Source organism: Stegostoma tigrinum, chromosome 40 (genome assembly GCF_030684315.1).
Source record: "Stegostoma tigrinum isolate sSteTig4 chromosome 40, sSteTig4.hap1, whole genome shotgun sequence".
NCBI classification, from domain to species: Eukaryota; Metazoa; Chordata; class Chondrichthyes; order Orectolobiformes; family Stegostomatidae; genus Stegostoma; species Stegostoma tigrinum.
The window spans coordinates 18,174,846-18,246,716 of record NC_081393.1 but is presented as its reverse complement, the minus strand read 5'-3'; the positions used below and the strand labels follow the sequence as shown (position 1 = coordinate 18,246,716).

At 46.7% G+C, this 71,871-nt stretch overlaps 2 protein-coding genes and 1 long non-coding RNA gene across 3 annotated transcripts in view; 1 reads left to right on the top strand and 2 right to left on the bottom strand.

The window, feature by feature from the left end:
- The window catches only part of LOC125447961 (max dimerization protein 1-like), a 48,391-nt gene extending 42,256 nt beyond the window's left edge, over positions 1-6,135 (top strand). The window contains exons 5-7 of the mRNA XM_059641108.1: positions 1,627-1,789; positions 3,728-3,873; positions 4,806-6,135. Coding sequence (XP_059497091.1) covers positions 1,627-1,789; positions 3,728-3,834 — 270 coding nt within the window. The 3' untranslated portion in view covers positions 3,835-3,873; positions 4,806-6,135. The remainder of the gene's footprint in view (positions 1-1,626; positions 1,790-3,727; positions 3,874-4,805) is intronic.
- Positions 6,136-31,289: 25,154 nt separating this feature from the next.
- Positions 31,290-44,128, bottom strand: LOC125448060 (histone H2A.V). Its single transcript, XM_048523036.2, has 5 exons — positions 43,994-44,128; positions 40,297-40,374; positions 34,460-34,573; positions 33,380-33,509; positions 31,290-31,645 (listed from the first exon to the last, which is right to left on the bottom strand). The coding sequence occupies exons 1-5, from the start codon at positions 43,994-43,996 to the stop codon at positions 31,584-31,586; spliced, it is 387 nt and encodes a 128-aa protein (XP_048378993.1). The 5' UTR covers positions 43,997-44,128; the 3' UTR covers positions 31,290-31,583.
- On the bottom strand, positions 40,383-43,973 carry LOC125448061 (uncharacterized). The gene is made up of 3 exons (XR_007246640.2): positions 43,743-43,973; positions 43,408-43,449; positions 40,383-42,168 (listed from the first exon to the last, which is right to left on the bottom strand). It is a non-coding gene; the product is annotated as an uncharacterized LOC125448061 (long non-coding RNA).
- Positions 44,129-71,871: the final 27,743 nt, after the last annotated feature.

Here is a 71,871-nt window from a genome sequence, read left to right as displayed (position 1 = left end):
AGAGAGAGAGAGGGAGGAAGGCACAGAGAGAGGGAGAGAGTCACAGAGAGAGAGAGAGAGGGAGGGGAGGCACACAGAGGGAGTGGGAGGGGAGACACAGAGAGGGAGTGGGAGGGTAGGCACAGAGAGAGGGAGTGAGAGAGGCACAGAGAGAGGGAGGGAGGGAGGCACAGAGAGGGAGGGAGCGAGGCACAGAGGGAGTGAGAGAGGCACAGAGAGAGGGAGGGAGGCACAGAGAGAGAGCGAGAGGGAGGGAGGCACAGAGAGAGGGAGAGAGAGAGAGAGGGAGGGAGGCACAGAGAGAGGGAGGGAGGGAGGCACAGTGAGAGAGAGAGAGAGAGAGAGGGAGGAAGGCACAGAGAGAGGGAGAGAGTCACAGAGAGAGAGAGAGAGAGGGAGGGGAGGCACACAGAGGGAGTGGGAGGGGAGACACAGAGAGGGAGTGGGAGGGGAGGCACAGAGAGAGGGAGTGAGCGAGGCACAGAGAGAGGGAGGGAGGGAGGCACAGAGAGGGAGGGAGCGAGGCACAGAGGGAGTGAGAGAGGCACAGACGGAGGGAGGGAGGGAGGCACAGAGAGAGGGAGGGAGGGAGGCACAGAGAGAGGGACGGGAGGCACACAGAGAGAGAGGAGGCACAGAGAGAGAGAGAGAGGAGGCACAGAGAGAGAGAGAGGAGGCACAGAGAGAGGGAGGGAGGGAGGGGAGGCACAGAGAGAGAGGGAGGGAGGGAGGCACAGAGAGAGGGAGAGGCACAGAGAGAGGGAGAGAGAGAGAGGCACAGAGAGAGGGAGAGAGAGAGGCACAGAGAGAGAGTGGGAGGGGAGGTACAGAGAGAGAGTGGAAGGCACAGCAAGAGGGTGGGGAGGGGAGGCACAGAGATGGAGGGAGGGAGGCACAGAGAGAGGGAGGGGTGGGAGGGAGGCACAGAGAGAAGGAGGGAGGGAGGCACAGAGAGCGGGAGGGAGGCACAGAGGGAGGGAGGGAGGCACAGAGAGAAGGAGGGAGGGAGGCACAGAGAGAGAAAGAGAGAGAGGGAGGGAGGCACAGATAGAGAGAGAGAGAGACGGATGCACAGAGAGAGAGAGAGAGGCACAGAGAGAGACAGAGGCTCACAGAGAGAGAGAGAGGCTCACAGAGAGAGAGAGGGAGGCACCGAGAGTGAGGGTGAGGGTCACAGAGGGGCAGAGTGCCAGAGAGAGAGACGGACAGGGAGACAGAGAGAGAGGTTTGTGGGGTGAGGAAACCCCAGTGCTTAAGGCTGTTGGGGATGGTGTTACAGGGAGAGGGGGTGGGTAGCACACACACAGAGCAGCATGGGGAAGGGAAGAGTTTGACCGATGGGATGACTGAACAGAAAGCAGTCAGTATAACTCTGTTTAGCAGAGGGTGCCGCACTCGAGAGAGTCAGTGGCTGGGAGAGGATGGCTGAATGGCCCCCTCTCTTCTTCACTCGTCAACCCCCTCCCCCTCTGGAGTGTCAGAGACTGTGGAGCTACCCCCTGTCTGAGCGACAGAGATGGAGTGGGCTGCCAGGGGGCTCCTCGTGCTCTGGTATACCCCTGGAGGGCACAGACGTGTGAGTGTGCGTGTGTTTGTGTGAGACATCTTTCAATCTCTCTCTGGCAGACCCTAGAGGAGGTGAGCAGGAGGGCCCTTCATCAAATTGACCAACTCCAGCGACAGCAGAGACACTTGAAGAGGCAGCTGGAGCTGCTGAGCAGTGTGGAGAGGGCACGGGCACACAGTACCAGCTCCACCGTCTCCTCCGAGCCCTCCGATTCCGATCAAGGTAAACACCAACCCCACCCCACCCCCCACCCCAAGCCTGGGGAACGCCTGGCTGAAGCGCTCTTCACGGGGGAGAAATCTCCGTGGGTCATTTTCCTTAATGATTACACACCTCTGGTACTTGAACCTGGGCCTCCCAGTCCACGGATGGGGACCCTACCATTGTGCTACAAGAGAGCACAAGGGATTCTCTTTGGGCAGTTATTGCAGGGATGGGGTGTGAGGGATGAGTTGCAGGAAATACAGGAAACACCCTCAAGGGCGTTCTCGACCACCGAGGGTCAGGGGAGCAATGAAAACAGAATCCCCCTCGTCCTCACATACCATCCCACCAACCTCCGGATCTGACCCCCACCACCCAAGCCATTTTTCCATCCCCACCCTTGTCTGCCTTCCGGAGAGACCACTCTCTCCGTAACTTCCTTGTTCGCTCCACAGTGCCCTCCAACCCCACCACACCCAGCACCTTCCCCTGCAACTGCAGGAAGTGCTACACTTGCCCCCACACCTCCTCCCTCACCCCTATCCCAGGCCCCAAGATGACTTTCCACATCAAACAGATGTTCACCTGCACATCTGCCAATGTGGTATACTGTATCCATTGTACCCAGTGTGGCTTCCTCTACATTGGGGAAACCAAGCGGAGGCTTGGGGACCGCTTTGCAGAACACCTCCGCTCAGTTCGCAATAAACAACTGCACCTCCCAGTCACGAACCATTTCACCTCCCCTTCCCATTCCTAAGATGACATGTCCATCCTGGGCCTCCTGCAGTGCCACAATGATGCCACCCGCAGGTTGCAGGAACAGCAACTCATATTCCGCTTGGGAACCCTGCAGCCCAATGGTATCAACATGGACTTCACCAGCTTCAAAACCTCCCCTCCCCCACCGCATCCCAAAACCAGCTTGTCCCCACCTCCCAAACGTGTCCTTCCTCCCACCTATCCCCTCCTCCCACCTCAAGCTGCACCTCCATTCCCTCCCTACTAACCTCATCCCGCCCCCTTGACCTGTCCATCCTCCCTGGACTGACATATCTGTTCCCTGCCTCCCCACCCATACTCCCCTCTACAGGCTCCATCCCCGCCTCTTTAACTTGTCTGTCTCCTCTCCACCTATCTTCTCCTCTATCTGCCTCACCCTCTCTCCCTATTTATTTCAAATGCCCCTTCCCCTCTCACATTTTTGAAGAAGGGTCTAGATCCAAAGGTCAACTTTCCTGCTCCTCTGATGCTGCTTGGCCTGCTGTGTTCATCCAGCTCCACACCTTGTTCTCTCAGATTCTCCAGCATCTTCAGTTCCTACTGTATCTGGGTACCTGAATCCAGGCTTCCCAGTCCAAGAGCTCCTTTTCTTTGCTATTTAATGTATTTTTCTAACCGACCTATTTAGAGTTGTTATCGCACACCTCTGACGCAGCTGGGACTAGATCCCAGACCTCCGCGTCCAGGGAGGAGGACGCTACCACTGTGCCAAAAGAGGGGCCCTGAATTTAACGTTTTTTTTGTTTATGTAACCTATTTTTCTAAGCAACCCGTTACAAAATGTTATTACATGCCTCCTGGGGGAAGCTGAGTCTTGAACCTGGTGCCTCCCAGTCTAGGGGCAGAGACAGTTCCGTTGTGCCACAATAGGGCCCCTCTGGGTCTGCATTTTTTTTAATTAGCCTATTTTTCTGACGAGCCTATTCAGGGATGTTCTTACACGCCTCTGCTGACGCAGTAGGAGACATCTGGAGGGGATTATTTCAAAGTAAGCGCTTAAAGATAGAGATGACGAGGGCTTTTTTAATCTCTCTCACCCGCGCGTGGAGATGTCGCGAGGCTTTGGAAACCTCTTCCTCAATGAGCTGGGAGCAGGAAAAGCCACCTGGCCTGTTGCGTTGACCCTGCCCGGGGCTTTCCGGCTGACCTTTCTCTGTGTGTGTGCTCCTGCAGAAGATGTAGACGTGGACGTAGAGAGCACGGACGTGGACTGGAGCAGCAGCGGCGGCGATGCCAACGTGAGTGACTCCGACGAACCACGCGGCCCACGCCAGCGATGATGGCTACTTCAGCATAGGCCTCCGGAGGACCAAGATGCTGTGAGCAGCCCCTGGGAGGGCGGGGAGTGTGGGGCAGCAACCCAATCCGACCCTCCGAACTCCCTCGCTGTCACTCTCTTCTCTTTCGATCGTTCGTCGCTCTCTCTTTCTCGCTGTTGCCCTCTCGATCTCTTGTCGCTCTCTCACTGTGGCTCTCTCTCTCTCTGTCTCTGTCGTGCTCTTTCTCTTCCTCTCTGTCTCTGTCGTGCTCTTTTTCTCTCTCTTGCTATCGCTCTCTCTCTCTTGCTCTCTTTTCTCGATCGCTCTCTCACTGTCGCGCTATCTCGCTGTTGCTTTCTCTCTATCTCTGTCATACTCTTTCTCTCTGTCTCTGTCGTGCTCTTTCTCTCTCTTTTTCTGTCGCTTTCTTCTCTCTCGATCGCTCGTCACTCTCTCACTTTCTATCGCTCTCCTCTCGATCTCTCGTCGCTTTCTTGCTGTCGTGCTCTCGCTCTTCCTCTCGCTGTCATTATCTTTCTCTTTCTCTCGCTGTCGCTCTCTTTACCTTGCTCTTTCCCTGTCGCTGTCTCTGTTGTGCTCTCTCTCTCTCTCTCTCGCTGTCGCCCTCTCTGCCTCTCTCGATCTCTCATCACTCTCTTGCTGTCCCTCTCTTGTTCTCGCTGTCGCCCTCTCTGTCTGTCTCAATCTCTCATCGCTCTCTCGCTGTCCCTCTCTTGCTCTCGCTGTCAATTTCTCTCTCGATTTCTCTCTTATGGTCTAATTTCTATTTTTCTTCCAACCCCAGAAGTAAAACCATTTTCCACATTTTCTTTTCCCTCTCCTCCATGTGGATTTAAAAAAACGTTTGGTGCCAAAATGCTGTTTGCGGTTTTGTTTCTCTTTCTTTGAGGTGGGGACGGTGGTGAGCTGGGGAAGAAAAAGCTGTTGTTCCTTGTTTATTTGAATTTTTATTGTCTTTTTTTTTGTTTAAGTTTGCAGAGAAGTCCCTGTGCCCTGACCACCACTCGTACGCCAAGTGAGGGGAGCAGGCCACCATCTTGGGATGAAGGCCAGGCCTCCCGTTCTGCGCTCAGCAGAAACGGGGGTGAAAGTGCGGCTCGGTGGGCCACCAGCGAACGTTGGTCCACACCGCGGACGGGAGAAACTCTTGCTGTGTACTACCTGATGCGAGGTTCTGCTCTCCGGGATCATGGAAACCGCTCTGGGGGTGGTGGGGGGGCGGAAAAAGAAAGGCAAGAAGAGAATTCGCTCGTGGCACCACCACTGAATGTGACTCACAATGCCATCTGCTAGCGGTTTGAACCCCCCCCCCCATGTTTTTTCTTCCTCCCTCCCCCCCAACTTTAAAACAAAAAGTGAGCGAGAGCGGCCGCACTTCTCTTCCCCACCGACCTCCAAAGGTGACCCTTTGTGAGGCCTACTTATTACCATCAGCCCTGGAGCATTAATAACTCACTGAAGGGCAATGCCAAGATGGCACCGCACCCCCCCAAAAAAAAAATCCTCTCCAACATATCGCTGACCATGTTTGTACACATTCCACAGCAAACCGCCCCCCTCACAATCTTGTTACATTTGTAGTCTTCATTTTTTAGACACCTCCCTGTTATAGGAGGTAGAGGAACCATACGCTGGCACAGGTACAAACTTCAAATGGGTCGCAGTTTTTTACTTTTGAAAAGAAACTGCCTGGGGGAGGTTGTGAATGTAAATCACAAAGTCGCACCAAATTTTTCTCCCTCCGTCACAAGCTGAAATGGGCCCTGTTTAGGGCTGTTAAGGCCCCAGTTTGCACAGCTGGGCCTAGCGGGCAGGCTCTGCGTGAGATCCCTCTCCCCGAAGCTGCCAGCCAGCATACCGGGTGGGGTTTTTATTTCCTTTTTTTGTTTTTGTTTTCTCTTTTCTTTGTTTTTGGTGTAATTTTCCGTTCCCTCAGCAACTGAGCCGGGCACTTTTGGAAAAGCCGCGCCATCTTCAGACCACCAATTGTCGTTCAATCCTGGCGCGTTTTGTGCCTTGTCCCTTCTGAGGATTTTCACATTGGTGGGCTTGCCAACGGAAAAGAGTGCCCAGGGCCGTTTGCCGCATTCCTTTTGTTAAAATTGTTTCGGGACGGTGCCCTGGTATCGAATCATCTGATCTACAGTTCTTCTTACCCTACCATCAGTGCCAGTGGGGCTGGCAGCGTTCCCTGTAGCTGCCCAGTGCCTGTTTGGCTGTTTAATATTAAATTTATAAGTTTTTCTGCACTTTCTCCTCTGTCGCCCAGTCCCGTGCCCCACTCGCCACTCGGGTACCTCTAGGGGCACTGGCTGCCCCCCCCCCCCCCCCCCCCCCTCCGCCCCGAGTGGTCTGAGAGAGCACCAGACCGACATGAGCAGCATCTCCTCCTACCCTATCACCTCTCTGTGAGAGAGTCTTTGGAGCCAGCTGTTTGCACACATACCCCCATATCCATCCGGGCCTGCTGTTTCTCCTCTCACCCTTTTTCCGGTCACCTCCGTGTTCCCTATCTCTTCGCCCTCTGAGCTAGAACATCGAGGAAATTGGGAATTTGTTCTCCTGGAGGGTGGGGAAGCGGGTGGCATTAAATTTTAATTGCCAGTCAAATCCTGTGCTAGAGACTGACGGAGACCCAGGCACTTTATTCTTTTTTAACGTTCTGGCTGTTATAAATACCTTCTGTCTTTTTTTTCACCCCCCTTCCACTCCGTCAGTTTCGCACAGTGGTATTAATTCCAAGGGTACTGTGCATTTGTAAGCCTGTTTGTACACACGTTGCTGTGTGTGTGTGCGTGTGCGTGTGTGTGTGCGTGTGTGCGTAATTAATGTATTGTTCGACTGTTCTATAATACTAAAAACACTTTATTTCATTATCCAACTGTCTCGTGTTGTGATGTGTGCGTACAGGGTGTGAGAGCCTGTCCCACCATTCAACAATGAGCTGATGTTTAATCTGATCTCTACATTTCTGCGTATCCTCTCCGAAAATCTTTTGTAGCCCCCCCCGCTGTGATCGAGAATCTACTAAAACCTGTCTTCAAGATATCGAGAGATTCTGATTCTTTTGGAGGCACGGAATTTCAATGACCCCAAGGTTGGTGGGACAGTAGGCAGCGAAGAAGGTTAGCTAAGATTGCAAAGAGCTCTTGATCAATAAAGTCATTGGGGCTGAGGAGTGGCAGATACAGTTTAATTTGGATAAATGTGAGGTGTTGCATTTTGATGAAACAAACCAGGGCAGGGCTTATACAATTAAACGTAGGGCCTTGGGTAGTGCTGTAGGGCAGAGGGACCTGGGGGCTCAGCTACATAATTCTCTGAAGTTGGCGTCATATGTAGACAGGGCGTTTAGCACCTTGCCTTCATCGCTCAGACCTTTGAGTAGAGGAGTTGGGGGCATCATGTTGAGGTTGTACAGGGACGTTGGTGAGGCCTCTTCTGGAGCTCTGTGTCCAGTTCTGGTCTCCCTGTTATAGGAAGGATGTTATTAAACTGGAGAGGATTCAGAAGAGATTTACCGGGATGTTGCTGGGAATGGAGGGTTTGTGTTATAGTGAGAGCTGGGACTTTTTTCACTGGAGCGTAGGAGGCTGAGAGGTGACCTTGCAAATGTTTATAAAATCATGAGGGGCGCAGATAAGTTGTCTTTCCCGTAGTGTGGAGGATTTCAAGACTAGGGGGTATACTTTTAAGGTGTGAGGAGAAAGATCATACAGACAAATAATTTTTACACAGAGAGTGGTCCGTGTGTGAGATGAGCTTCCAGACGAAGTGGTGGATGTGGGTGCAGTTACAACGTATAAAAGACTTTTGGATAAGTACATGAATAAGAAAGGTTTGGGGGGATATGGGCCAGGAGCAGGCAGGTGGGGGCTAGTTCGGTTTGAACCGAAGGGTCTGTTTCCATGCTATAACGTTCAATGATGCGTGTGAAATGAAAGCCCTGTTCTCAGGACAGGCACCCCTCATTCTCTGCAGGGGGTTTTGGGGGGGACCTCTATTGATTGAATGGGATGCATTGAATATACGTTCACCCAAGCAGCTTGGATCAGATGGGTTAGATTGGCATTAAACGGTTGCCATGAGTTGCTGAAAAGTAAAGATGTGTTTTCGTTGGACCCTTTCGCCCCCGCACTTGTCAGGAAAATGGGCACGAGAGCCCAAATCTAAGGAGCAAACCCCCATCAGAAATCAGAGCAGGAGGTGGCCATTCAGCCTTTTGACCGTGCGAAACAATCAGTGCAGATCGACACCTCCCGCAGCCCGCTCGACTCTTCTTTTCCACCAGTCCCCGACATTTCAAAGATCAAACTGCCTCCTCTTTAAACGACATCGCAATTGAGCCTCCACTAGGCCCTGGGCTAGCGAATTCCAGACTACTCTCTCGGGGGCGGGGGTGTAGAAATTCCTTCTCAGCTCCACACCGCCCCCCCCCCCCCCGCCCCCGAGTGCTCTGGTTCCCCACAGCCCAGGGATGTGCAGGTTAAGTGGGCTAGCTGTGGGAAACGCAGGGGTTACAGGGGGATGGCTGTTTGGTTTGCACTGCTGCCATGATGGGGGTGGGGGGTGCAACGAGCTAATGGAACCTGAACATTCATCCATAAATGATTTGAGGAAGATCCTAGAAATTTTGAGCTTCTGATGATGGAGAGGCGATCTCATTGGAGCCCATGAAACACTGAGAGGGAGAGGAGGTGCAGGATGTGTTTCTAACTCTCTTTCGGAAATGACATTCTGGCATAAGGAGGGAAGGGACCCAGAGTAAGGCTTCGTTTGGAAGTATGTGCGTTCTCTTCGCTATTTTGGAAGTTCCAGCAGTGTACAGCAGATGAAGGGAACACTACTCCTGCCTCTTGTTGACTCGCAGAGTCATCCAGCACAGAAACAGACCCCTTCTGGCCCAACTCATCCATGCCAACCAGGCATCGCAGTCTGACCCAGTCCCATTTGCCAACATTTAGCCCATGTCCCTTCCTCTCCATGTCCCCATCCAGATGCCTCTTAAATGTTGTCACTGTACCAGCCCCCACCACTTCCTCTGGCAGCTCATTCCGTACATGCACCACCCTCTGTGTGAAAATGTTACACTTCGTTTCCCTTGTAAATCTGTCCCGTCCCCCCTCAAACTTATGTTTTGGACTCCCCCCAACCTGAGGAAAAGACTTGACCATTCATCCTATCTGTGCCCCTCATGATTTTATAAACCTCTGATGCTCCGGGGAAAATAGCCCCAGCCTCTCCCTGTAGCTCAAACCCTCCAACATCCTTGTAAATCTTTCCTGAACCCTTTCAACTTGAACAACATCCTTCCTACAGCGGGGAGACCAGGACTGAGTGCAGTATTTCAGAAAGTGGCCCTCACCAATGCCCTGTAACAGCAGCGACTTGACCTCCCAACTCCTGTACTCAATGAAACAAGAATACTTGTTACGCCGTTCGGCTCCTCCACCTTAATCATGAGCTTTCAGTTTCTGTTCACCCTTTTATTCTGGGACCTCAAACTGGAATGTTTACAACATTTTTTGAATAGACAGCTCTGCCATTTCAGTTCACAGAGACGGGTAAAGGGCGTCAGGTTTCTCTGAAGGAGTTGCCCATTCGGACAGGGGATTTCCCCACCCCCAACCTTTTGTGACAATCATCGTTGGGCGGCACGGTGGCTCAGTGGTTGGCGCTGCTGCCTCACGGTGACGGGGTTCGATTCCACCCTCTTGTGCCTGTCAGTGTGTGGAGTTTGCACATTCTCCCCGTGTCTGCGTGGGTTCCCTCCCACAGCACCGCAGGCTGGGTGGATCGAGGGAAGGTAGGAACACGACTCTGCCAGCGGGAGTAGATTGGCAAACTCGGCCACGTTAAAACGCAGTCAGCGCGCCCATGGGCATCGTGTAAGAGTGCAGAGTCAACGCTTTCCCAGGGTCCTGCATTCCCAGTTGACCGGCAAGGCCCCATTTCCCAATTCGCCCGCCCTCCGAACGGAGCAGGTCTGGGAGGACGTGTGCCAGACTTGATGCCAGGCTGAGACCAGCGAGACAGGCTGTGAGTTAGTGCACGGGAAGGAGTCGCACGTCTGCCAACAAATCCAAGATGGGATGGGAATGGCGAGGTGGAATCGGAAGTTGGACCTGTAGCATTCCCAAATCCTGCCGCAGTGTGGGCTAGCGACAATTCCCAAAGATTGGGAGGCAAGACCTCTTCTCCTTCAGGATGGTTGTCAGGAGCTCTGTGGCTCCGGGCTCGGGTGCTGACCAGGCTGCCACACTGCCACTGGGGACTTTTCAACTTGGTGTGTTGCCAGAGTTTCAAACATTAAATAGTTTGGCTCTGCAGTTAGAAAACACTGATATCAGGACTGGCACTGTGCCAAGTTCACCGTACAGTCAAGGGTTCATGTCCCGGGAATGTAGAAAGTATGCTGCTCAAAAACTGGATCCATGAACTTCCCTGTCAACTCCTCTCTCTCTCCTTCTATCCCTTGTTCTTTCACTCACACGCTCTTCTTTCCCTCTTTCTCTCTTTCCATCTCTTCCTTTCTCACTTTCGATTTCTCTCCTTCTATCTCTCTTTATCTTTCACCACACTCATTCTTTCTCTCGCCATTTCTCCTTGTATCTTTGTCTCCCTCGTTCTATCTCAATTCTCTCTCCGTCTCTCTCTCTCTATCAGTTTCTTTCTCTCTCTTTCAGCCTCCCTCTTTGTCTATCTCTTTCTTTCAATCTCGCTCTCTCTTTCCATCTCTCCCTGTGTTTGAAAGAGAGAAAGAAAGATAGAGAGATATGGAAAGAGAGAGAAAGATGGAAAGAGACAGTCTGTCTCTCTTTCTATCTCTCTCTATATCTCTTTCCGTCTGTCTCTTGCTCTCTTCCAATGGCCCCCTCTCTTTCAATCTCTCTCTATCTCTCCATCTCTCTGTCTCTTGCTCTCTCTTTCTATCTCTGCCCTTTTTCTCTCACTTTCCATTTCCCTCTTTCTCTCTCCCTGTCCCTCTATTCTCTTAATCTCTGTCCCTCTTTTTTCTCTCTGTCTGGTTTTCTCTCGCTCCCTTTTGCACCAGCTGCTGGTTGAGGGGAGCAGCCACGTTCTGACCTGAGATTTTAGTGAGATTGGGAAGCGTGGGGTTGGGGAGGGCTCGAGTGCCAGCGAAGGCCCTTGCTGGGGGGGCACAACGAGGGGCCCATTAATGTGCCTGTTGAGAATTTCAGCAGCACCTTTGCTGCAGCACCGAACCCACCTGTGAAAGCCTCAGGCCCTGCCGCCATTGCTGACTTCAGCCAACCACCTTAACTCGGTGCCCTCTGCCCTCCCGCCGAGGAACATTTTGCGCTCCCCGCCTCCTCACCATCGGCCATGCCCAGACCACTGCTGATTTCCCGCCCCCTCCCCCCCCCAGCTCCCTCTACAATCGTGAAAAGAAATTCCCCCTCATGCCTTTTTCTAACCTCCTCTCCCCTTAGAAATGTGCCCCCTAGTCCTGAGCTCCCCCATCTAGCTCTCCCTATCTATAGCCCTCATGATTTTATAAACATTTGCAAGGTCGCCTCTCAGCCTCCTACGCTCCTGTTTAAAAAAAACATCCCGGCCTCTCCTTATAACTCAAACCCCCACCCATTCCCAGCAACATCCTGGTAAATCTCCTCTGACACTGTCCAGCTTAATATATCCTTCCTATAACAGGGAGACCAGAACTGGACACAGTGCTCCAGAAGAGGCCTCACCAACGTCCCTGTACAACCTCAACATGATGTCCCCAACTCCTCTACTCTGAGACATGAACACCTTAACCCCCCTGTCTACATGTGACGCAAACTTCAAAGAATTATGTACCTGAACCCCCCAGGTCTCTCTGCTCTACAGCACTTCCTCAATCTCCCACCATTAATTGTATAAATCCTGCCCTGGTTTGTTTCACCAAAATGCAACACCTCACATTTATCCAAATTAAACTCCATCTGCCACCCCTCAGCCTCGTTGGCCCAATGGATAGGAAGAGTTTAGGTGAGGTGACATATGTTTCTGGGTGGGCGAGTGACAGAAAGGAACAGTCAGATCCACGCCAAGCTCTCTTCACCTCTTGTGATCCACCTCGAACCGAACCCATTCCGAAATAATGGAGATTCCCAGCCGACCTTATCTCGATGAAGCTTCGCAAAGCAGGCACAGCTGATTCGGACGCTACAGCAAGGAAGGAAAAATGGTGAGAGAACGCTGGGCAGGAAGGCATTTTGGGCTCCAGATTCATTCCAGCGAAACCGGGAGGCGCCCGCGAGGTCGCGGCGTTTCGCCGAGAGGATAGGGAACACGTACAGGAGAGGGGGTGGGAAATGTGCCTCGACAATAGGGTGGAGGGCAGGAGAGAAATGGAATAGCTCAGAGGGAGCCGGGCTAAACAGAGTCACAGCAGGTAAATTAAGTGAGAGATGGGCAAGGTGTGAACCTCAATCAAGCCACGGTTTGAGCACAAAGTGTTCCGCGAGGAAGCCACAGACCAGAGAAGGAACTCCAAAAGGACGAAAACAGGGGTCAGAGGTCACACTCTCAAACTGCTGAACCCGACAGCAATAGAGCCATAGACTCATACAGCACAGAAACAGGCCCTTCGGCCCAACTCGTCCATTAATCCAGTCCCATTTGCCAGCATTTGGCCCCTATCCCTCTAAACCCTTCCTATCCATGTCCCCATCCAGATGCCTTTTAAATGCTGTCCCTGTACCAGCCCCCACCACTTCCTCTGGCAGCTCGTTCCACACACGCACCACCCTCTGTGTGAAAATGTTACCCCTCAGGTCCCTTTTCAATCTTTCCTCTCTCACCTTAAACCTATGCCCCTCTAGTTTTGAATTCTCCTACCCTGGGGAAAGAGATCTTGGCTATTCACCCTCTCCATGAGCCCCATGATTTTATAAACCTCTATAACATCATCCCCTCAGCCTCCGATGCTCCGGGGAAAACAGCCCCAGCCTCTCCCTGTAGCTCAAACCCTCCAACATCCTGTAAATCTTTTCTGAACCCTTTCACAACATCTTTCCTGTAGCAGGGAGACCAGGATTGAACGCAGTATTCCAAAAATGGCCCTAACCAATGCCCTGTAGAGCTACAACATGACCCTCCCAACTCCCTATACTCAACGCACTGACCAATAAAGGCGAGCGTACCGAACACCTTCCTCACCGGCCTGTCTACCTGCAACTCCACTTTCAGGGAGCTCTGTACCTGCCCCCCAAGGTCTCTCTGTTCAGTAACTCTCCCCAGGACCTTCCCATTAAGTGTATAAGTCCTGCCCTGATGTGCCTTTCCCAAAGCGCAGCCCCTCACATTTATCTCAATTAAACTCCATCTGCTGCCCCTCGGCCCATGGGCCTGTCTGATCGAGGTCCCACTGTACTCTGAGGTCACCTGCGCCCCTACAACCTCCAATTTTAATGTCATCTGCAAACTTACTAACTCTTGTCTATCCATCCGAACCATCGATGCATACACCAGAACGGTTGGGAGGGTTCAGTTGGAAGATCAGATGCAGCTTTTCCCAGCTGGTGTTAAACACTGCTAGCAAGTTGCAGATAGCTGCCTGTTCACAATCTCTTCGAGATGAATTCAGACACCGAGGCCAAAAGGCCCTTATTTTGATGTTGTGCTCAGGTACATTTGTCGCAATTTGAGCAACGATCATCCCCAAAAACATTCTGGCTGCATTTGCTTTTCTCAATGAAAAGCTCAGATTAACGTTGCCTCCACTGACCTCTCAGACACACACACACACACACGCTCTGTTTCTCTCACACACACACACACACACACACACACACACACAGTTTTTCTCTCTCACACACACACACGCACACACACACACGCTCTGTTTCTCACACACACACACACACACACACACACACACACGCTCTGTTTCTCTCTCACACAAACACACACACACACATACACACACCCACACACACCCAAATGAAAAGGGCCTCTGTGTATGTTTTACTTTGGATCAATATCCCTGGTTACCCGTCCCTCTACAAAGAGGAAGCATTTCTTCTTTCTCACACATCCCTCACAATTTTGGAGCCTCGGTGAGTCGCTGCAGGGCATCTTGTAGATGGTACACACTGCTGCGACTGAGCGTCGGTGGTGGGGGGGGTGCAGTGGCATGTTTGTGGATGTGGGGCCAATCGAGCGGGGGGGGGCGGTTGCTGCTCTGCCCCTGGATGGTGTCGAGCTTCTCGAGTGTTGTTGGAGCTGCCTCCTTCTGGGGAAAGTGGGAGAGTATGCCATCACCCTCCTGACTTGTGCCTTGTCGATGGTGGGACAGGCTTTGGCGGGGGGGAGTCAGGAGAGGAGTTACTCGCTGCAGGATTCCCAGCCTCTGACCCGCTCCTGTAGCCGCTGTGTTTATATGGGGCTGGTCCTGTTCAGTTTGTGGTCAGTGGTGACCCCCAGGCTGTTGATAGCAGGTGGGATTCAGTGATGGGAACACCATTGAATGTCAAGGGGGAGATGGTTAGATTCTCTCTTGTCGGAGATGGTAACCCCAGGATGTTGACAAAGGGGAATGAGAATACAGGACCTTGCTTCATCGAATATTTTGAAGGTAAGATTAGGCTTGATTCCTGATGAGCAGTGGAGAAGTATCAGTGCTGATGGAGCAGGAAGGTCATGTTGAAGCCCCATTTAGGTCAAACATGATGGTAATCAATGGCGAAGCAGCCTCCAGGGCTGAGTGGCCTGATCTCACTGTTGAGCTCACATCTGGTTGTCAAAGGTGGCCGTGATTATGGAAGGGGGACCGAGCTCCATTCAATCCCTAATTCCAGGAGGTACATTCGCTCGGATGCTTCCTAACTGCACATGTCCAGCCCAGTCTAATCGCGGTCTAGCTTGTATGTTGAGGCCAGAAGAAAGCTCATCGATTTACGCACTCACCAGTTATTTAGATGCAACACTGTTTCCTGTGAGTACCAGAGGAAATTGACAGGAAGGAATGTTTGTGGTCAATTTCACCACTTCGTCCACTGTTCAAAGTCATGCTGAGTCACAATTTGACTGTGTATAATACACTCACACACACGTACAGATACAACACACAGACACACACACACACACACACAGACACACACACACGTACAGATACACACACACACAGACACACACACACACGTACAGATACACACACACACACACACACTTTGAAAAAGGCCATTCAGCCCCAGGCTAAACCTTGTGAAATACTAACCCCGGTCAGCACCAATTGATGCAGTGATGAAAAGCTCCCTGTGGTAAACACTACCTGTCCCTTGCCTGCCCTCCCTCTCCCCAGCTCTGCTGGTCTGTTAGTTTTGATCAGTTTTGTCCTTAGCATCATGCCTTAAAGATTAGTGTCATCAGCAAAATGAGGAAATTGATGCGTATGTTCCACAATCCGAATAACGCATTGTAGGCAAAAACAGTGATCCCAGCATTGAGCTTCGGGAATACCCAGTATCTACAGCACACTGTGTATGTGTGTGTGTGTGTGTCTGTGTGCGTGTGTGTGTGTGTGTGTGCGCGTGTGTGTGTGTGTGTTTGTGTGTGTGTGCATGTGTCTGTGTGTGTGTGAGAGAGAGAGTGTGTGTGTGTGTCTGTGTGTGTGTGTCTGTGTGTGTGTGAGAGAGAGTGTGTGTGTGTGTGTGTGTGTGTGTGTGTGTGTGTGTCTGTGTCTGTGTGTGTGTGTGTGTATCTATGTCTCTCCAGAATCAAACATTTCTGGCAGATGGAAACCATTCGTGCTCCTTTCCTGCTTCTATCCCGCTGGTGCGCAATCTCCTGCTATCCCGCACCCTCCACCTGCTTCCCTGCGCACCATTCCCGTCTCAATGCCACTCTCCAATGCCTCAGTCAAACCTGCCTCCCCCAGATTTCCTGGCAGTGCATTCCACAGCCTAACCACTCTGCCGGCTGAAAAACAATTTCTCACTTAGCCTGCTACCTTCAGCGATCTGGGCACGGGTACGCCCAGCTGCGTGCCTGCCTCCTTTGGAATCAAGCCCACTATATTTACATTGCTTTTCAATACTTGTCCAATTAAAGTGTATCACTGTGACAGGTTCCTGGATCAGTGCAGGATCCGATTAAAATCCCCTTCCCTAGCCCAGAGGGGCCTGGAGACCTGAACTGTGCCCAGTTCCGATGATCAGTACCCAGGGGGTTTTCAATGCTGGGGACAGGGGTTGGGGGTCACGGGCATCTGCTGGTGATGCCCAATGAGAACGGTGAGCATTGGGCCCAGCAGAGGAATGTGCCCCATGGGTACGGTTGTGTTTGTGGAGCTGCTCGACATGATACTCGCAGTGATATCTGATTGGAGACAATTAGCCGGGAGTGGCCGACTGGGTGTAAAATACGCAGTGAGCACGCAAGGCATGTGGCAGGAATCTGTCACACATTCACAGCCTGATTATGGGACTTACTGACACACCCTCTTTCAGTCCAGCACTCTCTGTCGCTCTCAGTCACACACACACGCACACACACACACACACTCACACTCACACACACACTCACACATACACACACTCACTCACACACACACACACACACACACACACACACTCACACACACTCACACACACACACACACACACACTCAGACACGCACACACTCTCACACACACACACACATACACACACAAACACACACACACACACACTCCTTCACAGTGATTTAACAATCGAACGCATGTTGAAGTTGCCTGGTCTCCACAAAGTCTTGTTGTTGCAGGAAGGATTGTCCAAAATGGGCGGAGCAATCCGTTTGCCCTCAGATGGGAGAGTGGGAGGGTATGAAGCCAAACTGGGGTAGGTGCTACACCAATGCAGAAATGGGTGCATCGGTTTTTATTCACCCGCTCATGGGCATCACTGGCCAGGCCCGGCATTTATTGCCCCATTCCCCCTAATTGCCCCCTTGAGAAGGTGGTGGTGGAGGTGAGCCGCTGCAGTCCCATGTGCTGTAGGGACCCCCACATGGTGCCCTCAGGGAGGGAGTCCCAGGATTCTGACCCAGCGACGCTGAAGGAACGGCCGATATATTTCCCAAGTCGGGGACGGTGAGGGGCTCGGAGGGTGAGCTTGCGGGGGGAGGGGGGGGGGTGGTGTTCCCATGTACCTGCTGCCCCTTGTCCTTCTGGATGGAAGTGGGTGGTGGGTTTGGAAGGTGCTGCCTGAGGGGCCTCGGTGAGTCGCTGCAGGGCATCTTGTAGACAGTACACACTGCTGTGACTCAGCGTCAGGGTTGGGGGTGAGGGGGGAGTGGGATGTTTGTGGATGTGGGGCCAATCGAGCTGCCCCCATCCAGGGCAAGTGTGGGGGGGTGCGGTATTCCATCGCCCTCCTGACTTGTCGATGGTGGGATAGGGTTGAAGCCTGCGAAATGTGGGATTGTCCCTGCTCCAGTTCATTTCTGGCACCATTTCCTTATCCTGAGGACAGGGCCTCAAAAATAATCCTGTCTCCTCAGTAACCAGTCTCCTCCCGCTTTGGAGATTCTCACCTTCTGCTTTGTCTGTATTTCCCTATCGTGTTAAACAGAAAATGAGACTAGGCCCCATGTTTATTTAGCGAGAGAGGTAATGCAGGAACTGCCTTACTATGGTGCAATGCTATGTCGCATCATGAGCTGCCTGGAGCTGTTTGCCCATGGTAATGGGTATCATTCCCGAGTCGGGAATCGGTTTTGCTTCCCCCAGATCCCGGGAAAGCTCCACTGCCTCCTGGGATAGCCTCCCGTCCTCTAACCTTTGACCCTTTCCCAGGCCCAGCCCTGCTTTGGCCTGTCTCTCTCCCCCACCAGAAACTTGCTGCTATCTTGCTGATTTCTGTCTTTGCTGGGCAGGAGACTGAGTGTGGGTCTTATGGAAAGATAGAAAACCATTAGAGGCAGGGATGGGTGAATGCACTCAGTGTTCTTCCCAGGGTTGGGGAATCCAAGACTAGAGGGCATCAGTTTCAGGGGAAAGAATATATGGGAACCTGAGGGGCAACTTGCTTTATGCAGGGTGTGGTACCCGTGTGGAGTGATCTTGCCGGTGAGAGTGTTTGAGGTGAGTACGTTAACAACATTTAAAAGAATACATGGATAGAGAAGGTTCAGAAGGATATGGGCCAAGTGCAGAGAAGTGGGGTTGGCATAGATAGACATTTTGGCTGGCACGATAACTGTTTGGGACAAAGGGCCTGCCTCCACGCTGTAGGGCTCGATGACCAGGTAAGGACGGCAGTCTGCTTCCCATTAGCAAAACCAGATGGGTTTTTCCCCAACATGGTCATCATTAGACTCTTAATTCCAGATTTGTTTTTAACCGGATTCAAATTCCACCATCTCCCAGGGCGGGATTCGAGTCTGGGTTCCCCAGAACATTCCCCAGGTTTCCTTGATTAATGGATAATACCCCCTCCCATCGCCTCATCCACTTGCTTTCCCCTGCTCCCCCTCCTTCTCCTCACTCATTTTTCTCCCCCCTTAGACGTTCCTGACCATCTTCCAATCTCCCAACATCCAAGGTCTGGGTATCCTCGAATGTATTTATTCTTTCGGTTTCCGTTGTGCAGGGAAGTCCCACTGAGGGTTCCGACTTGATGAAATGGCCAAGATCCCCCTGATAAAAATCAGTTGGAAAGTAAAAGCCGGGACTGCAGACGAGAGTTTCACTTCAACACTGAAAAATCGCTCCTCAAAGTTCCCCAGCCCAGGGTCTAAATTTAGACGATACGTTCCCAGTCTGCCTTCGTCTCTGTGTCGGCCACGTTCCCATCAACCAATCTCCCACAAACAATTGTCCTATGTACTGATGTCCTTTTTAGTATCTGGCATACTGCATGCAGAGAAATAGAAATCCTGCCTGCATTTCTCTGAAAGCTATGGAGCATAGCTGCCTCTTAATGTGTCAAGATAGAGTGAGAAGTGTTGTTGTGTGTGCTATCCAGACAAACCATCCCTGACATAAGCACATCAGGGTGATAGAAGAGCATGCAGGATATAGTGTCACAGCTACAGAGAAGGTGCAGAGAAAGATATGCTCGAATATATGAGGGGTCCATTCATAAATGTGATAACAGCGGGGAAGAAGCTGTTCTTGAATCTGACGGTGCGTATTTTCAAACTTTTGTATCTCTGACAGAAGAGGGTGTAACCGGGGTGTTGGCTGCCCTCCTGAAGCAGCGGATGGATTGTCTGAGGGACTGGGCTGCGTTCGCGACTCTCTGTAATTTCTCGCGGTGTTGAGCAGAGCAGGAGCCATACCTTGCTGCGATGCTTCAGCACAGGATGCTTTCTACGGTGCATCGCTAAAAACTGGGAGGAGTCATTGAGGACATGCTGAATTTCTTTAGCCTCCTGAGGGAGTAGAGGCTTCTATGTGCTTTCTTGACCCCAGAGTTGACGTGGATGACGTGTGTTGGTGATATTTACTCCCAGGAACTGGAAGCACTGGGCCACCTCTACCTCAGCACCATCGAGACAGACGGGGGCATGTCCTCCACCCCGCTTCCTACAGTCCAGCTCCTTCTTTTTCCTGAAACTGGGGAGAAATTGTTGTGTTTACACCATGTCGCTAAGCACTCCATCTCTTTCCTGGGTCATCGTGGTTTGAGATCTGACCCACCTCATCGGCAAACTCGAATTCTCCTCAGTTCCAAAGAATGACAAACAATCGCGTTGACATTCATGAAAGGCGCAACTAAGATGCCCCCCAACTCTATTTGGGGTAACAGTAGAATTGAGAGACCCTGTTTGAAAAGAAGCAGTTGGGTCTGAGATTGGTTCGGCTTACTCAGAGGCCAGAGAATCCTTGGAAATCTTGACCCCAGAGGGTCGCGGAAGCTCAATTTCAAAGAACATTATTGATTGATGGGTTTCTGATTACCAGAGGCATACAGAGATGAGCTAAGCTAAAGGCATCAACCAGGTACTAGCTATCGAGATGGTGAGGGCCTTAGGGAGAGAGACAGAGAGAGAGGGAGGGGAGTCCTTGCTTACAAATCCATTCTCCTTCATTTTGCTTTCGCTGTTTAAACACAACGGTGGGTGAAAAAGAATTCATTTGTGGATTCCCGAGTCTGGCCCCAGTTGCCAGTCCGAGCCGCAGGCAGGTTTTCCCACCCCGAGGTGTGAAACTGTCGTTCGAGCATGTCTTAGAAGAGGAGCTGCAAATCTCTTGGTGTTGACTCCATTTTAATGACTCATTTAAATTTAGATCTTAGCTTACACTTTTCTGTTTGTCCCACGTGTCTGTCCAAGGTGTGCCTTAATCTGGGACCAGGAGGTCATGGCTGCCATCTTAGCTGTTCTTTAAAACAGAAGAGATTTGTCCTCGAAAGGCGTAAGTAAGAAACATTGGGTCTGGTATCCCTTGACATGGAGGCAGTGCCAACAAGAAGGAAGCCAAGACAGAATCAATGTGGCCAAATTTTCTCTCGTTCGTCCCCTCCCAGTGACTATACTTGTTTGTCTTCTGCTAAAAAGATGGGACTAAATTATTGTATCTTTCCCATTTCAACGCTGAGCTCTGATTTCCTCTTCTGGAGAAGAAGATCAGTGTGTCATTCAACCAGGGAAAGCATCGCAGCAGACTCTTACTGTGTCATCCTGGGCTTAAGACCTGAAGGAATAGGGGCAGAAGTAGCCCATTCAGCCCATCAAACCTGCTCCACCATTCAATGGTTGATCTGATCATCCTCATCTTCCACTTTCTTGGCTCTTCCCCATAAATGTCGATTCCCCCTTCCTGATTAAAATCGCTGAATGGACTTCATGACCCAGCCGTTAGAGTCCCTCCGCGCCAAGGATCAGCTGAGGGAACCTTCTCACGGCTGCCGCTGATGGCCAGCTTATCTCTGCTTGGATACGGGGCCCCAAAACCGTTTAAGGCATTTCCAGGTGTGGTCGTCCTAGTGCCTTGTACAGTTTTGGTGAACCCTCCCTACTCTGTCCCCTTCAAAATAAGGGCCAATGTTCCTTTGGCCTTCCCTGGTGCTCAGCTCAATGTGAATTGATGAGCTGTGCCAACACTGCCCACTGGAGGGTAGCTGAGAGCAAGTGTCCTTTGGGCATCGGAAGGCCAGGTGCCATTGGAAACTGAGCGCCGTGGCTTTTGGAAGCTACACAAATGCAGTATAGAGCTGCCCACTTCTTTACCTGTTAGAAATCTTTGTAAAATGGGGCATGCCGCATTCAGGCCGTCTCAGTGAAAGGCTCATATCGCAGCCACCCCACGCAGAACGCAGCTTTCTCGTTTCGAATTCCCACCAGCACTGAGGTCTCCTTCAGTGGCGAAGGTATTTCTGTCCGGCTACATTTCTGCTTCCATTGCCACCCTTCCTCTGCTCGACTTGTGGCTCACATTCGAGACAGTGTGGAGCTGTCAGGAGCAGGTCAGGCAGCATCAGGGGAGCAGGAAAATCGACGTTTCGGGTTTAAACCTGCTTTTCCTGCTCCTCCGATGCTGCCTGGCCCCTGCTGCGTCCCTCCAGCTCCACACTGTGAAGGGTGTCTGACTCCTCCAGCATCTGTAGTTCTTGCAGTCTCCTCGGCTCAGACCTGGGCTTGCTTCAGAATGGTAAAGTCTGCCACCCAGTGGTGGCATCCAGAACTTCCCTGAAGGGGTTAAAGCTGTCCGGAATGTTGAGTGGATAGGGATTTTATTAGCCAGGGGATCTCCAGCTTTTATTCCACAGCTTAGTTAGTCCCGGCAGTTACACGGAGCGATCCAGAAACATGCATGCTCCACGACTTCATTCTGTGGAGGTGATTTATTGTCAAAGGGTCAGAAAGTGATTTATAAACAACAAGTTTAAACATCATCTTCAAGAAAGAATGCAACTCAAATGCGATCTACCGAGGGATTAATTGACGGAGGGCTGGCAAATGCTGAGAGGTCAGGTGCAGGCTTGGTTCAGAGAGAGCAATTTTTTTAACAGCAGGAAGGCAGCTTTCAGTTTGTATAATGCTCAAAGCTGTGAGAGTCCGTTACAGAGATAGTAGCAAATGCTGGAGAATCGGAGCTAACAAGGTGTGGAGCTGGATGAACACAGCAGGCCAAGCAGCATCAGAGGAGCAGGGAGGCTGACGTTTCAGGCCTGGACCCTTCATCAGAAAAACCCTTCATTTCTGAAGAAGGGTCTAGGCCCGAAACGTCATCCTTCCTGCTCCTCTGATGCTGCTTGGCCTGTTGTGTTCATCCAGATCTACACCGTGTTATCTCAGGGTCCATTACAGATATTTTAAGGGCCACAGTATTTTACCTTCGCGGGTTGTTGATCGAATTGCAAATCTGAGAGCTGCTGAAATTATTGCTGCACTTCGAAAAACAAGTTATTAGCCTGCTTTTCTTCTCTCTATTCATTAATGGGATGAGGGCCTGCCTTAGGGTTCGGGTTAGTGCCAGCCAAGGCAGCATTTATTGCCCATCCCTAATTGCCCAGAGGGCAGTAAAGAGTCAACCACATCGCTGTGGGCCTGGAGTCACATGTAGGCTCAGGTCAGGTAAGGATGGCAGTTTCCTTCCCTAAAGGACATGAGTGAACCAATTACAAAGTAGTATGTGGTTGGCAACAGTTTACCGATTGGATTGAGCTGTCGCTGTGGCTGTCTGCGCGATGACAAGTCTCTGATTGGCTGCTGAGTAGCCAAACAGCTTGTGGGTGTGAACGACACTGGAAGAAGCCTTTGGACTGCTGGAAGGGGGATTGGCATGATCTCTCCAGTTAAGTAACTAACATCTGAAGGAAGTCAGTTTTATTTTCTCCAGTGGGGTGCTTGTAAGTGGTGGATTTGACCAGTAAGTAAGGGGTTTGCAGATTTCATACCCAGTCACCCTGTACCTCATACAAAGAGATGAATAGAGTCTGGAGGAGGGGCATTGAATAACAACAAAACTTGACAAGTAGAAACATCATCTCAACAAGCCCTGTGGGCAGGGGCTACTGAATTGTTTTGTCAATAATTTTCCCCTCCATCTGTAACATGTCATGTGTTTCTCTGCATGTGTGTGTGTGTGTGTCCCCAGAGCTGTGTACGACACTCCAACTGAGTTCCACACAGTGCTTTGCAAAGATTCACCAACTCCAATATTCCCAGCTGGAAGTTTGGGCAGTGGATCCCATAAGACCATAAGACATAAGAGTGGAAGTAAGGCCATTTGGCCCATCAAGTCCACTCTGCCATTTAAATCATGGCTGATGGGCATTTCAACATCACTTTCCTGCACTCTCCCCGTCGCCCTTGATTCCTTTTGAGATCAAGAATTTATCGATCTCTGCGTTGAAGGCATCCAATGTCCCGGCCTCCACTGCACTCCGTGACAATGAATTCCACAAGCCCACCGCTCTCTGGCTGAAGAAATGTCGTCTCATTTCAGTTTTAAATTTACCCCCTCTAATTCTAAGGCTGTGCCCATGGCTCCTAGTCTCCCTGCCTGACGGAAACAACTTCCTAGCGACCACCCCTTCTAAACCATACCAGTTTAGATGGTGCAAATATCAGCTAGTGCATTAGCCTGCTTCGGATTGTTCTAACTCACCGGAAAGCCCATTCTCCAATATTTCTGATCTGCCCAGGTATACCTTCCCAAATTCTTTCTGTCTGTCTTTATCTTCCTCTCAGATGCTCCAAGGCTAGCGTTCAATCACCTCCCTAAATGTCTCGCCATGTAGCTCAGACTCAAATCTTGCTCGATCGCACAAAAAGAAGCGTGGGATTTGGTACGGGGCTGAATTTGGGCCATACTCCTGGTCCATTAATTTCCTGCTTCTTTTATATCCTATATACGCCTTAGCTCTGTACTACTGTTGAGACAAAGCCAAGAACAAAATTAGCACTGTGGTGTCTAAAAATGGAAACGTTTCAGCGAGCGTGGGAAGAAATATAGTTTGAAGTCAAGTGTGTGGGCAGTAGATGTGTCAATGAATGAGTTGGAATATTACACATCTTCCGTCTGCGTGAGCTTCTTACTGTTTTGCCCGTTTATGTTCCCATGTTCCTCTTTCTAAGTGTCAAGGTGACCAGATATGTGGAATTGCAGACTGTCACGTTCACAAAGGTAGCTTTCACCATTGATTTTAGACACTAATGCACCACAGAAATCTAATCTGTACAGGGCGAGGCATTTCGGATCAATGTGGGTTCCAAATTCCATTACAGCCTGAGCTAAATTAGATTAGATCTTATCATGTGCCCTGCATAATATCACCAACTCAATAATAATGCAACCCTCATCTTTATGCAGGAATCTGCCCTTTGACACAATAGTTTCAGCTCTAATTTGGAGATGAATTTACGGCACTAACATTAATCATATATTGTGAACTTTCTAAATATAGCCCACATGTTAACCAGTCAAAATCACACTTACAATCCCTCTGTCAAGTCTGTTATGAGTCTGTGTGATGCAAGGTGTGATTTTCTATGTTATGATGATCTATTTTCGACTTAGGATCTTGAACTAGTGGCATGTGGGCTTTGGACTGTGTACAATAAAAGGGCTTTATGATTGACTTGTCAGTTTTGTTTTCTGGAGCCAAGGTTCTTTTTTTATTAGATCAGTGTGAGGAAAGTGATAATAGGAATTTGTATTGAGAGGAATTTATCATCAGGGAAGGTGAACACTGAAAATTATTAGCATGCCTTTGGTTTAGAAGAGTCAGGACATTTTTCTTGCTTAGGCAACAAACCGATAGATTGAATAGTTATTTTACAGCCCACCGAAACTCAGTTACATGGCTGATTGTGGAAAGGATCATCATGTTGTCAAGACTAGGACCTGAAAGAACGTTCGATTAAACTGTTACGTAGATGACTCTGTTTATCGATGCGGTCTGTCCTGCTGTGATCGCCAGTATTGGTTGTTTTCAGTACACATCACAACATCTGCAAGAATTTGCTCCTAATAGAGAAGGGAATGCTGTAGAGCCGTCATTGAAATTATGGTGTTGAATGCATTTTACCTTTTACACGGTTATATGCAAATATTATGGGTTTTTTTTCTGTTTTATCTTCATCTCTTTTGCGTAATAAATCTGCCTTTTATTATTTAAAGCTTTTGTGTGGAGGTGCCAGTGTTGGATTGGGGTGGGCGAGGGCAGAATTCACATGGCACCAGGTCCAACAATTTTATTTGTAATCACAAGCTTTCGGAGCCTCCCTCCTCATCCAAAGAAGGACTGAGGCTCTGAAAACTTGTTTTCAAAGAAACCTGTTGGACTATAACCTAGAGCCCCTATTTGAAGCTTTGCATGTTTATGTTAATAAAAAAAATTCCGCAAAACCCGTCTTCGTCTGGGATCTGACTCGTCCAGAAAAAACATCAGCTGGATCGTAACACCTCGAGTGATGTAGCTTATGAGTGCAACTTTGCAGCAGTGTTTTCTTTTCTCCAGTTTTGAGCCACTTTGGTCGAAAAGATTTATCTGCAGCATGAGCGTTACTGCGAAACATGCTGTGCTGTCAGCTCAGAAATATTTGGAGACTGTGTACATTTGCTTTCAACTTTTCACCCGCCAACTTTACTCAACTCCACAGCTTCGCGAAACTTGAAATCTCTCACCTAGTGAAAATTTCAACCAGATGAAGGGAGAGACCAGTGATGTGGCCCATTTAAGATTCCACAAGAAATTAGGAAATGTAAGTGGAGCAGCACGAGAAATGAGATGGAAACATGCCAGGAGGAATAAATGGGTGCTTTTCGGGTTGGCTAGCTCTTACTAAAGAGCTATTGATCGTGGAATCAACTTTAGCGATTCACAATCTATATCAATGATTGGATGTAGGGATTAAATACAATATTCATGCTTGCGGATAACATATGATGAAATGGTTGTGGATGGGGCACAAAAATTCTTTGATGAGGTTTTGAGATGCCTATTGAGTCAATTGTCCTTTTGTATGCATAACTGAAAATTAACATGCAGATATAGCAAGTGGTTGAGGATGAAAGCACTTTGGCTTAAATTCTAACAAAGATGTCTTACTGCAATTCTAGAGCTTCAGTCAAACAATACTTTTGAGCATGGCATGCAGTTTAATAGTCACACAGTACACTCCCAACCAGTCCACACCAAACATAATCCCAAACTAAACTAGTCCCGCTGCCTGCTTCTGGCCCTAATCCCTCCAAACATTTCCTATTCACGTATCTATCCAAATGTCTTTTAAATTAGAACAGAGAACAATACAGCGCAGAACAGGCCCTTCGGTCCTCGATGTTGCGCCAACCTGTGAACTAATCTAAGCCCCTTCCCCCTACACTATCCCATCATCATCCATTGTGCCCACATGCGCCACTTCCTGAGCAATTTCCTTGCCCTCACGAGCCTTGCTCCGTGTAAAAACAAAAGCCTCTTCATATCTTTTTTAAAACTGTCTCCTGTCGCCTTAAAAACGTGGCCTCTAGTCTTGAAATCTCCCATCCCAGAGAAAAGGACAACTACCATTAACTCTATCTATTCTGTGCATTATTTTATCAACATCTTTCAGGTCATCTCTCAACTTCCTATGCTCAGTGAGAAAAGGTGTCAGCTTAGCCAGCCTTTTTTGTTATAGCTCAACCCTTCTACAACTGGCAACATCCTGGTAGATCCCATCCAAACCTTCTCTAGCTAGATAATATCCTTCCTACAACTGAGCGACCAGAACTGGGCACAGTGCTCCAGAAGAAGCCTCACCAATGTCCTGTACAACCTCAACATTACTGCCCAACTCCTCTACTCAAAACGACTGAGAAATGAAGACAAGCGTATCAAATACCTCTTTAACGACTCTGTCTATTGGAATTCATTGCCACGGAGTGCAGTGGAGGCCGGGACGTTGGATGCCTTCAAGGCAGAGATCGACAAGTTCTTGATCTCAGAAGGAGTCAAGGGCTATGGGGAGAGTGCAGGGAAATGGAGTTGAAATGCCCATTGGCCATGATTCAAATGGCGGAGTGGACTCGATGGGCCGAATGGCCTTACTTCCACTCCTATGTCTTATGGCCTATACGCGACGCAAACTTCAAAGAATTATGTTCTTGCACCTCCAGGTCCTACAACACTACCCAAGGCCCTACCATAAATTGTATAAGCCCTACCCTTTCCTGTTGTACCAAAATTCAATGCTTCGCATTTAACCAGATTGAACTTCATCTGCCATTTTTCAGCACATTGCTCGAGATGTGTAATCTTAGAAAACCTTTGTCTCTGTGCACTACACCACCAATTTTGATATCGTCCAACCAGGCCTTTTATATTCTTGTTCTGGTCTCCGTAACCAATGAAAGATGTACATGACATAGTTCAGAGAAGCTTTGTAACAAGTTTAATTCCTGAGGTGGAGGCTTTCCTTATGAAAACAAGAATAAATCAGCTGGTCTACATTCTATGAGAGGATGAGATTACCTTGTTCAAATAAGGGGCTCCCTGATTTACAAATGTATGACTTGAAAAGGTTAGTGGTCTCAATTGGACACAATACTCCTAACCAAAGCTTCACAAAGGTTCAGCGTAAATTCTCAGCATTTGCACTCAATACAAAGTCTTGAGACACAGCATCTGCCAGACAGCCTGTGCTGTGTTGCGGTCATTTAGTGTCATCCTGTTTGCTACTCCAAATTTGGTGTCAGCAAATTTTGAAAATGTCATAAATCCCAGATATCTAAGTTCACAACCTCTAGTCGCTACAGGCTGCCAAGATTGAACTGAATTTCAAAGTTCAGCTGCAAATTGCACATCTGTCGTGATTGAGGCTGAATTCACAGCATTGGGCAAAGCCAGAATAATTTCTGAATTGCCACAGATGGGCGCTTCCCAAACCTTCTCCCATACTCACACCGCGTGAGGCTTGACATGTTGTCACAACCCCTCAGTGAGAACACACAAGTGCTTGAATGGGAGCACGTCTGATGTAGATCAACCACTATTGCTTTGGATCTCACAGCTCGAACATTAGCCCGTGACTCCCACTCGGGGCATGAAGTAAATGCAGCATTACTGGAGGCAAAGACAAATTGAGCATCACAAGCAAAACTGCAGAACCAAAAGATTTAACTTCACCTTTTAGGCCAGATTTTAAGATCAGGAGAAATTTTTTAAAAACCCTGCTTTGGGGACAAAGTGCAAATGAAACAATTTGCCCTTCTACCTTGCGTAGACCTGACAAAACTACTTAAAAGTTTCTGCCTCAAGTGGCACACACCCATCCATTTTCAGTTTTAAGTCACCATTTCCAAAATTGAGTTATTTTCAGTGGCTACAGGTTATATCACGCAGCACCAGAGGAAACTGTTCCCATAAACAACTTTCACATACTATACTGGTGTTTCCTACATGCACTCAATTCCATTAAGAAAGAAATGCCTCTCCTTACACACGTTATAGTTCTAATTGTCTTTAAAACTGGATAAACGTGGCAAATGGGTATAATTGAGCATAAATGAGCTATTTCCCGCACTGGCCTAATGCAATTGCACCAGAGTGAACCCACGAACAGAATAAGCTGAGATAACATGGTGTGAAGCTGGATGAACACAGCAGGCCAAGCTGCATCAGAAGAGCAGGCAAGCTGACGTTTCAGCCCTAGACCCTTCTTTGGAAATGAGGGAGGAGAAGTGAGCTCTGAAATAAATAGGGATGGGGGAAGGCCGATCAAAGATGGATAGAGGAGACAGGGTTGAGAGGAGACACAGAGGTCAAAGAGGCGGGGTTAGAACCAGTGAAGGTGAATGTAGGTGGGGAGTTAGGGAGGGGATAGGTCAGCCCAGGGAGGACAGACAGGTCAAGGAGGCAGGATGAGATTAGTGGGTAGGAAGTGGGGGTGGGACTTGAGGTGGGAGGAATGGTTAGGAAGGTGGGGACTAGCTGGGCTGCTTTTGCGATGTGTTTGGGGGAGGGGAGAGTTTGAAGCTTGTGAGGTCCACATTGATACCATTGGACTGCAGGGTTCCCAGGCGGAATATGAGATGCTGTTCCTGCATTTTTCGGGTGGCGTCATTGTGGCACTGCTGGAGGCCCAGGATGGACATGTTGCCTGAGGAGTTGGGGGTAAGGTTGTTGAAATGGGTCACGACTGGGAGGTGTAGTTATTTGTTGCGAACTGAGTGTAGGTCTTCCACAAAGCGGTCCCCAAGCCTCTGCTTGGTTTCCCTGATGTAGAGAAGGCCACAACAGGAACAGCGGATACAGTATACCACATTAACAGATGTGCAGGTGAACATCTGTTTAATGCGGAAGATCTTCTTAGGGCCTGGGATGGGCGTGCAGGGAATGAGGAGGTGTAGCACTTGCTTCAGTTGCAGGGAAAAGTGCCAGGTGTGGTGGGGCTGGAGGGGAGTGTGGAGCGGACAAGGGAGTCACAAAGAGAGTGGTCCCTCAGGAAAGCAGATAAGGGTGGGGGAGGGAAAAATGTCTTTGGCAGTGGGGTTGGATTGCAGATGGTGGCAACGCCAGAGGCTGATGCAGCGGTATGTAAGGACGAGAGAGATTCTGTTTTACTTATTATTGCGGGTAGGGGGTGTGAGCGATGAGTTGCGGGAAACACGGTTGAGGGCATTTTTGATCACTGCAGAAGGGAAGTTGCAGTCCTTGAAAAAATAAGACATCTGGAATGTTCAGGAATGGAATGCTTCATCTCGGGAGCAGATGCGGTAGAGGCAAAGGAATTGGGAATAGGGGATGGCCTTTGTACAGGAAGGTGGGTGAGAGGTGTATTCTAGGTAGTTGTGGGAGTTGGTAGGCTTAAAATGGACATCGGTTTCCAGGTGGATGCCAGAGATGGAGACAGAGAGGTCCAGGAACGAGAGACAGGTCTCAGAGATGGTCCAGGTAAACTTAAGGTTGGGTTGGAAGGTGTTAGTGAAGTGGATGAACTGTTCAAGTTCTTCATGCAAAAATAAGCAGAACAGAATTCCCCCTAGTCCTCACATACCACCCCACCAGCCTCCAAATCCAACACATCATCCTCCAACACTTCTGCCATCTGCAATCTGACCCCACTATCAAAGACGTTTCTCCCCTTATGTGCTTTCCAGAGGGACCACTCTCTCTGTGACTCCCTTGCCGCTCCACACTCCCCACCAGTCCCAATACTTTTCCCTGCAACCGAAACAAGTGCTACACCTGAATCCTACACCTCCCTCCTCACCCCCATCCCAGGCCCCAAGAAGACTTTTCACATCAAACAGATGTTCACCTGCACATCTGCTAATGTGGTATACTGTGTCCGCTGTTCCCGTTGTGGCCTCCTCAACATCTGGGAAATGTGGTATACTGTATCCACTGTTCCCGTCGTGGCCTCAACATCTGGGAAACCAAGCGGAAGCTTGGGGACTGCTTTGTGGAACACTTCCGCTCAGCTCACAAAAAAACTAAACCTCCTAGTCATGAACCGTTTCAACAGCCACCCCCCCCCCTTGGACGACATGCCCATCCTGGGCCTCCAGCAGTGCCACAATGATGCCACCCAAAAGATGCAGCAACAGCATCTCATATTCTGCTTGGGAACTCTGCAGCCCAATGGTATCAATGTGGACTTCACAAGCTTCAAACTCTCCCCTCCCCCATACACATCCCAAAAGCAGCCCAGATAGTCCCCACCTCACCAAACCATTCCTCCCACACCCACCTAGCCACTAACCTCATCCCACCTCCTTGACCTGTCCATCCTCCCTAAACCAACCGATCCCCTCCCTACCTACATTCACCTTCACTGGCTCTAACCCCGCCTCTTTGGCCAGTCTGTGTCCTCTCTACCCTATCTTCTCCTTTATCCATCTTCTATCCACCTCCCCCCTCTCTCCCTATTTATTTCAGAATCCCCTTCTCCATTTCTGAAGGGTCTCGACCCGAAACAACAACTTTCCTGCTCCTCTGATGCTGCTTGGCCTGCTGTGTTCATCCAGCTTCACACCATGTTGTCTTAGATTCTCCAGCATCGGCAGTTGCTACTATCTCTATAACAAAATAAGCTGGACTCCCATTGTTTGGAACTGCACATATTGTAGTTGATACAGATGTGGCTCAATGGAAGAAAAATATGAAGATGCTGCATCAGAATAATCAAATGCAAGTTTTGAGACAACAAAGGATGGCTCGCAGCAGTCAGGTACGGCACTGGATAAACATAGGAGAGTAGAGCTCATTCAACAGAAAAGGGTAGCTGCACATGCTATCAAAATTCTCAAAGGAACAAAAAGGCATCAGGAATGATTAGATAGTGACATATCTGGAGATGAAAAAGCTCGACTTTACAGGGTTGAACCAACTTGAATTCCTGATAAAGTATGGCCTTCATTTCAGTCACCTCAAGTTCAGGCAACCACTTGTTACTAGAACAGATTAGCACACTAACCATTATTGATGAGTTAATTACTTAGCAGGAAAACACTACTTCACTGCTTCTAAACATCCCCCCCAAAAAAAATCACTGCAAACTTTTGAAAGGACACACTGTGAAGACATGATTTTTAAAAAATGGTTTTATGAATTGTTTTATTGTATAAAACACACTTGCGTAATCTAATTGTTGACAAACTGCTGTATTTTCTAGTTATATTTTCATACAGCTTTATATCTAAACCATAGGACATACAAACAGGTCTTTCAGATTATATTGAACACTAAAGTCATCTCCTAAAACTCTTCCCATTTTATTTTAACTACTCTTTTAAAAAAAATATGCCAAGTATCCCCAGGTTTCTCCTGTCCAAATTACAGTACGACAGTAGGGAGGAAGAGGGTAGATTCAAAACTGGACTTTATGCCGTTTTTTGTTGTCCCTTCTTCCCAATCAGAGACTTGTGGATGTGAGGAATCACACCTGTAAGAGAAAACAAAACAAACAAGGTATAAATTCACAGGTCAGAATAGCCACATTGTCTCAGGCAAGGTGTTATTCCTTTCCTGCTTGATAATTCTGGGAGTTGGAACAGTTCCCAACATGTGGAAAAGACCAACATGCAGCACTTAAAATTGAACATTATTTTTCAATCAATCAGTTACACACTAAAATAACAGATAACCGTGGTCTAATTGCTCCCAATATTCTATAGTTATTTTGGCAAGTTAAATCAAATATTTCCCAATTATTTAAAACTGTTACATTGTGACCACTGATGATTGTTTAAACATGATTTATCAAGTAGCTCGGAATAATTTCTTTATTTCTACTAGTACCACCAGTAACACTCAAAAGGGGAAGATAGTTCAAGTTATTCAAGTGAAGGCATTTGTCAGAACTTCCAATTTAAAAAGCTGAAATATCTCAGCAGAAAATAATAAATTCCATTACTTTGGTCACTACTGCCTATGTTTAAACATACTGCCTCTTAAACTACTCCATGATATCTTAAGACCTTCTTGAATATCAGAAAAACAGCACTGCAGATTGGCGTTGCCAAGAATTGAGGAACTGATTCTATTATGAGCAATGCATGGCTGATACTGGGTGGGAGACAGAGACAAAGAACAACATCTCTGTGCAACTATAAAAAGTTAACATCTTAGATTATTAGCCACAGCCTGCACTACAGCAAGGAGGTTAGACAATATCATTAACAGGCTGTTCAGTTAGAATGGGCATTAAAGGAGAGCTTACTTTATCCTCACCAGAGTTCATAAGGGATAGCAATCTGAAATAGGGGCTCATGATTTTCCACAAAGTAAATCTAACTAGTAGAAACCAGTGCAAAGTAAAACCCAGCAAATGACAGAGCTGCCTGGTCCTGACAACACAGAGCTTTGTAATGTGCAGGCATTCACCAGCTAAGCTCGAACAAAGACGCTCTCCGTTTTCCTTCTTTAAATCAATTTGAGACCTTTTGATGTTGTGCTGAATATGCATCACTAAATTACATCTTGACACCAAATGGAAGATTGCCGGGGCAGCGGGTTCAAAGTCCCATTCTGAGAGCAGCCAGCCATTCATTTAAATTAACAGCCTGAGGAGAGATACACAGGCATCTGGATCAAGTTGAACTGGAATGCTCTCCTTGTCATCTGCAGCACTCACTGACATTCATAGAGTACAAATCCCCAGTTTGGTACCAGGGCTCATTGAAATCATAGGCTAGTCAACTCAGAAGGGAAAAAAAAGGACTCAGGAATAAATATCATTGCATGACGTTGCACCTTAACAGCTAAAGCACATGCTTGTAATGCCTAAAATGCGAGCACTGTTCAAGGAAAATATAATAAATAATATTCAGGAAATCCATTTTTACTAAAAACTACACAACCCTGGGCTATATTGAAACCATTCACAACTTAACCATCAGCACAATTAACATTCAATGCCGACAGCAGACTGGAGATTAAGCACTGGCAACACAAATTTGGTAAAGTTGGTGGATTCCAAAGTTCCAGCATCATCTTAAAAGTCATTCCCATTTCAGGAAGTTTTCAAATCAAATCTATTGGGCCACTATGAGTAGGAATTCAGGAAAAGTCAACCAATCCCCAGGAACTATTTTGGACTGTGCAATTCATCTCAGGTCTATCCAGGCATATCAGGAATTACCTGAAAAACTGCTACTAGTACAAAGTTAACACATACCACCACCAGCAATCGTTGCCTTGATCAGTGAATCCAGCTCCTCATCACCTCGAATGGCCAACTGCAAGTGACGTGGCGTGATACGTTTTACTTTCAGGTCCTTTGATGCATTTCCTGCCAACTCCAACACCTGCAGAGTACCAAGTTAGCACAGCATTTCGTAAGGATTACAGCTTCTTAAAAAAAGCCATAAGCTTCCATGTGTCAAAATAGGAATTTCAACAGTAGATGGTGTTTCTTGTTTTGCAACTCTGGTTATGTTGCAAACATTAAGACCAATGTGCACTCTAGGTTTCAGGAAGATTTTAAAGAACAAAAACAGGACAAAGGAACTAGGTTCAACACTTGGCACCCAACATCTTCAATCCACACATCCTTAAATTTTCTACCTTGTTCTAAATCAAATTTAGAAACATCTGCCTTTCTACTAGCTTGTTAATTCTTGTCCTCTGAAATATCCCGCTCAGCTTCATGCACACAGTCAACTCCGTCCACGGTTTCAGCAACTCGCCTTTTGACCAATCCTTTAGTTCGCTGCCCTAACTTTGCCATCTGCATCTAATTATCTCAATATCAGTGGAAGGCAGATGTAATCCTGTGCACAGCTGCAGTGGACAGGGCTCATATTCAAAACGCTTCAAGAAGCTGATAACTTCAGTGATGGTCTCTTAGTACATTTCAATCCATGCCTTATACTTCACCTCACTGGCGGTGACCAAGCTCCTGCCTTCGAGCATTTCTTACCACAGTATTTCTGTTTTGTGCTACACAGTGCTCGAAACCATTCAGGTCCTTTGATGCGCTAATCCCAATCAATTCCAATTATCCCTGCCCCTTAGAATAAGCTATTTGCTGCTTTTGCCGCAAATCCTTCAAGTTTCCTCGTTTACAAAGATTGCCAGATATGTTAAGTGTGGAAAAAAGATCATGGTAATTTATGTTAAAGCACTTGGGGCGTTACTAACAACTGAAATATGGGTAGTTACTTTGTAACCTTGTTTTCACTGACACACACTTCTCATCCTAACCAAAGGAAAAGGGCCTGGTTTTTGAAATAGGAAAGACTTCACCATTACTTACCTCAGCAGTGAGATACTCAAGAATAGCTGCACTGTATACTGCAGCTGTAGCACCCACCCGTCCATGGCTAGTGGTACGAGTCTTCAAATGCCTATGAATACGACCTACAGGAAACTAGAAGAAAGGATACAAAGTGAAAAGCCCACCATAGTCAAAGGGCATACATTAATATACAAGAAGCATTTCCACTGGTGATTTTTACTATGACCTGTATCTTCCAGTTCAAATGAAATATATTAGACCCAGAGTTAAAATGCAGGCCAAGAGATTTGATTGAAATAAAACAGGAAATTTTTTTTCCTCACTCATCCCAACTACTTTGTCTTCAAACACCTTGTTCCCTACACATTTCTCCTGTCAATTATAACTGCCCTGAGGAACAGACCCACAGGCGGCGATACTGTACCCTATCCAATTTGGACGGCTGACAGAACTCAAGTTACTTGTTCTCCTATCCCTCATCAAAAGATGGGTTCCTCTCGAGTCCAACTCAAGAATACATTTCTGCAGATTGTGTAGAAAGAAAGTTAAAATCTCTTGACAGAGGCAAGGCTGCAACAGACACAGTAGGCAAGAATCAAGGAACAAGGGACCAGTTATGAAAAAAGACAAAAAGATGCTAGTGTTGTTCTCTTCAAGTCCAAAACGAAGGGAATTTGACACAGTCCAGAGGAAGAAGGGTCTCTGTTGGCAAAAGGTTACGCAAACAGAGGCCACAAAGGTGGTGACACTGACTTATGAAGCAAGTTGCTACGATCTGGAATGCACCATCCAAAGAGATGGTGAAAGGAGTTTTAACAGTAACTTCCAGCAAGGCTGTGTCTGAAGGGCAGGGAAGTGGAATTGCTCCAATAGCTCTTGTCAAAGATGTAACATGGTAGTGTGGGTTGAGTGGGCTTCTTCCATTCTATACCTTTCAATTCTTCTATATTTATTATTCCCTCTCCAAAAGGTTGTGGATGAGGCATCCACTAAAATTTAGGAGAATGATAATGGTCAAGTCAGACTTTGTCAGGGAACAGCAGCTGGAGATGCTGGGATTTAAAGCGATTCAAGAAAAGCTGCAAGGGTGGTCAAGGCAGAAACCTCAACACTTAAAAGTGTACCAAACTGCTGTAATCTAAAAGACTACGGTTTAAGTGTTGGCAAGTTAGATTATGCTGGATGGTTGGCATGGACATGATGGGAATGTCCTCCTACACTGACAGGCAAATCAGTGAGAACGACAGTGTAGGTCAGCCACAACTGAATCAAATGGTGAACACACTCTCTGGAATGAATGGCCAGGTTAATCACCTTCTTACACAAACTCTTACATATATCCAGCTTCACAAGACACATTAAAAATTAGCAATGAAAGACAAATTTAATCATTTAAAGAGCAGCAGGCAACTCATACCTACAGAAGCAAATCAAAAAGGGCCTTATAACGAACACTGTATGACAACATGTTAGATGCTGTGCTGAATATTCCAAATTTAAACCTAAATGAAAGAGATTAAAACGCAACATGGAGAGTACACCTCTTAATAAACTTTGCATCACTTCACTGAACTATCAGAAATTAAATCTGAAAATATGGCAGCTCCATTACTACCCACAGGATAAAGATTATCACTTTTCACAGTAAAAACAAATCCACAAGGTTAAAATATGACGCCCTGAACAGGAGAGATCCATGTTTTGCCAAGGGGCCAGCAGACCAACTATAATACTTGTGACGTCATCTTTAGTGATAGCCGATTCAGCCTTGGAAACTTTCCCATACAGTTTGGTGTCATTTTGAGAAGGCTCGTGTGACGATGCATAGTAGAACCTTTGATTGTGTTAAAGGCAAGAGAGGAAGGTAATTTGTTACGGACCCAAATAGTTCAACTCCTGACTGAGCAGATCAGTGCCAGGCAAACTATCCAAGTTCCAAACAGGATGAACACTGCATCTTTACAAGTAGTCAACACTGCTGTTTTGACAAGGCACTAGATTGTCCTAAACGTCAACACTAGTTTAGGAAACTCATTCCAATAGCAACAACGACTTACTTGATTATTTTTGCTTTTTCCAAGATCTCCAACACATACCATTCAGTACTGAATTGGTAAAAACAACTTGGGGCAACACCAAATTTCCAAATCAACTGATAACTTGTGCAATCCTTAAACTCCAGGTAAAATTAGGTGGAAAGATAACCCACAACCCAGATTAAGAATCATGCTTCTCATTTCCAGTCTGAGTCAAAGGAGTAGAATAAGAGTGTATGTAGCAAAGGACCAAATGGCAGCAAAAAACCTGTGCACATGGTACTGCTGACATCACGCAGCTGCGGTAAAACCTTTATCGTCACATGCATATTACCAATTATTAGCTGTGGAGGAGTACCATGTCCAAGCACAGTAAGGCTGAACTCACCTGGATTGGATGGATATGAAACTGGAGAGAAAAGCACAGATTTCAGCACATGCCTCCTCCTCTTCCTCCACCCAAGTTCAGTGTACTGCTCAGACTGGCAAAAGGTTGAAGGTACAACGCTGGGACCACCGTCATTCACCATTTACATCCACATATTTGTTTCTGGCAGCTGTCAATCTCACTTTAAAGAAGCATTGCGCAACAAGCTTGTATTTCTGCATGTATGCAATTGCAGCACCATCTAGTGATGGTATTGACAATAAACAGCATTCAAGAGTTTTGCAGCCATTAATACACTACAGTCTATCTCCTCTTCACATAACTTCACAAACTTCATTAAAATATTAAAGACTTCAGGGCCAAAGGGCCAACCTTGCTTCTATTTTCTAGATTTCTAAACAGACTTGAGCAAATTAGGAATTTGACTGAAAATCAATATAAAAGAAATCGCTACCATATTTCCATGTCAACTTCCATTTACAAAGCATTTGACCGTTATTGCACAGGAGAATCCTCTTCTCTTCACTCTCAACAAACAGTAGAGTTATTGAGTAAGAAGCTGAGATTTAGATTTTATGATTTTATGCAAGTAAGCCAGCCGATCTCAGCCCAGACACTTAGCTGTTCTACAAACCCAACCACAGAACAGGGAATCTAGCAGCTTCTGCAGTCACCATACATTGTTGCCAGGAAAACAGTGACAGATGGGCAAAGAGTTACTAATATTGAGATGCAGAGACCAAAGCAGAGAACGTGACAAACTCAGAAAGTCCTTTGTTCCCCTTACTCAAGTTTGAATAGTTGGCACCTTTCAGGAACTTGCCAGGGATAATCAAACAATTTAAGATAATTATCATAAAGCACAACATTATCCAGGCTTAGGAATCAGCACATTGCAGTGTGGGTAAGGCTGCATTTATCATTCTCTTCCAGCTATTGTAGAATGTGGAGAATGGTAAAGCTCTCTCAGACTGCAGAAAGTTATGGCATCTGTTCAAATAAAGGAAGTCAATTATCATGTGGGCTGTTGCTTTCTCTCCATGGTGGATATTACTTCCAGAAATCAAAAGCATGGCATACCTTTAAATGGCCTCACTATCCTGCTGACTGTGTCAGTTTAAGCCTGAAGGGCAAAGCTGTCATATCAGGAATTTTAGCTGATCTGGGCATCAGAACACATTGCACAGGTGATCTTGTCCCCAAGGAAAGTAACATTAATCATAATGCACAGCTCCATGTCTGTGCTGCGCTCGGTGGAACAGAAGGCTAACAAAATGGTCCATGCCTGGATAACCATCTGGGACAACGGTCCAGCAGAACTGTAAGGTCCAGTATACTGTCCAGGAGCATAATGTGACACTAAAACCAAAATCAAAGGACTACATGCTGAGGATATACTAAAGCTTGAGGTAACTGCCGCTTCGGTGCAGTGGGGAAAGACCATCACTTAACGTCTTTCTGCCAAAGTACAATAAGGGTTCATTTAGTTACCAGACCCTCCTGGTGCCTCAACTGTATGTTAATAGTAAATAAAAACTGTGGATGCTGTAAATCAGAGAGAAAACTCAGGGTCTCTGTAGAAGTATACTACTACACAGAACTGAACCGCTTTTGTGACCACAGATGTGCATATATTTTTTTTAAATGAACAAAGCATATGTTTGAAATAAAAAGAAATGACCCAGCAGAACCATATCATAGCCTTCGCTCAATAGGGAAAATGTGTGAGGTGTGATGAAAGCAATGCCAGTCATACCTCGGAAATACTCAGAAAAGGGATATCACAAGACTACCTGCACATAAGACAACAACAGCCACAGACAACGGATAGTGTGAAGCTCAAACATTTGCGAGTATTTTAGCCAGAAGTGAATGGGCAAGTGCAGTCAATTTTTCTTCTCCCTTAAACCTACACCACACAGCGCAGAACAGGCCCTTCAGCTCTTGATCTTACGCCAACCTGTGAAGCCGATCTGAAGCCTATCTAACCTACATTATTACATTATCTTCCATATGTTTATCCAATGACCATTTAAATGCCCTTAAACATAGCGAGCCTACTACTGTTGCAGGCAGGGCATTTTATGCCCTTACTACACTGAGTAAAGAACCTACCTCCGACATCTGTCCTATATCTATCACCGCTCAATTTAAAGCTATGTTCCCTCATGTTAGCCATCACAATCTGAGGAAAAAGGTTCTTACTGTCCACCCTATCTAATCCCCTGATCATCTTGTATGTCTCTATTAAGTCTCTCTATTAAGTCACCTCCTAACCTTCTTCTCTCTAACAAAAACAGCCTCAAGTCCCTCAGCCATTCCTCACAAAACCTTCTCTCCATACCAGGCAACATCCTTGTAAATCTCCCCTGCATCCCTGCCAATGCTTCCACATCCTTCCTATAATGCGGCGACCAGAACCGTACGCAATACTCCAAGTGCGGCCGGACCAGAGTTTTGTACAGCTGTAACATGACCTCATGGCTCCGAAACTCAATCCCTCTATCAATAAAACCTAACACACCATACACCTTCCTAACAACCCTATCAACCTGGGTGGCAACTTGCAGGGAACTATGCACGTGGACACCAACATCTCTCTGCTCATTCACACCACCAAGAATCTTACCATTAGCCCATCACTCTGTATTCCTGTTACTCCTTCTAAAGTGAATCACCTTGCATTTTTCTGTCTTAAACCCCATTTGCCACCTCTCAGCCCAGCTTATCTATGTCCCTCTGTATCATCGCATACTAGCAACTCCAACCAACTCAGTTGACTAATATTAATCAGCAAATTCCAGACGGCACAAGATGCAATGAAGGTCTTGACAACGGCAGTAAAAATACCGGATATCTGTCCAAAGAGAAAAACTAGCTCCCAAAACAGGATGGACTTAGCCTGACCAGTTGCTGTGCTGTCAGCCATATTCAGTCACAAGTGGGAGCTACCAAAAACACCATGAAGCAACAGCTAATTGCCAATAACCTCGGGTGTTCTGTTCAGTTTCTTCTAGAAAGATTGCTCCAAGATTCAAATGCAGTCATGATGTAAATCTTTTATTATGAGTGGAAAGAAGAAACTTCATCTTTCACGTGCAATATCTTATGGCACCATGAGCCCCTAGTAAAACAAGACTCTACCTGAAAACTATCAAACAGTTGGAGTCATAAATTAAGAACATTATTCTTTAAATTACTGCCACCATAACAGTTTCTTTAGGGATATTATCCTCAGCTGTCCCATCATAAAGGTCTGAATCAAGTTGTTCGTTAAGAATACCATTTATGTTAAATACACAATAGAAATTCATGTTGTTATCTAATAACTTTCTTTTGCTAGCATTGTCTACATTAGTTGGAGTCTTGGCCCCACTTTTGAAAACACATCTTTTACTCCCTTGTTAAACTATCATGAAGACAAAACCTACCTGTAATCCTGCTCGCTGAGAACGGGAAACTGCTTTAGCCTTGGCCTTTCCCGAGTCCTTCCCAGCTTTCCCGCCAGCCTGCACGAGAGAGAGAAAGAGGGGGAGAGGGGAAGCAATACAGTTAAAATGTTTTCACATTGAAATAACTAATGGCAAAGCTGTGCTTCTACAAGTTTATAGGATACAACTGGGTTGTTCAAAAAATAAACTATAATTTAAACTTCCAACAGAAATGACTGCAGTTGGTCATCACAAAGCAATGCTAATACGTTCTAGCACGATATTGGACCATCTTCTAGATGTCTGATGACTGTTAATTTATATTTCATATTGAAACTTTTTTTTTGAGAACTAGATGTTTGTGTTTCAACAAAAAAGACAAATACACTTTAATTCTCACTAGAGATCACACAAGACAGAGTCAACATCTTTAGCTGAGACAGCAGCCAGGATTTCAAAATTAAGCTGAAAAGGTAATTTTATAAACAGCTGCATTTTTATTCGTACCAGGCAAGTTTTTAACAAATTACAAAAAAAAACCTCAACTCCCAATCAAGGTATACTGGAACACCTTTTAAGTATGCAACTGCAGGCACTTCACAATTGGAGATACTGGTCCACTCTTCCAAATATAGTAAAGTATTCAAGAAATTCAGGAAAAAAAATGTATCAGCAAAGAACTTTTAAGACAATGAGCCTACTTGCTGGAATTTGTGACTTCTAACCCTATTTAGCATTGTTTTGGTCATGATGCACATCTCTCAAGATTAACTAAAACATCTGGGTTTGTACATCTGCCTCAAAACACAGCAATGTGAGCACCTTAGCTGCAAATTTAAGTTTGGTTTGGCTTAGCATAATCAAAACCTGAAATTGGATACGTAAATATGCCAACAACTTAAAACACAGCACATTTCTGTTGCATCTACTGTTAACTGTCGAAATAAAGCACTTGGTGTTTTCTGGACAAGAATATATTGACAACTAAGGACAGATAGTTCAGTGACAGAATTACCTAGCCTAAGTACCACAATAAAATCTTAACTTTGATTTGCTGCTACACCTGAGACAACAGATACGACTGAAATATCACCAACAAAATCAATGTGATTCAGCCCAAAACCAGACAACTACACCCTTCACCCAGGCAATGTTAACCCTTTCTCAAGACAGTGATTCCCAAATGTCTTACCCCACCATAATCAACCTTCAAGGCCTGCAGTTGTTGCATGCTCTGGGGTGAGGGGATTACTTCAGGACCCCAGCTCACATCCAAGACTTTGGGAATCTCTGCCCTCAGTCACAACTGCAAGTAAAACTTATCCATGGTTTATACTATAAAACTGCAAACTGGACAGTGCTTATGGCCAGGAATTAAATTTACCTGCTCAGATACATAAACATACAAAGACAATAAATGCAATTTCTCATGAATTCAGAAAGTGAAGGTACTTTGACAAAATTCAAATTACTTGGTTACATTCTGTCACAGTACAGAATTTAAGTATTGAATATGAGGTCAATCTCATCTAGAAATACAGTGCTCTTGAAACTTAATTCAAACAAAATAAATTCCTATTTCATGATATTGCTTGGTTTAGCTGTCTGTGCACTTCAAATGCTAAAGCACGTTAAACAGTTCAAGTTGGTCATACATCATAAAAGCCTTTATATAACTCTCTATACCACAGATCTCAAACTAGGCTGGAGCAAATAAAATTTCCAATCAATCTTTGCAAAGGAGAAATTAAAATTAGGTTCAATTTTCCCTAAAGGAGAGTTTGCCAGTGATTAAGCAAAACATGACAAGGCAATTTTGTAACTAAACTAACCTGGGTGGCTTCCACAGTTTGATTTATTTTAAAAGTTGCACTGATGTTCAAAGGAAAAAAAAACACAAAGTTTAAAATTGTTTAAATTATAAAATCAAAACTGCTGGACAACATTCAATCTCAAAGCTCCAAGATAGTTTTCTTGTATTTAGTCCTGATGAGTACAAGACAATAATCTTCGACTTAAGCAATGTTTAAGTTCTGTACTATCAATTGCTTATATACAACAATGCAAATGAAAAAGGACAACCCAACTGATAAACTGCAAACTTAAATCAACTGCCATGAAATTCTGGGACAAATATATTGTAAACAGGGTAGTATCATTACTATGGAAGAAGTGGATTAAATAGATGAAAAACATGCTTTTTTAGTGGAGGGGAGAAGAGTGGGGGAGCTAAATGAGCAAGAAGGGGTAAAACCGAGGTGGGGGGGAAGGTAGGTCAGAGACGGGGAGACATCAGAGGCAGAGAAACATTGCAGGGCCATGGAGATGCAAAAAAAGGAGGGAAAAAAAAAAAGAGCAGAAAGAAAAATCACACTACCATAAACGCAAATAGATAACGAGGGGGTGGTAGAGAGGAATAAAAGACAACCAATAAGAGGAAAACTTCAGAATAGAAAGAGAAATAATAGAAAATAAAATCAAAATCAACCCCAAAATTAAACAAATATGTGGGGGATTAAGGGTGAAAAGAAGAGGGACTGGTGAAAGTAACAAATAATGATGGTTCAGGGATGACATAACTCGGCATACACACAAGATATATAAACATATCGCTTATAATACATCACAAACACAAGGAATCTAACTGATAGTTGACAGTTATCATGACAGTTATGATCAGAGACGTGGGTGCGGGAGGAGGGGGTAGCAGGGGAGATTTTTTACACACACCTCATACAAACTATCACATCCAAACATCAAACCTAACTGATAGATTATGATAGTTATGATCACAAAGAGAGGGAGTTTGAAGATTTTCCACATATACAGAAACATACCTAAAGACCATTACATAGACACACACACCAATATAAAATCTGAATGGATATTTTTAATGATTGTTATGATCAGAGATGGGTGTGGGGGGGTTCCTACACACCAACATATTAACCATCACATACTCTCTCACATTCACATATAATAATTGATAAATAACGTTCGTTGTGATCAGGAAAAGGAAACACGATTGAAGATTTCACACAGATCGCTCATAAACCATCGGAAAAACACACACAAATATACGTCGAACCTAACTGATATTTCTTGACATACCTATAATAATTTACGTAATAAAATGCCTCAACTCGAAGACAGCTAGGACGAAAGGGAGATATACTTATTTACTAAATGCATCAAATCTGAATGATAGTCATATCAAGGGAAGAGATTTATACAGATGCATCAAAACTGAAAGACAGTGATAGCTATGATCTGGGGTGGGGTGGGGTGGGGGGCAAGAAGTTGAAGATTTTCCACAGACACACAGAGACAGAGACAAACATAAACACGTCTCATACACAGCATCACAAACACACATCCATAACACGTCTACAAACGCATCAAAGCACATTCGAATCTGAACGGCGGGTGACAATGATGATAGTTACGATGAGGGAGGTCGAAGATTTTCCACACACGGCGCCTGTCAAAAAGGCGCCATCCGCCGAGGTTTGTTTTTTTTTTGGGGGGGGGCGTAAGTGAGAGAGGGAGGAAAATGCCCGCCCGCGGTGGGGGTGGGAAGGGCCGGATAATGGCGGCGGGCGAGATACACGGAGCAGGAGCCTTGTTTTTCCCGTTATCAGAGACCGTGTGGGAGGGGGTGGTGGAATAGTGCCCGGTTCAGGATGGAGTCACTCACCATGTTCCGCTGTTTTCTCTCTCTCTCTCTGACTGACTGCCCTCTCCCTCTCACTCAAACAATAACCGACACCCGCGCGCGCGCGGCGGCCCCCGCCGACATCCGGGCAACCCCGCCGCTCACCGGCCAATCGCCGCCCCCCTCACTCATTCAAACCCGGGTCGCCCTCCAATCGCGGTCCGCCTTCTTCCCACGTCCGCTTCTCGCCTCCGTCCGTCAACGGCTGTTTTTTTCGGCCCCCGCCCCTCAACCATTTTTCGACGCCACTATCTCCCGCCTTTTACGTTTGAGAGGGAGATTCCTTCCCCCTCCGCCCTTCCAATAACCTGTCTTTCGGCGGTTTATATATATATATATTTTTTTAACAAATTTTGGGCTGCCGAGGGAGGAGATGAAAATTGTTTGTACGCCTTAAAAGAAGACGGCCAATCGCCGGCGGTGCGTCCCAGGCTCGTCCCGCCCCTCGGTATTTTTCCGCGTTGTTTGTTTTATATTCACTTCCCCCGTCGATTTGCCCGTCAGTCAATCGATGCGTAATTGTTTGCCCGGTCTCTCACGAAGCTGTCGACAGCAAAGTTTCATTATACAATCCATAGTTGTCGGGGGACGATGGAGGAAGGAGGCGTGCACGTGATGGACAGCCAGGGTAGCCAATAGGGGCTTCGTGCTCTTTGATGGACGGTCGTACTGCCCACTGGAAACGAGGGGCGGTGCGATTGATGTTATAGCCCGCTACGCAGGTCTGAGGGGTGGTATGATTGAAGCCTGGGTTGTCCATTTGGCTGAGGGGCGGTATGATTGATGTGTGTGGTGTCCATACGAGAGAGAGGGGGGCGGGATGATTGCTTTGCTTTGGCATCAAGTCAGATGAATAGTTAATATCAGAGATAGTAGGAATTGCAGTTGCTGGAGAATCTGAGCTAACAAGGTGTAGCGCTGGATGAACACAGCAGGCCAAGCAATATCTTTAGGTGCACAAAAGCCTGACGTTTCGGGCCTAGATCCTTCTTCAGAAATGGTCCGAACCGCCTCTCGTTCAGGAGGTCCATCAATCATATCGCACCAAGTGTTGATTGGCGAGATAAGCCATTTTCTGAAGAAGGGTCTAGGCCCGAAACACCAGCCTGCCTGCTGTGTTCATCCAGCTCTGCACTTAGTTATCCCTGAACAGTTAATGTGATTGACGGCTGCTTTTCCAATCAGAACCATGGACGTAATGATTGATGGTAGTCCCTCCCAATCAGAGCGAGAGGCGGCGTAATAACACCCGCCTAATCCAATCAATGGCTGCAATCGGTAATAGCTTATCTTGCCAATCAATACTTGGCGCGATATGATTGACGGACCTTCCGAACGAGAGGCGGTTCGTACTATGGCCTGTCTGCTCGTTGAGTGGTCGCTGTCTTCCCTGATTGACAGCGGCCTTTCCCCTGGAAGCAACCCCTAGATTCCGCCTGCAGTTAACAACAGCGACCACGGGGAGACCGACAGCAGTATCCACCAATCCGAAAAGGGAAAGCAATATTCAGGCACAGTTTGAATCTGAATTTGAAAAACAACAACATATGTTTCCTAACAATTACTTGTGCTGTGTTGTGCAGTGCTTTGCATCCTTATCAAATATGCTGTAGTTAACTCTGGAGGATGACACCCAACTCCCTCCCATATACAAATTCACAAATTGCACCCTACTGAAGTATTAAATGGATGCCAAGCAATGAATTATGCTGTCGGTATTTAGTAACCTCATGGTCACAGAGTAAACAGGTGGCCCCCTCCACAAGTGGCCTCTGAGACAGGTTGCACCATATGCCTTCCCCAGTTGGGGAGCTCCTCGTTAAGATTAAGTTGCAGTGGGATTTTTGTTTTTGAGTTTTTTTTCAAAATGACGCTGCAACCATCTCCATTTGTGAAGGGCTGGGCTTGATTTGAAGAACGTTACCGTGTTTCCATTTTTCATCCTTCGCGTTTTATAATACCTTTGTGTACATATTGACCTTTTGCAGAACTGGCTGCGGTCACAGTTTTGAAAGTGTCAAAAAGAATAAGTATGGGGGGTGGGTTTCGCCTGCTAACATCTTGATGTTGGGGGCACAGTGGTGGCAGAGGAGGTGAGGAAAGGAAGCCAAACTTGCAGTTTGGAATTTAGTACCATGTGCCCTCAGATCTGTAGGTTGAGAATCAGCCTGTCTCGTTGCATGGAAATGAGCAACAGAAACCTGCAGCTCTGAGTAGGTGTCATCCTCGAACTGAGGAACAGGCCATTGGCCTCCTACTGAGATTTTATGACTACCAAAAAGCTTCCTGACCCAGAGGTAACAAGGTGTAGAGAGTTGGTGAACACAATAGGCCAAGCAGTAGAAGGAGCATAAAGGCTGACGTTTTGGGCCTAGACCCTTTCAGCCCCTGAATTGCCTGAATTTATTTCCAGACATTTTTCCTTCTGTTGCATTGTGGAATTCTTTCTTTGCACTTTTCCTCGTGACCCCCCCTTTTAACACTTTAAACATTGTTAGCCTTGCTTCAAACTCCCATTCTCTATGCTGTCTCATTGGCTTGCCCCTGGCATGATGTGAATTCAGTAATCAGAGATAAACGCCCAGTGTTGAATTCCCTGGAACTTTCTAGACTAGGTCACAAAGTCATAGAGTCAGAGAGATGTACAGCACAGAAACAGACCCTTCGGTCCAACTCATCCATGCTGACCAGATATCCTAAAATAATCTAGTCCTGTTTGCCAACATTTGGCCCGTATGCCTCTGAATCCTTCATATTCATTTACCCATGCAGATATCTTTTAAATGTTGTCATTGTACCAGCCTACATTGCTTCCTCTGGCAGCTCGTTCCATACATCCACCACCCTCTGTGTGAAAAAGTTTCCCAGTAAATCTTTTAAATCTTTCCCTTCTCACTTTAAATCTATGCCCTCTAGTTTTGGACTCCCACACCCTCCAGAAAAGACTTGTTTATTTACCCTATTGATGCCCCTCATGATTTTATAAACATCTATAAGGTCACCCCTCAGCCTCCAACACTCCAGGGAACATAGTCCCAGTCTATTCAGCCTCTCCCAATAGCTCAAACCTGCCAACCCTCGCAGCATCCTTGTAAACTTTTACTGAAACCTTCCCAGTTTCACAACATCTTTCCGATATGAGGGAGACCAGAATTGCAAGCAGTATTTAAATAGAGCCAACCGATGTCCTGTACAGCCGCAACATGACCTCCCAACTCCTATACTCAACGCACTGACCGATAAAGTCAAGCATAGCAAACACCTTCTACACCGCCCTGTCTACCTGCAACTCCACTTTCAAGGAGCTATGAACCTGCATCCAAGGTCTCTTTGTTCAGCAACACTCCCCAGGGTCTTAACTATTAAGTTTATAAGTCCTCCCCTGATGTGCCTTCCAAAATGCAGCCCCTCACAATTATCTAAATTAAAATCCATCTGCTACTCCTCAGCCCATTGGCCCACCTGATCAAGATCCCACAGTACTCTGACGTAACCTCCTTTGCTGTCCATTATACCTCCAATTTTGGCATCATTTGCAAACTTACTAACCATACCTCCTATATTCACATCCAAATCATTTGTATGAATGACAAAAAGCAGTGGACCGAGCACCGATCCTTGTGGCGCACCACTGGTCACAGGCCCACAGTCTGATAAGCATTCCTCCAGCATTACCCTCTGTCTTCTAACTTCAAGCCAGTTCTGTACCCAAATTGCTAGTTCTCCCTCTATTCTTTGTGTTTAACCTTGCTTACTGGTCTACCATGAGGTCTTAATCCATAACCTTACAAAAACACAAAAGTTCCTTGAAGGTTAACAGTCATAGAAATCTACAGCATAGAAAAACTCCCTTTGGCGGGTCACATCTATTCTTGTCAAAAACAGCCACCTAACTATTCTAATTCCATTTTCCAGATCTTGGCCAACATCTGCCATGTTATCACATCTGAATACTTCTTCAATATAAAGAGGTTTTCTGCCTCAATCACCCTTACAGGGAGTGAGTTCCTGATTCCCATCACCCACTGGGTTATAAAGATTTTCCTCGCATTCCTCTAAACTTTCTTGTCCTTTCCTTAAAAGCTATGCCCCCTGGTTATTGAACCCTCCATCACGTTTCGTCCGGTCTACCCTATATGTGTCGTTGTAATTTTATACAACTTAATCTTGTCTCCCCCAAATCTCCTCTGCCCCAGTCTGTCCAATTTCTGTCATAACTGAAAGTCTCCAGCCCCAGTCAACATCAATCCAGTGCTATCACATCCCTCCTGTAATGTAGATTCCAGAATAGCAGGCAATAGTCTCGCTGTGTGGCCTAGAACACAAAACATAGAAAAGCACAGCACAGTACAGGCCCTTTGACCCACAATGTTGTGCCGTGGAATAATCCTAATCCAAAAATAAAATAAACTAACCTACATTCCCCTCAATTCACTGCTGCATGTGCATGTCCAGCAGTCGCTTAAATGTCACTAATGACTCTGCTTCCACGACTATCACTGGTAAACTATTCCATGTGCTCACAACTCTTGGGTAAAGAACCTCCCCTGACATCTCCTTTATACCTTCCTCCTAACACATTAAAACTATGACCCCTCGTGGCAGCCAATCCTGACCTGGGGAAAAGTCTGGCTATCGACTCTATCCATGCCTCTCATTACCTTGTACACCTCGATCAGGTCACCTCTCTTCCTCCTTCTCTCCAGAGAGAAAAGTCCAAGCTCAGTCAACCTCTCCTCGTAAGACAAGCCCTCCAGTCCAGGCAGCATCCTGGTAAACCTCCTTTGCACCCTCTCCAAAGCCTCCACATCTTTCCTATAATAGGGCGACCAGAACTGGACACAATATTCCAAATGTGGTCTCACCAGGGTTTTGCCGAGCTGCAGCATAACCTCGCAGCTCTTAAACTCGATCCCCCTGTTAATGAGAGCCAAAACACCATATGCTTTCTTGACAACCTTACCCACCTGGGTGGCAACTTTGAGGGAGCTATGCACTTGAACATCAAGATCCCGCTGTTCCTCCACACTGCCGAGAATCCTGCCTTTAATCCTATAATCAGCATTTAAGTTCGACCTTCCAAAATGCATCACTTCGCATTTATCCAGGTTGAACTCCATCTGCCATTTCTCAGCCCAGCTCTACATTCTGTCAATGTCTCGCTGAAGCCTGCAATAGCCCTCGATACTATCAACGGCACCTCCAACCTTTGTGTCATCAGCAAACATACTAACTCACCCCTCAACCTCCTCATCCAAGTCATTTATAAAAACTACAAAGAGCAGAGGCCCAGAACAGAGCCCTGCGGGACACCACTCAGCACTGACCTCCAGGCAGAATATTTATATCTACAACCACGCTCTGCCTCCTGTCAGCCAACCAATTCTGAATCCAGACAGCCAAATCACCCTGTATCCCATACCTCCTGACTTTATGAATGAGCCTGCCATGGGGAAGCTTATCAAATGCCTTGCTGAAGTCCATGTACACCATGTCCACTGCTCGACCCTCATCAACCTGTCTCGTGACTTCCTTAAAGAACTCAATAAGATTTGTAAGGCATGACCTGCCCCTCACAAAGCCATGCTGACTCCCCTTAATCAGGCTATGCTTTTCCAAATAGTCATAAATCCTATCCGTCAGAATTCTTTCCAAAACCTTGCTGACCACAGACGTAAGACTGACTGGTCTGTAATTTCCAGGGATTTCCCTATTCCCTTTCTTGAAAAGAGGAACAACATTTGCCTCCCTCCAATGTTCCGGTACGACTCCCGTAGAGAGTGAGAAAGCAAAGATCTTCGCCAGCGGCTTAGCAATCTCCTTTCTCGCTTCCCGGAGCAACTTAGGATAAATCTAGTCTGGCCCTGGAGACTTATCAATCTTAATTGATATGGACTTCAGCAAGGCATTTGATAAGGTTCCCCATAGTAGGCTCATTCAGAAGGTCAGGAGGAATGGGATACAGGGGAACTTAGCTGTCTGGATACAGAATTGGCTGGCCAACAGAAGACAGCGAGTGGTAGTAGAAGGAAAATATTCTGCCTGGAAGTCAGTGGTGAGTGGTGTTCCACAGGGCTCTGTCCTTGGGCCTCTACTGTTTGTAATTTTTATTAATGACTTGAATGAGGGGATTGAAGGATGGGTCAGCAAGTTTGCAGATGACACGAAGGTTGGAGGTGTCGTTGACAGTATAGAGGGCTGTTGTAGGCTGCAGCGGGACATTGACAGGATGCAGAGATGGGCTGAGAGGTGGCAGATGGAGTTCAACCTGGATAAATGCGAGGTGATGCATTTTGGAAGGTCGAATTTGAAAGCTGAGTACAGGATTAAGGATAGGATTCTTGGCAGTGTGGAGGAACAAAGGGATCTTGGTGTGCAGATACATAGATCCCTTAAAATGGCCACCCAAGTGGACAGGGTTGTTAAGAAAGCTTATGGTTCTGGATGTGAGTTTGCTCGCTGAGCTGGAAGGGTAGTTTTCAGACATTTCGTCACCATTCTAGGTAACATCATCAGTGAGCCTCCGACGAAGCGCTGGTGTTATGTCCGGCTTTCTATTTATCTGATTAGGTTTCCTTGGGTTGGTGATGTCATTTCCTGTTCTTTTTCTCAGGGGATGGTAGATTGGCTCCAAGTCAATGTGTTTGACATTGACTTGGAGCCAATCTACCATCCCCTGAGAAAAAGAACAGGAAATGACATCACCAACCCAAGGAAACCTAACCAGATAAATAGAAAGCGGGACATAACACCAGCGCTTCGTCGGAGGCTCACTGATGATGTTACCTAGAATGGTGACGAAACGTCTGAAAAACTAACCTTCCAGCTCAGCGAGCAAACTCACATCCAGAACCTCAACCTGAGCCACAAATCTTCTCAAAACTCGCTAAAGCTTATGGTGTTTTGGCTTTCCTTAGCAGGGGGTTGAGTTTAAGAGTCGTGAGATCTTGTTGCAGCTGTATAAAATTTTGGTTAGACCGCACTTGGAATACTGCGTCCAGTTCTGGTTGCTCTATTATAGGAAAGATGTGGATGCTTTGGAGAGGGTTCAGAGGAGGTATACCAGGATGCTGCCTGGACTGGAGGGCTTATCTTATGAAGAGAGGTTGACGGAGCTCGGACTTTTTTCATTGGAGAAAAGGAGGAGGAGAGGGGACCTAACTGAAGTATACAAGATAATGAGAGGCATAGATAGAGTTGATAGCCAGAGACTATTTCCCAGGGCAGAAATGGCTAACACGTGGGGTCATAATTTTAAGCGGGTTGGAGGAAAGTATAGAGGGGATGTCAGAGGCGGGTTCTTTACACAGAGAGTTGTGAGAGCATGGAATGCGTTGCCAGCAGCAGTTGTGGAAGCAAGGTCATTGGGGACATTTAAGAGACTGCTGAAGGGCCTGTTCTGTGCTGTACTGCTCTATGTTCCATGTTCTGTGTTTACTGTTTGCCAAAATTTCCAGCACATCAACTTCCTCAATCTTGATCCGTTCAAGCCTGTTTTCCTGCTCCTCAAAGTTCTCATTCACAACAAAGTCCTTTTACTTAGTGAAAACCGAAGCAAAAAACTCATTTAGGGCTTCCCCTATCTGCTCAGACTCCATGCACAAGTTCCCTACACTATCCCTGATTGGCCCTACCTTCTCCCTGATCATTCTCTTATTCCTCACGTATGAGTAAAATGCCTTCGGGTTCTTCCTAATCCTTCCTGCCAAGCCTTTTTCGTGCCCCTTCCTGGCCCCCCTCAGTCCACTTTTGAGCTCCTTCCGAGCAAGCCTGTAATCCTCTAAAGCTGTGCTAGACCCTTGCTTCCTCCACCTTACGTACGCTTTTTCTTTTTGACAAGAAGCACCTCTGTACCCATCATCCAAGGCTCCTTAATCTTATCCCTTCTTACCTCTACCTGCCTAACCAATGTTTTATCCAGTTCCAGCTTCATCTAGAAACCATATAGTGTGGAAGCAGGCTATTCGGCCCATTGAGTCCACACCAACCCTCCGAAGAGGGTATAACCCAGATCCATCCCAACCCAATGACCCTGCATTTCCCATTTCTAACCCACCTAGCCTGCATGTCCCCGGTCACTATGAGACAACTTAGCACGGCCAACACACCTACCTTGCACATCTTTGGCCTGTAGGAAGAAATTGGAGCACCCGGATGAAACCGATGAGGACGCTGGGGAGAGCATGCAAACTCTACACGGACAGTCACCTGAGGCTGGAATCAAACCCAGGTCCCTGGCACTGTGAGGCAGTAGTGCTAACCACTGAGCCATCTGGCTGCCCTGCTCGTAAACTCTTCTGACTCAACCAACAAATGCAAGAATCTCATGAACCATCTTAACCATTTTATCCGCCTGTCCCGTTACTTGAAGGGACTGGCTGACAGGCACACCAAGCTCTGTTTGAACTTCAGTGCTTCCCAGGATCTTACCATTCATCATGTATTCCCTGGCCTTGTTTATCCTGCCCCAGTGCATCCCCTTGTGTTTATCCAGATTAAATTCCACGTGCCACTAATCACAACATCTGGATCATCTTGTAAACTAAAGACATCCTCCTCACAATTTTTCATCCTCCACCAAATTTCTGTATGCCTGCAAACTTACTGATTAGCGTCATACTCAATAACACTGAGGCAAAAATACCTTCCCAAATTGGAGTGATCTAATCTAAACCAGTGCAAGTAATGAAGTCACAAGAAATGTTGCTGGCACCAAGAAAAGCCAGCTAGAGTGTTGGCCTCCTGATCGCAATCATTACATCCCAGCATAAATATGATTGTGGCAATTATGTTACATGAAGTGGACTTTATGTGTCTGTGCTCTGGCACAATATTGAGACTGCCCTTGAACCGAGCCTAAAAGTCTCACGTTAAAAACCGGCGCGAGATAGCGTTTTGGTCACATTTTGAATGTGGTGTAACTCTGTGGAAAGCAGCTGGACAAGGGAGGTCTGGGTCACTCAGATAAAGAGGCAGCTCAGAGATAGTATTGGAACACAGTGGCCTTGTTGACCTGGTCTGCTGCCATCCCTCCCGCCTGGCTCCAGACAGCAGTGTCAGTGCTGCCAAAAAAGTCATGCTTCGTGGGACACTGTTAGGAAAGAAAATGGTAGCAGAGACAGTGTGGTGGTGACCTAGCCCCTGGCACCTGAACAACTGCAGTCTTAGCTTCGAATCAAATTAACTCCCTCTGGAAGCATTCCTCCATTGCATGGTCATATGTCCTTTCCAAATTCTCCTCTTCTGCAAAGCTGCAGGTTCTGACTCAGTACAGCTCAACAGATTCCGGTCGTGGCTGAAATTCTGGTGCGGATGTGAAGTCTGGCTTGGTTATAGGTGCATGGCATATGAATCAGATTGATGCTTGAGATCATCAAGTTAGCAAATTGGAAGCTTGTTGACCAAACCACCAGCTCAAACCAAAAAAAGAATTAGTCAGAAGCATACTGGAGCCATGCTGTCCTCTTGACAAGTGACTTCCCTGTCAGAGATAACAAAGTGTGGGGCTGGATGAACACAGCAGGCCAAGCAGCATCTTAGGAGCACAAAAGCTGATGTTTTGGGCCAAGACCCTTCATCACAATGAGGGAGGGGGAGAGGGTTCTGAAATAAGTAGGGAGAGACAAGAAGGCGGATCGAAGGTGGATAGAGGACAAGACAGGTAGAGAGGAGAGAGACAAGTTAAAGAGGCGGGGATGGAGCCAGTAGAGGTGAGTGTAGGTGGGGAGTTAGGAGGGGCTTGGTCAGTCCGGGGAGGATGGACAGGTCAAGTGGGCGGGATGAGGTTAGTAGGTAGGAAATGGAGGTGTGGCTTGACATGGGAGGAGGGGATAGGTGAGAGGAAGAACAGGTTAGGGAGGCAGGGATGGGCTGGGCTGGTTTTGGGAGGCAGTGGGGAGAGGGGGAGATTTTGAAGCTTGTGAAATCCACATTGATACCATTAGGCTGCAGGGTTCCCAAGCGGAATATGAGTTGCTGTTCCTGCAACCTAGGGGTGGCATCATTATGGCATTGCAGGAGGCTCAGGATGGACATGTCGTCTAAGGAATGGGAGAGGGAGTTGAAATGGTTTGCAACTGGGAGGTGCAGTTGCTTGCTGCGGACCGAGCGTAGCTGTTCTGCAAAGTGGTCCCCAAGCCTCCGTTTGGTTTCTCCAATGTAGAGGAAGCCACACTGGGTACAGCGGATGCAGTATACCAAATTGGCGGATGTGCAGGTGAACATCTGCTTGATGTGGAAAGTCATCTTGGGGCCTGGGCTGGGGGTGAGGGAGGAGGTGTGGGGGCCAGTGTAGCACTTCCTGCAGTTGTAGGGAAAAGTGCCGGGTGTGGTGAAGTTGGAGGGGAGTGTGGAGTGGACAAGCAGACAGCGGACATCTGCCTCATCCTCGGAGCAGATGCGGCGGAGGCAAAGGAATTGGGAATAGGGATTGGAATTTTTGCAGGAAGTTGGGTGGGAAGAGGTGTATTCCAGTTAATTGTGGGAGTCGGTGGGCTTGAAATGGACATCTGTTTGTAGGTGGTTGCCTGAGATGGAGACAGAAAGGTCCAGGAAGGTGAGCAATGTGTTGGAGATGGTCCAGGTGAACTGAAGGTTGGGTTGGAAGGTGTTGGTGAAATGGACAAACTGTTCGAGCTCCTCTTGGGAGCATGAGACGGTGCCGATACAGTCATCAATGTAACGGAGGAAGAGGTGGGGTATAGGGCCAGTGCAGGTGCAAAAAAGGGACTGTTCCACATAACCTACAAAGAGGCAGGCATAGCTTGGGCCCATGCGGGTACCCATGGCCACCCCCTTTGTCTGTAGGAAGTGGGAGGAAGGGTGAGGCATTCCACTCCCGCACATAGCAGATGTCCTAATTCGTCAAGGACCACAACTTCCCCGCCGCAGTGGTTGAGAACGCCATCAACCTTGTCTCCCGTATTTCCCGCACCTCATCCCTCACATCCCGCCCCCGCAATAACGGACAAAAGAGAATCCCCCTAGTCCTCACATACCACCCCACCAACCTCCGGATACAACGCATCATCCTCCGATACTTCCGCCATCTACAATCCGACCCCACCACCAAAGACATTTTTTCAACCCCACCCTTGTCTGCCTTCCGGAGAGACCACTCTCTCCGTGACTCCCTTGTCCACTCCACACTTCCGTCCAACCCCACTACACCCGGCACTTTCCCCTGCAACTGCAGGAAGTGCTACACCTGCCCCCACACCTCCTCCCTCACCCCCAGCCCAGGCCCCAAGACGACTTTCGACATCAAGCAGATGTTCACCTGCACATCTGCCAATTTGGTATACTGCATCCGCTGTACCCGGTGTGGCTACCTCTACATGGGGGAAACCAAGTGGAGGCTTGGGGACCGCTTTGCAGAACACCTACGCTCGGTCCGCAGTAAGCAACTGCACCTCCCAGTTGCGAACCATTCCAACTCCCCTTCCCATTCCTTAGATGACACGTCCATCATGGGCCTCCTGCAGTGCCATAATGACGCCACCCGTAGGTTGCAGGAACAGCAACTCATACTCTGCTTGGGAACCCTGCAGCCCAATGGTATCAATGTGGATTTCACCAGCTTCAAAATCTTCCCTTCCCCGCCACTGCATCCCAAAACCAGCCCAGCTCGTCCCCGTCTCCCTAACCTGTTCTTCCTCTCATGTATCCCCTCCTCCCACCTCAAGCCGCACCTCCATTTCCTACCTATCCGCCCTCATCCCACCCTCTTGACCTGTCCGTCCTCCCCAGACTGACCTATCTCCTCCCTGCCTCCCAACCCATTCTCTCCTCTCCACCTATCTTCTCCTCTATCCATCTTCAGTCCACCTCCCCCTCTCTCCCTATTTATTTCAGAATCCTCTCGCTATCCCCTTTTTCTGATGAAGGGTCTAGGCCTGAAATGTCAGCTTTTGTGCTCCTACGATGCTGCTTGGCCTGCTGTGTTCATCCAGCCCCACACTTTGTTATCTCGGATTCTCCAAGATCTGGAGTTCCCTCTGATCACAACTTCCCTGTCAATCCTGGTTAAATGCTAGCAGCTTGCCAGTTTTGCTGTATTAAAGGTAGTGGTTTGGGTTTCACACTGGATTTGTCAAGTCGCACCGTAACAGGCATAAATTGATCTCTGCTCTAATCAAAGATTGTCCCCAGACTACCCCACTTGATGGCTCTGCTGGTCATACCTCTGTCATAGCTTATCAGGGCTTTCGCACGCAAACCAATTCTTGAGAAATCAATTGCATTAAGCAGAGGAGTTGGGAGGTCAGGTCGCAGCTGTACAGGACATTAATTCGGCCACTTTTGGAATATTGCATACATTTCTGGTCTCCCTGCTGTAGGAAGGATGTTGTGAAACTTGAAAGGGTTCAGAAAAGATGTTCAAGGATGTTGCCAGGGTGGGTGGGTTTGAGCTACAGGGAGAGGCTGAATAGGCTGGGGCTATTTTCCCTGGAGGGTCAGGGGCTGAGGCGTGACCTTATAGAGGTTTGTAAAATCATGAGGGGCATAAATAAGGTGAATACCCAAGGTCTTTTCCCCAGCGTAGAGGAATCCAAAACTAGAGGGGCATAGGTTTAAGGTGAGAGGGGAAAGATTTAAAAGGGACCTGAGGGGTAACCTTTTCACGCAGAGGGTGGTGTGTGTAGGGAACGAGCTGCCAGAGGAAGTGGTGGAGGCTGGTACATTTACAACATTTAAAAAGCATCTGGATAGGTATATGAATAGGAAGGGTTTAGAGGGATATGGGCTAAATGCTGGCAAGTGGGAGTAGATCAGCTTAGGATATCTGGGTGGCACATCGTTGGTTGGAAAGGGTCTGTTTCGGTGCTGTACATTTCTATGACTCTATAGATGCAGGACTGGTGAATCTCTTGAGAGCAGTGTGAGGGATGACTTGCGCAATTATACTGTTTAGGCCAGATAGCCATGTACTGGTGGCTGTGATGCAGAGAAACGACAAAAGGACAAGTGTGTGACCTCGATGGCTCCTGTCAGATTATTCAATGTTTTCTGTGCTTGTATGCAGTTCCAGGAGAGTGAGAACTGTCGCTCACATGGTATGCGAGGCCTACATGGCCCCTTTGGTGCTCCCAAATGTACCTTACAGCAGGACTGTCTGAAGTTTGGACTCATTAACATTTGTTGTCTCTCGTGGGCTCTATATCTTGTAGGAAGTTCGCTACTTAACCAGTGCTCTCCAGACCTGCCACTGAATCTATAACCCATGAGTGATGATACAAAACATAGAGGGGGACAGCATGGACGCTGACAAGTTGGCGAGTGGGCAAGAGATGGCAGATGAGGTTCAACGCAGCAAAGTGGGAGGAGATACACTTTGGTCAGAAGAACATTGAAAGACAATACTAAATAGGGGGGACAATTCAAAAAGTGAGCTGAGGGACCAGAGTGTATTTGTGCACGGATCATTGAAGGTAGCAGGACAAGTGGACAGAGCAGTTAATAAAACATGTAGTGTCCTCGGTTTTAGTAATAGGGGCATGAAGTACTAGGGAATTGTTTTGAACTTATACAAGTCACTTGCTAGACCTCAGCTGGAATATTGTGTACAGTTGTGGGCACCACATTTCACATCAGTTTTTACTGTAGAGAAAGAAATGGAAGCAAGAAAATTCATAAATATTGATGTCTTGAAAACTGTTCATATTACAGAAGACACAAGTGCTGGAGGTCTTAGAAAATATAAAGATGGAATAATCTCTGGGACCTGATCTGGTGTATCCCAGGACTTTGTGGGAAGTTAGCAAGAAATTGCACAATCCCTGGCAGAAATATTTGTATCATCTATAAGTACAGGTGAGGTGCCAAATGATTGGAGAGTGTCTAATGTTGTCTGTTTGTTTATGAAGGGATGTAAGGAGAAGCTTGGGAATGACAGACCTGTGAGTCTGGCTTCAGTGGTGGGTAAATTGTTGGAAGTGATTCTGAAAGATAGGATTTATATGCATTTGGAGAGGCAAGGTCTGATCAGGGATGGTCACCTTGGCTTTGTGGATGGGAAATCATGTCTCACAAATTTGATTGAGTTTTTTGAGGAAGTAACCAAGAAGATTGACAAGGGCAGAGGTGTAGACATTGTTTACTTGAACTTAGTAAAGCCTTGACAAGGTTTGGTATGGTAGACCAATTGGTAAAGTTAGATCACATGGGATTCAAGGTAAGCTTGAAAATTGGATACAAAATTGACTTAATGGCAGGAGACAGAGAGTGGTGGTAAAGGATTGTTTTTCAGACTGGAAGCATGTGATCAGTGGCGTTCTACAGGGTCCATTTTTGTTTGTCATTTACATAAATAATTTAGATGAGTATGCAGAAAGCATGGTTAGTAAGTTTGCAGGTGAAACCAAGATTGGTGGTGTTATTGGTAGTGAAGAAGGTTATCTGAGATTACGAAGAGATCTTGATCAATTGGGTCAATGGGCTGAGGGGTGGCAGATAAGAGTTTAATGTGGATAAATGCGAGGTATTACGTTTTGGTAAAACAAACAAAGACAAGCCTTATGCAATTGAAAGTAGAGCCTTGAGCAATGTTGTAGAACAGAGAGACCTAGGTGTTCAGGTACATGATTCTTTGAAGTTTGCATCGCATGTAGACAGGGGGGTTAAGAAGGCGTTTAGCATGCTTGCCTTCATCGCTCAGACCTTTGAGTAGAGGAGTTGGGGACGTCATGTTGAGGTTGTACAGGACGTTGGTGAGGCCTCTCCTGGAGCACTGGGTACAGTTCTGGTCACCCTGTTAGAGGAAGGATGTTATTAAATTGGAGAGGTCTCAGAGGAGATTTAACAGCATGTTGCCAGGAATGAAGGGTTTGAGTTGTAAGGAGAGGCTGCATAGGCTGACATTTTCCTCACTGGAACATAGGAGGTTGAGGGGGTGACTTTCTAGAGGTTTATAAAATCATGAGGGGTATAGATAAGGTGAACGTCAGGTGTCCCTTCCCTACGGTGGGGGAATTGCAAGACAAGGGGGTATATTTTTTAAGGTGAGAGGAAAAAGATAGAAAAAAGACATGAGGGACAATTTTTTACACAGAGATTGGTTCATGTGGAATGAGCCTCCAGAGCAAGTGGTAGATGTGGTACAGTTACAATGTTTAAAAGATATTTAGATATGCACCTGAATAAGAAATGTTTGGAGGGATATGTGCCAAGTGCAGACAGCTGGGACTAGTTCAGTTTGGGATTATGGTCAGCATGGACTGGTTAGACCGAAGGGTTTCCATGCTGTACGACTCTATTACATGAAAGATATGAATGCATTGGAGAGAGTGCAGAAGCGATTTACCAGGATGGGTCCATGAATGAGAGACTTTAATTCTGACAATAGATTAAAGAAGCTGATTTGAGAAAAAGCATTTTCTTCACCGTGTTGTCAGGACCTGGAAAGCACTGCCTGCAAAAGTGGTGAAGCAAGTTCAACTGAAACATCCAAGTGAGTACTAGATAATTACTTGAACCGAAAGTGTGCAAGGGAATGAGAATGCAGTAGGAGATTGGCACTGGGTAATGGTGCTCGTTTGAAGAGCTAGTGCAAACATGATAGGCCAAATAGCCTCCTTCTGCACTGTAACAATTTTGTAAAGCCTCCAGTTTCTATTTGCGAGTCCCTTTCTCCAGCTGAGTACTCAGAGTCTTACAAAGGTGTTGTATACAGTCTGAGGATGCGAGTAAGCTTAAGATTTATGTTAAGGGTCTGCACTTGGGTGGGGATGTTACAAGCAGAACCCTGGCTTAGCAACAAGTGACCATTGGGAGGATCTGGTCCAGCGTATCAAGAAATGAAACAGAACTGAAATGTGTTCGAATTCAATCAATGTACTTCCATATGACCTTCACTGTACTAGAAACACACATAATAGTTAGCTAGTGGCATTCCCTGGCCTGATTTCAGTGGGAACTGCAGGAACTCTTGAGTACCTGTCGATGTTACACTGCACGAACTGTTTCAGGCAGATTGATGGTGACCCTGTTAAATACTCCTGATCCTCAGAGTGATAGGTTAGATTTAAACTAAGCACTCTTGCTCCACACAGTGTGACTTACACACAACCAGGAGATTGAGAGAGGCCATGTAGACTATAATGTGATCTGGCACGACAGAGACTGTTCATTGCTCACTGATACTGAAAGCATTAATGCAAAGAACTGTTTGTTGAATCCCTTCGGGCATGTTTTAACTGATGAAAATGGACTGGAACAGTCACAAACAATTCAATATCTTCAACTGACACAGTGACAAAAACTAAATTACACGTCTAATCCCGTATCTGCTTTTTCATTTAATATGACCTTATTCTGTCAAAAACAGTGTTTCCTTTCCCTGTCCCCCCCCATCCAAAACACTCCTTGCTGACTTACCTTGGAACTTGGCCCAGTATCGCATCAAATTTAAAATTTTCATCTTCATTTTCAGTTTGTGTTTTTATCTGCACTTGGTATGTCAGCATCACATGAAACCAGTATTTATTGCCCATCCTTGATTGCCCTTGAATTGCATTTTGGAATCACTGCAATGTGTGAGGTGTTGGCACCTCAAATCGAACAGAGAGACCTTTGGGGCGGGGGGGGGGCGCAGGTACAGAGATCCCTGAAAGTGGAGTTGCAGGTAGACAGGGCGGTGAAGTTGCACTTGCCTTTATTGGTCAATGCATTGAGTGTAGGAGTTGGGAAGGGCATATTGCAGCTGTGCAGGACATTGGTTAGGGCCATTTTTGGAATACTGCGTTCAATTCTGGTCTCCCTGCTATAGGAAGGATGTTGTGAGACTTGAAAGAGTTTGGAAAAGATTCACAAGGAGCTTGTAGGGTTTGAGCTACAGGGAGAGGCTGGATAGACTGGGGCTATTTTCCCTGGAGCGTCAGAGGCTGAGGGGGTGACCTTATAGAGGTTTATAAAATCATGAGGGGCATGGACAGGGTGAATAGCCAAGGTCTTTTCCCCAGGGTAGGGGAGCCCAAAACTAGAGGGGTATAGGTTTAGAGTGAGAGGGGAAAGATTTAAAAGGGACCTGAGGGGTAACTTTTTTATGTGGTGCATGTATAGAATGAGCTGCCAGAGGAAGTGTTGGAGGCTGGTACTGCAGGAACTCTGAGTATCTGTCTTTCAACATTTAAAAGGCATCTAGAACTTTTATGAATAGGAAGGGTTTTAAAAAGATATGGGCCAAATCGGAACAGATTAATTTAAGATAACTGGTCAACGTGGATGAGTCGGACTGACGGTTCTGTTTCTGTGCTGTACATTCCTCTATGACTTTCTGGCTTTGACCCAGCAACAGTGAAGGAATGGCAATACATTTCCAAGTCAGGATGGTGTGTGGGTTGGAGGGAAACTTGGAAGGGCATGGTGTTCCCATGTATCTGTTGCTCCTTGTCCTTCAAGGTGGTCGTTTTCATGATTTTCAAGCTGTTGGAGAAGTCTTGGTAAGTTGCTGCAGTGCATCTTGTAGGTGATACTCACTGCTGCTACCATGTGCGGGTGGAGGGAAGGAACATCAGGAAAAAGTACAAGAGTTAGCCATTAGATCACTCTAGCTTGCTCTGTGATCCAATAAGATCACAGTTGATCTGATTGTGAGTTTAACTCCACTTTTCTGCCTGGCCCATCATAATTTATGGATTCACTTATGGAAGAGAGATCTGTTTTAACTAGTCTTTAATACATACTGCGACTCACCATCCATGGCACTTTGAGGTAGCAAATTCCAGAGATTATTAAGAGTTAAATAAGTGAATGTTGAAGCTGGTGGTTAGGGGTGTCAATCCAGCAAGCTGCTTGCCCTGGATGGTGTCGAACTTCTCGAGTGTTGTTAGAGCTACCCCCACCCAGGGCAAGTGGGGCATATTCCATCATACTCCTGATTTCTGCCTTGTCGATGGCGGGACAGGATTTGGGGAGTCAGAAGGGGAGTGACTTGCTGCAGGCTTCCCAATCTGTGACCTGCTCTTGTAGCCAAGACTGGCCCAGTTCAGTTTCTCGTCAAAGTGGATTCAGAGGTGATAATGCTGTCAACATCAAGAGGCAAATGATTAGATTCTCACCATTCGGCCTGTTGAGCCCGTTCCACCATTGAAACAGTCCACAGTTCATACTCTACCTCCATTCCAATTTTCCCCAATATCCCTCCATGTCGTTTGTATCCTAAAATGGATCAAATTCTGTCTTGAACATGTTCTTGTTAGAGATGGACATTGACTGCACTTCTGTGGCGACACTGTTACCTGGCACTGAGCAGTCCATGCCTGAATGTTGTCAGCTCTTGTTGCATGCATGAGTTGCAAATGGTACAGAATACTGTGCCATTGTCACACATCCCCATTTTTGATCTTTTGGTGGAGGGAAGGTCACTGAAGATGTTTGCATCAAGGGTTCTGTCCACAGGAATCCTGCAGTGACGTCCTGGGACTGAGATGTTTGGCTCTAATTGTCATATCTATCATTCCCTCCTTGTGCTACATGTCACTCCAACCAGTAAAACACTTTCCCCTGCTTCATGTGACCTTTTTTTTTCTAAAGTTCCTTAATACGACATTTAACCAGTTCCTGCTACAATGATAAGGACAGTCCCATGCACTGCAGTTTTGGATTTCAGCTCAGCCGAGCTCATCCTCACTTTAAACAATTAACTCCTGTGTCTCTCTTCAGGTCAAATGTGTGGCCGTGGCTACCTGCTGGTTACGCCTGTCTCTTTGTGGGGTATGTGGAACATTCCTTGTTCCAGCTCTACTCTGGCCCTCACCCACAGCTCTTTCTCTGGTCTAACACTGACATCATTGGTGGTGCTTCCCTCTCTCATCTGAATTGGAAAAGTTGATCTATTTTGCTTTGAGTTTCCACCCCGCTCTCACCTTCACCTAGTCCATCTCTGACTCCTCCCATCCCTTCCTCGATAGCTCAGTTTCCATTTCTGGGGATAGGCTGGCCACCAATATCCACTGTAAACCCACCGAATCCCACAATTACCTTGACTATATATCCTCACAACTAGCTTCCTGAAAAGACTCTATTGCCATTCCTCAGTTTCTCCATCTTCGTAGCATCAGTCCTGATGCTAGCTTCTATAAGGGGACCTATGAAATGTCCACCTTCTTCCTCACCCAAAGATTCCCCGCTGCCATAGTTGACAGGGCCCTCAGCCAAATCCAACCCATCTCTCTTGCCCCTTCTCTTCCCTCCCACAGCAGTGATAGATTCCCCATGTCCTCACCTACCATCCCGCCAGTATCCACATCCAAAGGATCATTAGCCGCTATTTCCACCACCTCCAGTGGGATGCCGCCACCAGACTTATCTACCCCTTCCACAGACCCCTTGTCAGCCTTTTGCAAGAACCATTCCATCCGGAACACCCTGGTGCACTCCTCCACCACTCGCAACAGCATCCCACACAAATCTAATCTGCTGTTTTTGCTGTTCAGAATGCTGTCGCCTCCATATTGAGAAAATGAAGTGCAGACTGGGCATCCACTTTGCAGAACACCTACGTTCTGTCTGCAAAAATGATCCTGAGCTTTCAGTTACCTGTCATTTCAACCATGCTCCCGGCCAACATCTCTGTCTTGGGCTGTTATTCTCTCTCTCTGTCTGCCTCTGGACTTAATCTCCAACTATTGTTTATACTACCCCCCACCTGCACCTTCAGCATATATACCAACCTTTTCCTAGTTCCCATCGGTTCTGAAGAAGGGTCACTGGATTGGAAACATTAATTCTGCTCTCTCTCCACAGATGCTGTCAGTTCTCCCAGCAATTTCTGTTTTTGTTTGGATTTCAGCACTTTGATCTGAAATTGGGCCAAGACTAGAATAAGGTCTGGAGTTAGGTGGCCCTGGCAGAACCCAAACTAAGTGTCAGTGAGCGAGTTATGGCTCAGTGCATGCTGTCTGGTATCATTGTTCATGAGGGCTTCTTCCAGTGTTAATGACAGAGTATTTGGCCAGCACAGATCTGACCTGCTTTCAATGGATAGGACACATTTCATAAATGTTCCACTTTGCAGTAGTTGCAGATGTACTGATACAGTTTGCCTCAGGGCTTTGCTGTTCTGGAAAATGTGCCTCCTGACCTATCAATATCTCTGATATCTCCTCCAGCCCCAGCGTGCTTTGAGAATCTGCTTCCCCCTAATTCTGGCCTCTCATGTATTCTGATTGTCATCAATTTACTGTTGGTGGCAAAAACCTTTCGCTGCTCAGAATTCTGTCTCCAAATTTCTACACCTCTTTCTCCCACAGCTTAAAACCCATGGTACATCTTTGACCAGCTTATAGTCACTCTCGCTAGCATCTCCTTTAGCAGCGTGGCATCAATTTGCATCTGATAACTTTCAGTGAAACACATTCAGAAGATTGACAATGTTAATGGAGATGTATAAATGCAAGCTAATGTGATTTCTGACCCCTTCTGTCCTGGATGTGGTGATTCCTCTGTGTATTAGTTCCACAACCACCTTCCATTTGATGCCTTGCCACTCCTTAGGTACAATTTTCGACGTGATGTGTCAGAAGATTGTTGTAATAGAGCCAACCAGAAACAATATGGCCACGGGTAATGATCAGAGTTGAATAAATTTGCCTCTCTTCAATTGAAGCCAAATTCTGAATCTCAGCTGATAGCTCAGACCGGCCTCTCCTACCGACTATATAAAACACAGGCATTAAGAGCTGCTATGACAATGCTTCCCAAACATTTTCCAACTCAGACACCATTTTAAGGCTGGCACATTGTGCAAGCTCAGAACTATGGGAGGAAGGGTTTATTAGGGAAAGAGTTCTAGCCTGGTCAGAGCTCCTCAGTACCCATCACTTCTTAAGTGCAGATTGTTGCCACTTTGGAGGTTCCCAAAGCTAAAGTAAACATTTCTCCTTTGGAGGATGAAGCTGGGGAACTAATCATGGGAAACAAGACGGTGGCAAGGAATTGAGAAGATATTTTTAAACGGCTACATTCCTGCTGACGAACTAGGGAGCTCAAGCTGAGACACGTTTATACTCGGTAGCTGTGAGTCCACAAAACATGACCCTCCATGCACTCTCTTCTCTTCAGGGTGGCTGGGTTAATTTAGGATATCTGAGTGGCATGGAGGAGTAGACCGAAGGGTCTGTGTCCGTGCTGTACATCTCCCATGACTGTAGGATACAAAAGGCTAATGGGCAGGTACAGCAGGTAATAAAGAACAAAGAAAATTACAGCACAGGAACAGGCCCTTTGGCCCTCCAAGCCTGTGCCGATCCAGATCCTCTACCTAAACCTTTCGCCTAATTTCCAAGTATCTCTATCCCTCTGCTCCCTGCCCATTCATGTATCTATCTAGATACATCTTAAATGACGCTATCGTGCCTGCCTCTAACACCTCCGCTGTTCCAGGTACCCACCACCCTCTGCGTAAAGAACTTTCCACGCATATCTCCCTTAAACCTTTCCCCTCTCACCTTGAAATCATGACCCCTAGTAATTGAGGCCCCCACTCTGGGGGAAAAAGCTTCTTGCTATCCACCCTGTCTATACCTCTCATGATTTTGTAGATCTCAATCAGGCCCTCCCCCTCAATCTCCATCTCGCTAATGTAAATAATCCTAACCTACTCAATCTCTCTTCATAGCCAGAACCCTCTATACCAGGCAACATCCTGGTGAACCTCCTCTGCACCCTCTCCAAGGCATCCACATCCTTTTGGTAATGTGGCGACCAGAACTGTACGCAGTACTCCAAATATGGTCAAACCAAAGTCCTATGCAACTGTAATCAGAGATAATGTGAACTGCAGATGCTGGAGAATCCAAGATAACAAAGTGTGAAGCTGGATGAACACAGCAGGCCAAGCAGCATCTCAGGAGCACAAAAGCTGACGTTTTGGGCCTAGACACTTCATCAGCCCAAAACGTCAGCTTATGTGTTCTTGAGATGCTGCTTGGCTTGCTGTGTTCATCCAGCTTCACACTTTGTTATCCTATACAACTGTAACATGGCGTGCCAACTCTTGAACTCAATACCCCCTCCGATGAAGGAAAGCATGCAGTGTGCCTTCTCGACCACCCTATTGACCTGCGTTGCCACCTTCAGGGTACAATGGACACGAACACCCAGATCTCTCTGTGCATCAATTTTCCCCAAGACTTTTCCATTTACCGTATAGTTTGCTCTTGAATTGGATCTTCCAAAATGCATCACCTCACATTTGCCTGGATTGAACTCCATCTGCCATTTCTCCACACAATTCTCCTATCTATCTATATTCTGCTGCATTCCCCGACAGTCTTCTTCACAATCTGCTACTCCACCAATCTTAGTGTCATCTGTAAACTTGCTAATTAGACCATCTATACCTTCCTTTATTTACACCACAAACAACAGTGGTCCCAACACGATCCCTGTGGAACACCACTGGTCACAGTTCTCCATTTTGAGAAACTCCCTTCCAGTACAACTCTCTGTCTCCTGTTTCCCAGCCAGTTCTCTATCCATCTAGCTAGTCCACCCTGGACCCCATGCCACTTCACCTTCTCCATCAGCCTACCGTGGAGAGCCTTATCAAACGCCTTACTGAAGTCCATGTATATGACATCTACAGTCCTTCCCATATCTATTAACTTTGTCACTTCCTCAAAGAATTCAATCAAGTTGGTAAGACATAACCTTCCCTGCACAATACCACACTGCCCATCACTAATCAGTCCATTTTCTTCCAACTGTAAATAGATCCTATCCCTCAGTATCTTCTCCAGCAGCTTCCCCACAACTGACATGAGGCTCACCGGCCCATAATTACCTGGATTATCCTTGCTACCTGAGAAACGCTGAAGGAATATTGGCCTGTATTGCAAGGTGGATTGAATATAGAGATAGGGAAATCATCGTGCAACTGTACAGAGTGTTGGTGAGACTGTACCTCAGGTACTATTTACAACTTTGGTCTCCTTAATAGTAGAGGGACAAACTTGCATTTGAAGCAGTTCAGAGGGGTTCCCGAGATTGACTCTTAGACTGAAGAGGTTTGTATTAAAAGGAATGTTTGAGCAGGATGGCTCTTTATCCATTGGAGTTTAAAAGAATAGTCATAAGGCACGGAAACAGACCGTTCAGTCCAACTTGTGCATGCTGACCATAATCCCAAGCTAAACTCGTCCCACCTGCCTGCTGTTGGCCCATATCCCTCCAAACCTTTCCTATTCATGTACCTTTCCAAATGTCTTTTAGAAATTATAACTGTACCTGCATCAACAACTTTCTCTGGAACTTCATTCCACATACAAAACAGTCTCTATGTAAAAAAAAATTCCCTCACAGTTTTTAAATGTTTCTCCTCTCACCTTAAAAATAGGTACCCTAGTGTTGAATTCCCCCACGCTAGGGAAAAGATTTTGGTTATTCAACTTATCTATATCCCTCATGATGTTACAAACCTCCATAAGGTCACCCCTCAACCTATGTTTGAAATGTAAGATTCTGAGGGGGCTCGATCAAGTAGATGGTGAGAGGACGTTTCCCCTCAAGAGGGAAATCTCGAACTGGGGAGAATAATTTCAGATGAAGCGGCTCCTCTTTTAAGATGAAGACAGGGAGAATTTCTTCTCTCTGAGGGTTGTGAATCTTTGCCATTGTCTGGCCCAGAAGCGGTAGTGTCTGAATAGATTCAAGGTAGAGTTGGACAGTTTTTATACTGTGGTAGAGTCGATGATCACGGGGAAAGCACTGAGACCAGGATTAGACCAACCACGATCGTATTGAATGGCTGAGCATTCTTGATGGGCCAAATGGCTCTCACTTCTTATTTTCTGATGTGATCAAAACGAAACAGGAGCCTCAAGATTTCACAAGCAGTTATAGAGTCATACAGCACAGAAGCAGACCCTTCAGCCCAACCAGTCCATGCCATCCATAATCCGAAACTAAACTAGAACCCACCTGCCTGGACTTGGCCCATATCCCTCCAAATCTTTTTAATTCATGTACTGACCTACCTAAATGTCTTTTAAATGTTATAACTGTACCCACATCCTCCACTCCTCAGCAAGTTGATTCCACACACGAAACATTGTCTGCATAAAGAAAATTGTCCCTCATATCTTTTTTAAATCTTTCCTCCCCTCCCCTTAAAAGTATGACCCTCTGGTCTTGAAATCCCCCACCCAGGGAAAAGACTCCTGCCCCATTCACCTTATCTATGTCCCTCATGATTTTATAAACCTCTAAGGTCAAGTCTCAACCTCCTGCGCTCCAGTGAAGCAAGTTCTAGCCTATCCAGCTTCTCCTTATACCTCAAACCTTCCAGACCCAGCAACATCCTGGTAAATCTCTTCTGAACCCTCTCCAGCTTAACAATATCCTTCCTATAACAGAGTGACCAGAACTGGGCACAATTATACCACAACGGGTGTATTGGCCAAGCCCATTAAGATTTTAGCCCAAAATAATAAGACAAACACCTCAAGATAAATTGAAGCAGAGGAGGAGGCATGAAGTAAAATTCGCTTTTGGCGTTTGGGGCTTTGTTGTTAGTAATTGTTGGGAATCCTCTAGATTTAACATTAATCCTTCTGGTGCAACGATATATCAATGTATTTTTCACTGAAGGGGTTAATCTGCCATCAGTCAACAGATCTGCGTTAGTCCATAAAAGGAAATGTTTTGGGAAGCCTCACAGAACAGGTGCCTGGGAGAAGCGGTTCAAATGGGGTCTTGCTGCTGGCTCACATAGGTGGCTGTGACATCTGCCTGAAAATGTAGAACTCCCAAACCTTGCAGCAGGGTTTACACCCAAGCTGAACGCTGTGAACAGCCGAGCCACGTTACAACGATAAGCTTCCAAAAACCTTATTAGGGCAACAACCACAGAGGCTGATATGCCAACTTCAAGAACTGGGCCATGCTAGTTTGTCTGAACTCAGGCAATGAAGGATTTGGGGGGCGCGGGGGAGATGTTTGCAGACTCCCTGGGTTAGGGAATGGGTAAGATCACTCGCAGATTGTCACCACTGATTGTCATCTTTTAACTCCTTTAGTGGCTGGGGTTGTGTAGCAAGTAGTCTATCGCTTGTCTGCCCAAGGCCTGTCCACCATCGTCAAATCAGGAGTGTGATGGAATACTCCCCATTTGTTCTGCATAAGTGCAGCCCCAGCAACACTCATTACCCTGGTTAAAAAGAAGCAGCCTGCCTGATTGGCACCACATCCATTGTTTTCAACGTCCACTTCCTTCACTGCCAACATAACGTGTGTACCGTCTACAAGATGCACTGCAGCAACTCACCAAGGCGCCTCAGACAGCACCTTCCAAACCCGCGACCCACTTCCATCCAGAAAGACAAGGGGCAGCAGGTACATGGGAACACCCCCCCGCAAGCTCACCCTCCGAGCCCCTCACCGTCCCGACTTGGAAATGTATCGGCTGTTCCTTCAATGACGCTGGGCCAGAATCCTGGATTCCCTTCGCAACAGCACTCTGGGTGTCCTTAGCCCATATAGACTGTAACAGTTAAAGACTGCTCATCACTCTTTCTCAAAAGTAATTTGGTCTGGGCAATAATTCCTGACCTACTTAAAGAAAAACTTCAAATGTCGATGTTTCAGCCCAACAACCCTGTAAAATCTCTGTGTTTGTCCAATTCTGACCCCAATTTCCTTTGTCCTGACACTTGTGGCTATACCTTAAATCATTTAGGCCCTACACTGAGGAGTTCCCTCCCTAAATATGTACATCTCTTTCCCTCTCTCCCTCTCTTTCCCCTGAAGACACTACCTGGAGACAAGTATCAAAATTTAGGTTGCCTGTCCTTCTTTGGCTCTGATCCATTTAGCTTTCAGCGAATTTCACGAGAGAGGGTGCAAGAGAGATTCGCAAGGATGGAGCCTGGACTAGTTTTAGGAAGGCTACAGTGGCCAGATGCCAAGGAGGCTGAGATGAGATTTAGTTGCGGTGGAACAGAATCATCAAGGCAGCCTAGATAGAGTGGATTATTCCCTTTGATCCATAACCAGGATTTAGGATAAGAGGGGAGAGATTCAGAGAGAATTTGAGGCAGATTGCTTTTCATTTTGAAGTGCAGGCACAGAGGGGGAGCTCTGGAACTCACTGCCTAAAAATAGTGGTTCAAGAAGTCAGCTCAACCGCACCTTCTCAAGGGTAATGATGGACAGGCAATAATCGACACCCAGGAGTGAATAAAACAAAACGTAAGGTGGAATCAGAACATCTGTTACATTTTAAACGATATTTGCAGTACCCTAACCTACAACTGACACCCGGAAAGTTTTTAGAATTAGGTTTTATTGTCACATGTATGCAAGTATAGTGAAAAGTGTACAGTCACCATTCCTGGTACTGTCTTAGGTACAAAGTTTAAAAATAAGGAAATAGAGTTAAAAATTCAACATTGAAATCTTTCTTTGCATAAAGTAGGAAAATAAACAAATAGTTAAAAGTTCACCGATGCAGTACCTCTTAAGTGCTTAGCCATACTGGGTTTGCACTCCCAACAAGAGTTTGATGTCCTCCGGTCTCTTCCCCACGCTCACTCACTTGCCTCCCCTGTGCTGGGTTCGATCTTCTCTGTGTTGGCACACTGTCCACGCGCTGCACCAAAGTCGAGTCCCATCACTGCCACCGGTGACAGGACGAAACGTCAGACACACCGGACACCTCGCTTGCCTTCATCGCTCAGGCCTTTGAGTAGAGGAGTTGGGGATGTCATTGTTGAGGTTGTACATGACACTGGTGAGGCCTCTTCTGGAGCGCTGTGCCCCTTTCAAGAGAGATTTATCAGGATGTTGCTGGGTATGGAAGGTTCGAGTTGGGAAGAAAGGCTGGCACTTCTCTCACTGGAGTGCAGGAGGTTGTGAGGTGACCTGATGGAGGTTTATAAAACCATGAGGGGTATAGATAAGGTGAATGGTAAGTGGCTTTTCCTTAGAATGGGGGATTTCTAGTGGCACATTTTTAAGGTTTTCAAGTGGCTACTCTTGTTGAGGGAGGTATCAGATGTCACTCAGTCAGAATCACTCGAATAGTATCAGAAGCAGGAACCCCGTTCGACCAGTACAGCTGCATGTAGAATCTCTACAACAGGGTGAACTTTGTCCTTCACTGCTACACAAAACATTTCCTTGTGTGGACAGCCGCGGCGTGGGACTGTTAATGGAATTGTAATCCAGCAAGGAATGAGTTCAGATCCCACCACAGCAGCTGAGAGAATTTAAAATTACTGAATACATCTGAAATAGAGTGCTGGTTGTTGGCACTAAGGATTGTGAGAAGGTTGGATTGATGTAATGATTCATTCAATGAAAACTGCAGTTCTGACCTGTCTGTGAAATCAAATCCAGAAAACAGTGGTCGACTCTTTACTGTCACTGCTTCCAGAAGGTGGACTTCATCAAGTGACCCTCCGTGTTCAGGTGCAGGCGAGTACCCGGAAGAGGACAGCAGAGCAGTGGCGTTGATCGGCTGATGTGAGATAGATCCGCATTAGTGCAGTGAATGCTTCCAGAAGGTCATTTGCAGAGGGGTTGTTGTCAAATGTCACAGCCAGGAGTTTTAGAGATGTGGTGACACCCAAGGTGAAGACAGATGGATGGGTGACCATTAGAAGGGACAGGCAGCAGTGCAGGAATGTCCTGTGGCCGTCCCCCTCTCTTAAAAGTATACTGTTTTGGATACTGTTGGGGGGGGTTGATGAAGATGATCTACTGGGGACAACAGCAGCAGCAGCCAGACTGGTGGCACCGTGGCTGGCTCTGTTCTCAAGAAGGGAAGGGCAAAGAGCACTAGTTATAGGGGACTCTGTAGTGAGGGGTACAGATAGGTGCTTCTGTGGACATAAAAGAGACTCCAGGATGGTGTGTTGCCT

What these genes read in the sequence shown, in the direction of transcription:
- LOC125448060 (XM_048523036.2), bottom strand. An exon ending in CTCAGCGAGCAGGATTACAG is followed by an intron (nt 34,574 to 40,296) that starts GTAGGTTTTGTC and finishes CCTTTCTTCTAG; the next exon opens with TTTCCTGTAGGTCGTATTCA. An exon ending in TTGAGTATCTCACTGCTGAG is followed by an intron (nt 33,510 to 34,459) that starts GTAAGTAATGGT and finishes GGTACTCTGCAG; the next exon opens with GTGTTGGAGTTGGCAGGAAA.